Below are 66,077 nucleotides of genomic sequence, written 5' to 3' on the forward strand. Positions count from 1 at the left end.
ATCCTCCAAGGGACCATTTCTCAATTAGAGAGACTCGAACGTAATTTCTGGTGGGACCAAGAAGAAGATCAAAGGAAACTATATATTTTTACCATGGGAGCTGATTCAGAAGCCTAAAAACTTGGGAGGTTTGGGTGTCAGATCATTAGCTAAGGTCAATGAATCTCTTGTGGCTAAATTAGCCTGGAGATTCTTAACTAATCCACTAGCAACATGGGTTCGTATTCTTCAAGCAAAATATAATACAACTAATGAGTTTTGGTCGGTTCCAAAAACTCATAATTCCTCACCAATTTGGTCCTCCATCCTCAGAATGAGAGAAGAGCTTCGGGAGCGATATTGCTGGCAGGTGGGAGATGGTGCATCTATCAGAACTCAAATCGATCCATGGGTAACTACCATTACAAATTTCAAACCAGAAGTCTGATACAGAAGAAATGATAATCATGTGTTTGTGTCAGACCTTATTCGTAGTGATAAGTGGAATGAGTCTCTCATCAGGGATCTTTTTTTAACCCAATTCAGCAGAAGCAATTCTACAAATTCATCTTCCGAGTATACCTCAGAATGATCAACTAATCTGGACTCCACACAATGTAAATTCTCGGCCAAGTCATTCTGCAGAGAAGTGATACCACAAGGACAAAATACAAAAGCTGGGTTGATTTTCCTTGCTCGAGTTTCTGGAACTGAAAGAATATTGAACCTAAGGTACATTTGTTCTTATGGAAATTGATTAATCATGGTTTACATGTGATGGAGTCTATCAGGCCTTACAACCAGACGATTGATCCCACTTGTAGACTGTGTGGACTATATCCAGAGACCATTACTCACATATTTGGTTCCTGCTCAAAGTTCCAAGACCTACAGAATATGGCATCTAGTATTGAGAACATACCTCAAAATCCAGATCCGGTGGAATTAGTAAAGTATTTGATAACAAATCAACATGAGGAGAGAAAGGTAGTCTTTGTGTCTTGCCTACTATGGCTCTTCTGGAAAGGGAGAAATGATTTAATCTTCAACAACTTGGAACCAAATTTGCACAACATCTGTCATCAAGCAAAGAATCAAGCTTCGGGTTTTATCTACAGATTTGCACCGATGAACCATAACACTCACCAAAATAGATGGATCCCTCCTCCGGTAAACCAAATAAAGATTAACTTTGATGGGGCATATACTCCAAATGGGGCAGCTATTGCAGCAGTTGCTAGAAATTGGAGAGGTGAGGTGATGAAGCAGGAAGCTCAGTTGATCGAGGGGAGATCATGACTCGAAAGTGAAGCTAGAGCTCTCCTTCTGGCAATTCATATGGGGCGAGAATTAGGGCAAATGAACCTGCTCATTGGAGGGGACTGTAAAGTATTGATAGACGAAGTGAAGGAAGATCACGATTCAATCACGTGGCGTATCAAACCCTACTTTCTACAAGCTAGATCTAGGCTGGCTGATCAACCTCTTTGGACACTCACATTTGCTCCAAGAGAAACTAATGGAGTTGCACATGGCCTGGGCCACTCTATGTTGATATACTCCAACCAATTGCATTCTAATGTTGAGTAATTGTGTATTTGTTTTGTACTTTTAACTTCAGTTGTATGTGACACTCGCCTTTGGCTTATTATGGAGTTATTTGTGTTTCAGAAAAAAATCCAGCCCAATAGTTGTGTACATCTTGACCGGCTAATGAGAAAATTCAGATATCGTATCATCTCATGACATCCAAAGTTTATTGGATGTCAGTTTGTAGTTGTGTGTTAAATCATGAGATATCAAAAACACGATGGAATTAGTTATGGACTTAGTCAAAGTTCTGATTGAGGGAAGAGTTAGAACTTAGAGCATCTCCAATGCAAAACTAAAAAAATAACTCAAATTGTCATATGTGTCAAGGCTTTATTGAATTTTTCTTTACTAAATGTCAATATTGAGATCCTCAATTCAAAAGACATCTCCAAAGCAACATTCTAAAAATTAAAAATAACTTAGGCATCATTTCCTAGATTGGTAGATTTGCTTTTAATATTGATTGGTCAATTGAGATCCTAAAATGAAATCTCAAATATTGAGTTTCTTTTTGAGATATTTCAACATTAAATGTTGCCACATAATTTTGAAATTCAAATTAAGTGTTGCATTAGAGAGAGTTTTTTTTACAAATACTCAAAAAAATCCTACGTGGCACTTTGAGTTTCAAAATTTAGTGTTGCATTGGAGATGCTCCTAGTGTTCTGATCGACTCCAGATAAAAAACAAGACGAGGGAGTCAAATGTACACGTGTATTTGCAGGACTAAACCTTAACTTATTGCTAGATTTCTTCAGCAAAATGAATCCATCGCCATGTGTCAAAATCTGATTTAGTAAGCCTGGTGCATTTATGGATTCGTCTTCAAGTTTACAAATATTTTTTTATTTACTTATTTATGGAAGATAACAAAGCCCTTTTCACGCATGAACTATGTTGGTTCATGACCTACCCCTCTTCAGTTCCATATGTGATGGCTTGAGTGTTGGTGAAGTGAGAAATAAAATTTTAAAATATTAATAAAAATATGTTATTTTATATTATAAGATAATAATAATATTAAAATAATATCCATCAAATGTCCATCAATGTCTACAAAGATGTCTATGAAAGTCGAAAAATATATATTTGAAATAATGGTACAAATATATTATTTCATATGATTAGACAATAATGATAATATTTAGATAATGAATGTCTACCTATTGCCCAATAATAATAATAATAAAATATTCTATGGACTCAATATCTTGAAATAGCTACATGACCTTTTGTCTATGGACCAAATGTCTTGAAACGTCTACAAGAATTTTGTCTCTGAACCAAATGTCTTGAAATGTCCACAAGACATTTTGTCTACAAACTCAATATCTTGAAATGTCTATGATGAGACGTGAAAATGTCTCATTTGAATTTCTTAACTCCGGTTAGTTAGTCCAGTTCGAGCTGTTACTCTGATGATTTGTTTGATTTTCTTTCTCAGGTCTCATTTACGGAGTTCAATGCGAAAATATCGTGATAAAGACATACTTGAGGGGTATTTTGGTCATTTTAATGACAAGGGTGTTCTAGTCAATATCAGTGCTCATGTGAAAGTAGAGTCCAATACGAATCTATCGGCGAAAGCGAAACTGGAATCGGAGTCCGGATCAGGGAAATAGGGTGAGTCAAAGATTGGGGTCAAAATCATTTGACCAAAACGTCTAAAGCCACGTGGGTGGATCTATCAGGAGAACACAGCGCAATTTGACGGTGATAGGAGTTCGTGGTATACTTTCGGGCGTAGCGGGGTGGCATTTGGTATTTTATAATGAAATTGATCCTGTGTTACAAAGCTCATGCCATTACCTTGTGTCTGGGAGTAGCGATCTGATCTAACGACCGATATTCAACCCGCACATAGGGCTCTGTTGGATGACGCGAGATGCATGGATTTTATACGGCCGCGAAGCACGGAATCGCAGCCAACAACAACCCGTGACCACTTTGGTTGTCCTTCTTCTTTCTCTCTTATCTTCTCACTCCAATTTCAAACTTAGAAACTATATAGAGAGAGAAAGAACCGAGACAGAGATGGGAAGTTTTGGAGATTTTGTTTAATAAAAGAAGGAAAGAGAGACGAGCTGGAGGGAGGAAGATATCTTGCCATGAATAGGAAAGAAATAGAAAAAAGGAAAGAGAGGAGTGAAATGGAATGTTTTTAGAGAGAGAGAGATATGTCGGTTTTTGAGAGAATATCTCTCCACGGCTTATAACAAGAAGAAACAGGGAGTTGGAGGTTTATCTCTCACGGCCAGAAAACAGAAACGAAATAAACCGGTTTGATCATCTTCATCATCTCGGTTTTGGGAGCTGAAGTAAGGGTAACTGAACATTCATATCCTACTATATTTTCCCTGTTGAGAAATACATCTCAAATTCATGAATTTGCTTTCTACTCCAACACTTCAAATTGTCTTCATGATAATATTAAGTAAATCTCAAGAGAAGATGATCACTCATGGTCGGAGCCTACCGTTCGACAACTAATTCGTAACTCTTGAACAACAGTAAAAAATACTGAAATAAGATCATCTCACTTGTTTCTTTTTACAGATACCCATAATGACCAAAACAAATCATTCATTTGGGACTTGATACTGTCATTAGAAAGTAAGACCTTTTTCTTCAGGTCAAGACATTATACAGTGGATCCATGATGTCATTTCATACACATATAATTGTATATATATATACAAGAGGAAAAGATGGAGAGAATATGAAAGGAAGAGAAGTATTTGGATGCTAATTTACTTACAGCTGAAAGGAATTAATCACTTCGAGCTTCCATGGAGTGGTAATCAATATGCCACAACTGCACCAACAATATATAACTTCACAAAAATTATATCCAATCTCAGATTATTTGAGAAAACGACAACATTGGGTCAGTAATGATTTAAATCTAACATTAATATTTCAAATTAATCAAAATGGATGTAAAAACTTAGGTAAAACAACTTTTCCAACTCTATACTTGTGTTTTTTAACCGCAAAAAAATAAACCATAACCATAACCATAGTTGGAATACCCGTTTCTTTATCAATGTTTTGGACATCATCACTATCTTTTCTATGAAAGATGATGCTCTAGGGTTCCTGCTTAATCTTCTAATTGTCAATCTAAAAAATTCTCCTCTGGTTCATTTTTCACCATTCTTGCAAAACTTCCTACCTTGAAAGTTCATCACATACTAAGATGGTTTAAATCTAGTGGAACAACGAAAGGAAAAGATACAAAGTGGCAGCATTTGTGTTAAGTGTGAGATGAAGGAAGCAAAAGAAGAAGCTATTAACACCAATAGTATGAGACTAAATCAACATCAAAATACAACGAAATCTGTGTGAAGCAGATAAGTAAAAGTTTATATTTGAGAATGGCAGCTTCCTGATAAGAAGAAAACAATTTATAATATTGGACTATGAAGGACACTAATTAACACATCCGTATATCTCGTGGGATTGTGAAGGGCCATAGTCTCTGAAACGACAGCTTCCTGATAAGCAACTCAGCACTCTTGTGGTATTTACGCATTTCACAGTTCATATTAGGACCATTAAAAGTACATACTGCATAAAAATCAAAACACAACAGACTTTGATCTAAACTCTTCAAGAAATCAAAAGTTGAAATCCCTTCCGATTCGTGAAGAAATACAAACTTCAACACAACAATACAAGAATCATAATAAAAAAACAACAACTTTTCGAGAAAGGAATTACCTAAGAGTGACAGTTGCACTGCGGTACCGATTAGGCTTCTTCACTCCACCAGTAGTGGGGTTGATTTAGGGGCAACCCGCGATTTGGAAGAGAAAAGAAGGTGAAAAATTTAATAGACCTTGGTTGTCAGGTGCTTCCTCGGAGCCTTTCCTCCAGTGGACGTGCGAGCAGTTTTCTTAGTACGAGCCATCTGCAATAATTCCACATTTGTTCCATAACCAAATACGTAAAAGTGGATTGTTCCATAACCAAATACACAAAAGCGGAGAGAGAGAGAGAGAATTCAAACCACTGCAAAAATTCCCAGTCAGCACCCATCCACCTGTTTTATTAGATATATATATATCTCCTCTTTCCTCACTCTCTCATCCTCTCACTTTCTCTATTTGTTTCAGCGAAAGAGAGGGTTGTCTTCGTCTGAATACTATGAACAAAAAACGATGGTGGGGGAGGGGGGATATGAAAGAAATTGACAAAAGTTTTTGTACCTTGTAAATTTTTTTTGTGTTTCCCAAAGCGATGCCTTGCTATTTGACCCTTTCATATTACAAGGAATTGCTTTGTTTGCTTTTTATTTAGTGAAGGCAGTGTTTACATTTTTTTGTTGAAAGAGGTCGTGCTCACTTGATAACTTGGGAATACACAATAGGGTAATTTTCTTTTTGGCTCATACTTTGTGACTTTTATTGGCCCTTTTGTTTATATATTTATTCAAAAATGGTTATTTTCTTAAGACCATCAGCTAACTTAAGCACTCCATTTTTCATTTTCCTTAGCACCCTTCTATTAAGATAAAAACGATAAGGTCGTCAGCAGTCGATCGGTCGGCAGGTCGTCGTCAACCTCTTCTAAGACGACATAGAATCTTTTTCTTCTTCTTTTTGAAGAAAAACACATAAAAGAACAATAAGGTCGTCAGCAATCGACCTCTTCTAAGACGACAGAGAAGACAATAAAAATAAAAACAAAAACGAATTACTTACCGGGAATGCTAGGCAGCCCAGTTTTTTGCCCAGCAAAAAACCCAGTCTACTAGGCATCCTAGGTGGCTGAGAGTTGATTTTGTTGACTAAGATCCTGGCCGTTCAAGATTGAACGGCCAGGATTCAATAAAGAAAAAAAAAACCCCAAACCCCCCAAACAGACTCGGGCTTCCTCTCTCTCGTCTCTCCATCACTCTCGTTTCCCTCTCAATCTCAACCAAATCGAAACCTCACTTATTTCTCTCAGTTAAAAACTTAAAGCTTGCTCACCTCACTTATTTCTCTCTCTATTTTGTATTTTGTTACACAGACTTTGATGTATTGTTCTTGTTCTCAACTCAAACTCAAAATCAAAAACCCTAGATGGCAACTTCCGACTTTGAACTTGAGAATCAAAGGGAATTTCTGGTACTTGGAGGTGAATCACAAAATTATTTATCAGATTTTGGAAGTGAATCTGAAAGAGATTTGGGTTGTGAAACTCAAACACCTAACTCTGAATTGGAAGGTCAGTAAGAATCATTATTTTTCTTATTCATCCCTTACTTTTGAGATTTTTATATATATATATATATATATATATTATATGTGTGTGTTATAGTTATCTTTTGTTTAAGAATTTATTTTACTTAGTTTAATAATCGATTAATGTAGTTGAAGAAGAGTTTCACATTGATCAACATGTTGAAGTTGAACAAGCCACATACAAAGAACCAATAGTTCCACCTGAAATAGGAATGAAATTCAGTACTGCCGATGAGGTATTCGAGTTTTTCAAAAACTATGCTAAGAGAAAAGGATTTTCTATTAAGAAGAGATCAAGAGTGAAAGACTTTGATGGGAATGTCAATTATATAACAATTTCGTGTTCTAGAGAAGGCATTAATGGTAAGACTACAACCACGACATTGAATCCTAGGGCAAGTTGTCGAATAGGTTGTGGAGTTAAGATATGTGCAAGATTTCAATTAAATGGATATTGGAAGATTTCAAAAGTTCATCTAGACCACAACCACGACATTAGTCCTACATCAAGAGAACGAGTAGGAAAAAAACAAAGGGTGACACTCTCCCAAATACTCAATGATCCATTGGACAAGAAATCTGTAAGTTATTGTTGTTTTGTGATTGTCTTAGTATTATTTGAACTTGGACATATTTTTTTGTTTATGAAACTAAGTCTAAGATTTTCTATGTGTCAGGTGAATCATCCAAGCAAGATGAGTCAAGGAAAGGAAATCATAGACTGCTGCTATCGTTATAATGGTGTATTACTGGCATCTTAGTTACATCTGAACAGAAGTTATTTTGTTCCACCATTTTAGCTTACATTGCTTTTTGCCTTGGTGGAATTGATACTGAAGATGACTACCCTTATAAGGCTCGTGATGGAACTTGTGATCAATACAGGGTAATTAATCTGATTTCTTGATTTGATGTTTTTTATTAGTAATTGAGTTGAAAGTTTGATTCTTCTTTAACTTTTCTTTCTAGAAAGTTTGAGATTGTGTAATAATGGGTAGGGTTGATTTTTGTGATTGAAAATTGTTGCAGAAAAATGCAAAGGTTGTTACCATTGATGGGTATGAGGATGTTCCAGTAAATGATGAGAATGCTTTGAAGAAGGCTTTGGCTAATCAACCTATTGCTGTTGCAATTGAAGCTGGGGGCAGAGCATTTCAATTGTACCAATCTGTTAGTTTCTCTTTCTCTCTCTTGATTCTATTAGTTTCTCTTGCTTTTATACTCTTTAGTTTTTGCTTCATTAGTTTGTAAGCAATGGCCTAGTTGGTATGTGAATGTCAGATTGCAGCTGATGTGTGAATGTCAGATCAGTCCTAATATAGTTGTTTATTGCTGGTTTCATACATCTTGAAAGTCGTAATTAGCGTAAAATGAACATGAGGTTGAATGTGACTAACCTGACATTTTTTTATTTAAATGCAGAGACTAAATTCTGAACTTCCAAACTCAATTCTGCATCAAATTCCAAACTGTGGACATCTTCCTCATGTGGAGACGCAAGACATTGCTGCCAAATTGATAGTCGACTTTGTTCGAAGTGATCAAAGACTTAGACATTACTTTACTGCTGCTTCTACTACTTCTGTTCCAGCATTTTGTTTATCAAGGAGAGGAAATCATTACTGTACTACTTCACTTGGTTTATTGGAATTACTGTTTCTATTACTTCTACTAATTAACTACTTCTACTACTACTTCACTTGTTTTATTGGCATTACTGTTTCTATTACTTCTACTACTTAACTACTTCAACTTCTACTACTTCACTTGTTTCTATTACTTCTACTACTTAACTACTTCCACTACTACTTCACTACTTCTACTACTTAACTGCTTCTTCTACTACTCCACTGCTTCTATTACTTCTACTACTTAACTGCTGCAAAGAAAGTTATATGATAAAGAGACTATAATAACAACAGTCTCATATAAAAAGTGACTATAATATAAGAAAGATGATCTATATGATAAAGAGTACAACAAAGAAATGTATTAGATAACACCACAAAATCTTGTTCTAATACAACATGAAATCTTGTTCTAATACACCACATAATTGAAGATATAAAACACTTAATCAGTTTAGACAAAACTACTAACATAGCTAAACCTTGAATAACTACTAAAACTTGCAATAAAAACACTACATTGGCTAATAATTCTTTTATTTTCGTTAACTCCATCTTTTTCGGCGTTGAGGTTACCACTTCTTCTATCAATCTTGTCGAATTTGCCGGAGCCGTAGATTGGGAGCTCTCCGAACGAACTGGTTCGGCCCATATGAAGTCATTTGGATGTTCTCTATTTACTGGACATTTGTAGTACTTTCGCCCTGGATTTCTCACTGTTCTAGACGTCTTAATTTCCATGTCGCCAGCTCCACAAAAGCAGGGTATCTGCGGATAAGATCTTCTCTCCATAAACTACAAAAGTATAACATAATAGAGATTTATAAGTATAACCAAATTGAATGAACAACTCGATCAAAATAGAAACATTAGCAAGTCTATAACCACGTCCATCTTGTTTTAAGAAAAGGCTACCCGACACCCTAGCCTAGAAGACATTCAAAGTCATTATTCATGTTCAGATTGATTAAGTAACTAATCATTTAATCACCAAAATGACATCTCACATATGAGTTCATACATAAATAAAAGTAACACAAAAATGAATTATAAACCATTTTCTTGTTGATTTTTGACATGATTTACATAGATTCAATCACAACTAGAAAATGAAAAACAAATATTCTCAAAGTAAGAACTTGAACCCAAAATCAACGTGATACTAATAACCCTAAATCATTCAAACAACTGTCTCCCTTATAATGCAAAGTTAAGGGAGTAAAACAATGAAGAGCTATACATGGATGATAGATAAGATGAGTAGATTATCCTTTAAGAAACTTGATAAACCAAACCCTTCTAATAAGGAGTAATAGCTAGGGCAGAGATTTGATAACCAGTTAATCTCAAAAAACGCATCACCCATCAAGCAAAAAAAATGAAACTTTTCTATTCTACTGAAACCCAACCCGTAACTAAACCCGATCTAGGGCATCCTGGGACATAAAACCCTAAATCGAGTCATTTATTGAAGAACTAAAAGAAATGAATAAACCCTAGATCCATTTCGATTTCTAAAACAAAACAAAAAACCTAATTCCACATTGAAATGACAGCATCCAAAAATTGAACAAGGAAAAAGTAGGAGCAAACCTTTCCCTGAGGAAGTTCTGTAAAAAGCCGAACCCGATCGAGGAAATAGCAGAGTTGGGGAAACGATTAGGAAGAGCGGCTGCTAGAGAGAGAACCAATTAGGGTTTTCGTTTGGCCTAGCTTAGAGAGAGAGAGATACGGGGTTTATGCTTTCGATCACCATTAAATCTAGGGTTTCGATTGGGAGAGACGAGATCGAAAGGGAACGGAGGGAGGGAGGGAGAGACGAGAGAGAGAGAGAGAGGAAGCCCGAGTCTGTGGTTATTTGGGGGGGTTTGGGGTTTTTTTTTTTCTTTATTGAATCCTGGCCGTTCAATCTTGAACGGCCAGGATCTTAGTCAACAAAATCAACTCTCAGCCACCTAGGATGCCTAGTAGACTGGGTTTTTTGCTGGGCAAAAAACTGGGCTGCCTAGCATTCCCGTAAATGAAAAAGACAGAATATGGGTTGGTTGGTAATCACACAAAAAAGCTTGGACTAAATTTTCCGGGAGTTAGTTTAAAAAGGACTTCACATAATTACACGTGTCAGAATTCGATTGGATGAGAGTTAAATTTTCAACTAACTCTCAGCAACAAAACTTATTATTCCACCTAGAAAAAAAAAACTAAAATCAAACTACCCAAAATAGCAATAAATGAAAGAAAATGAAGAGAATCAAACCTTGCAAATTGACATGAAATCATGATCAGTTTCTCTATCACCCATACCCAAATCAGGCAAATTATCACAAGTTTCTCTTTCTAAAGCTTCCCTTTTATGAATACCAACAAGAACACCAGGTTTTTGAACAAACCCACTTAATTTTCCTGATTTTGATGATACTTGAAGTTCAGTACCAAGAACTTTATCAACACCCAAGAAATTCTTAACAAAGGGTTCAACCATAATTCTAGGGTTTGCAGTAACAATATATCTTTTACCAAAAGAATTAAAAACTTTCCAACTTTCAGGATGAACATCTTCAGAATAAAATTTGGGTAGAACAGATCTAGCAACAATTTCAACATCTCTAACTTTTAGACCATAAAAAGTAATGAATATGAAAATTTTGATAGCTAAAGATTCAGAAATGAAAATATATGAGAAGTAAACAAATGGGACAGAAGCTAGAAGAAGTAGTCCTCTTAAAATACTACCAGCCTCAATGGCAATAAGCATGAAATATGGGAAAGCACTTCTTGAAATTAAAAGGGTTCCATCTAGGTCTGCAGCTACGGATTGTTCGGAACGATTTTTCGTGCAACATTTAGAAATGGGTGGGAAACTATGTTGTTGATGAAGAGGAGGAGGATGAAGAAAACCCATTTTTGTCAATTGGGAAGAGGTGAAGAGGTAGATAGCTAGTTAGTAAGGTTTGTTATGGAGATAGGGAGAGGGAGGAAGATAGAGGGGTTTTAAAAAGGAGTAAGAGAGATGATATAAGATATTTGCTTGGCTTGTGGTATTTAATGGCTATTTATTTAGAATGAAAATGAAAGTTACAGACTTTGTAGTTAGGTTTTTTTTTTTACTATTGTCACACCAAATTTGACACTTGAAGAAAGTACTATAATGTACAATATATGATTATGAAATTATGTGTGTGGTATATTTGAGAAACTTGTTGATCTCTTTAGCTTCTTCTCTTTCTTTCTAGTCTTTTACATTAATCTTCACTCAATTCCAATAGATTTTCAAAAGATATTTAAGGTGGCTTCTAATCAACTCTTATTTTATTCTTTTCTTCTAACCTAACAGCTATTTCGCTTTGTTTCTATTGGCGAAACGGAACATTAGACGTGACTCAATTTGTGACTTACAATATGATACGGTATTTTCCTGACCACACACTCCCATCAGCTATTTTTCGATTTTTTTTTTTTTTTGAAAATATCAATTATTTGAAATAAAGAGTGTAGATCGAACCAAAGTAAAAAAATTGAGTCACAAGTCCTACTACAAGTAGCATCTTCCTAGATAGTGATTTTACATGTGACATAAGTCGGACTTAGAGATTAAGAGCTTCCTATCCCCATCAACAAAAGGATATTGTATTGAACCGACATACCACCCAATTCACAAGAAAGCAAGCATTTAGAAATGGGTTGTATCTTGTTTGCAATGGGGGTTTTGCCGATTGCACACGATGCCGCGTTCTTCTCAAGATAACTAGTTTTTAGTTTGACCGGCCAGAGCGGGATTTTTGACATTTTTGAGTAGCGAATCCAGCCAGGGGTCATGCATTGGTAAAGCTTCATAAAACATTGTTATTTCTCAATTCAGTAACATATATTCATGTCATGTAATGAATGGAAAAAATAATTTACAGAGGGCGAGAAAACTGCAAAGAGGAAGAATTTGATTAATCACTCCCCGTGGGCCCACACTACTATAATTCGACCAATTAGAAGGTGATTATCTAGCAAACTCCTACTAACCCGAGTACTAGACAAGTCAATTTACCAAGATACGACTGTTAGTACCTTGTCTATCACTCCTAATACTGATATTAAGTTGATTGAGAGATGATTGTCTAATTCCCTATCAAACCACTAATAAAACTAATAGATGAGTGATTGACCGACTAAGAGACTAATTTCTAGCACACGGAGACATTGGTGGTAAGAACTGATATAATCACTTAGAAAGTGACTCTATTGCGTGCCTCCCAGTACTCCCATGACTACTACGGGACGTCGAAAACTCAAACTATCACAGGAATCTGATTTCCGAAAGCCATAAAGTAAACAAACTTATAACTTTGTGGTCTTACAAACATATATAGCTTGCCAATACGAAAGAGTTATTAACAGAAAAGGTTGATAATTAAGACAGATAGTACTTGTTTTGTTAAGGTAGTTTCTACTTATTATTTCGTTCAGATACGGATCGTTTGACTAAACTTGATTTTAGAATCTTTTTTCTTTGTTTCACTAGCATATTTGATTCATCTGAATGGATAAAATTCGTCTCATTTTTAATGTATTGAATCGGACATCAAATAAATTTTGAGTTAGACATAAAATAACTATAGTACCCGAAATCTAAAATAAAAAATCAAATTCGGATAAAATGTAGGACATCAAATAAATTTGATTTCACATAAAAAAATACCCGAAATCTAAATAAGACAAATCAAATTCGGACAAAATGTAGGTGTTGTTATTGGGTGACTTAACAACTAACTTTGACAAAGAAATTCAATGGTTTATTTCTTGATAACATGATTCAATATACAATTAAAACCATCTCCCAATCTACTTCTTGTGGCTTGCAATTGTTGCCCAATTAAATGAAGATCTATACTTTAGCTGTACCTAATTAATGGAAAAGGTTCAAGACTGGTAGATTTCAACATCAACCCATTGTTTCTCTCTCTCTCTCTCTCTCTAGCTTTCTCTCTCCACATTTGTCTACTATTAATTTTTCCTACTTCAACCAGAAACATTATAACTTCAAAGAAAATACAATGTCTGCAAGTCCAAACAGTTGAGCTAAATTTGACACTACACAGGAATTTCAACAATAGTTTATATCATCAATACAGACCAAAAGCAACTAATCAACTCATGGATCAAGTCTTTCATACATATATATATATATATATATATATATATATATATATATATATATATATATATATATATATATATACAGGTATGTACGTATTTATTCGTGTGCCTGTATCGTGGGTGGTTTCTGATGTTGACAACTTAGACCTCGTTTTTATTCCCGTGAGCGTCATCTTACTGTTCCCATTTTAAAATAGCTCACATTCAACAGAACAACCAAAGAAACGTAAATTTAAAGCCCAAAACAAAAATGGCAAAAGAATGCGACAATGTGCACATGTTGGGTAAATAGATAAGAAACCAAACACAATTATAACAAACAATTTGAGTACATGGATAAGATTCCATCGGTTCATATCTTAATATGAAGAAAACATGAAAGACTTAAAATGCGTATATGCATGGATTCCTTAGCAGTTCTGACAGTGTTCATGAAGTAGGAAGATGGAATTAAATCACTTCAACTTTCATGGCAGAGGTAGATTGAAACTGCTGTAAATGCTTTTGAAAAAGATGGTTTTAACGACAAGACAGACGTCGAAACCTCGAAGAATCAGAAGTAATGCAGTTAGCAAAGTTGAATATTTAAAAAGCGGCCGTTTTCAATTATATCATCCAACAATTGTTCGTTGTACGTTTGGTTGTTAGGGTTTTTAATTGTGTAATAAAAGTTATGTTTCCGACCCATACTCTCATAACTAAGCTATACTGATTTGGTCATGGAGAAAAAGTATTAAGAGACAATTCTTAGTATATATTTAGAGAATTTATTTGGTTAGGGTATTCGTTCATATCTGTCACAATCGAACTTTTCCCATGCCATGCCTATGGTCGATAGGCATGGGCTATTTCTGAATAATAATTGCTTTGAGAAGTACTGGTTTCGATTTTTTCTGTTTTCTTTCTTAATTAGCGTAAAAGACAATTTGTCGAGTTTGGAAGATCAAATAGAGGTTACTTACTATACCTGATATCTGTATCTTTTCCTGATTTTCATAGTAAGATTTACAGTTAAAACTAGTTAGTATCTATTTAATGTGATTATGGCCCACGACTAACGTCATCCTCGTTCCTAAACTGGATAAGTGACAAAATATTAATCAACACTTCACATCAATTACTTATTGTTTCGAGCAATTTCTTCGTTCAGTTGAGTTTTCTAGATGACTTAGTTTTCTGGACAACTCATGATGGAGCATCTTAATTCTTCTAGTTCATCAAGAACATTGTGTAGTCAAACTCGTGGTAGTTCTGAAACCCTTATCTAAGATACTTCACTTTTAACTACTTGGGGATTAAGAATCAAACTCGTGGTAGTTCTGAAACCCTTATCTAAGATACTTCACTTTTAACTACTTGGGGATTAAGAACATATATCTACGTCATATTCAGAAATTGATTATGCAAATTTTGATTCCATAGTTTTCTGGGTTTCAGTTTCAATACAAACCTCATAAACAAAATCTACGGCTAATAGTACAACCAAAAGAATGCAAGTTGTATATTACAACATAAATAAGAAGATGGAGAAGAAAATGGAAAGGAAAACCGCACACCACACACATACAAGAAACCAAGAGCGAAATAGAAGAAGGAAAGGAGCTTATATAGCTAAGGAGAGGCTCCTCTGACCTGAAAGGTATTGTGATGGATTTATTTCCCACGAATTTAAGTTCGGCTCCCCAGGAAGGATAAACGGCAAGGAAATCTCTCGGATCATTAGATCACCACAAAATGGACATTCACTAGCAATGGCATCATCCAGCTTCGAACGGAGCTGCCATTCGAAAAGAAATATTGCATTTGTGAGTTTACTTCAGAAGTACCGATTAATAAACCGCATAATGAAGTAACATGTTCTGATAAAAGAAAAAGTGATGTTTAGAAGAAAATTGATAGGTTAACCTCATCTTCTGGGGTCATACTGGTAATAGAATCCTCCTCGGTAACCGTGTCATGTGAATCTTTTGCGGCTTCACCACCTAGCAGGCTGAGCTGCTTCTGCAGCTCCAATATGTCCTCTGCCTGAAACATCGTAGGAAAAGAAGATTAAACCAACTGTCTAATCTAGTCTCACACAACATCGTTACTTCTATGAAAAAGAATAACGTTAATCAATTAAAAATGAATAAATAAAAAACTTGCACAAGAAAATACACCAGCATTTGCCAACTTTCTAATACTCAAGCACAGCTATGTGAAATAATGTTAATGAAAACTCAAAACTTACTTGTTTTTCGTTACTACACTTGGTAACATGGGCAATCAGACATTCCGCATGGAACGAATGTCCACAAGGGAAGACGTAAAAAGGAGCCATTGCTCCAGCTGATGTGTAACCTCTTGCAGTCCGTTGCACCCCTCCTACAGTTAATATTTGTCTTTTACATACCTGATAACAAAAAGATATTAGTTTGTGAATCTCCAAGTGGGTAATTTCAACCTTATTTGAATCTAGCTGAAGAAGATAATTGAGGAAGATTGTTACCCCACACCCCTCGTCACTTTCAATAACAGAATATCTTTGAGCAAGAGCACTAATATCGTTTCTTATGTTGTCTGCACCATGAGTTGCATCATTCATCTCCTGCTTCAGTTGTTCAATTTGTTTGTTGTAGTCCTCTAGTGATGAACAAATTGCTTCCTAAAACATTGTTAAAAAAATGTAATGCCTAAAATTAATAGGTCGCAACAGATAACACAATTACGTAAATGTATCTGACGTACCAGAGGAACTAAATACTGGAGAAAAATCATGGAACTGAAACAGAAATTGCAGATGATAATGCTCATTAGAGCTGATCATGCAATAAAATAGAGGTACGAAATGTCAACACAATTATTTAGAGGCTGGCTTGAAATTTCGCGTATCGGGTATGTAATGTAATTAAGTGATGCCCTAGAGATGACTGATGACTTCTGTTGGTTGGCATGTCTAACCCTAATGACTCAGGCAGGGTAGAGCTAAGTGAAGTGAAGTCGAAGTATGGTTGCTGTACTCGTATTGGTACTTGAAAGCCTGTGGTGGACCTAACATCCAGATTCAAGAGAGAAGCACAGTTGGTAGGAGTAGAAGTTCATTGGTTGTTGAGTCTTTGAAGAAGAAAATTACCATTTGCTTGGCATAACTAGGCGTTAGAAACTGCAAGAATGAAAACCGATTGCTCATTTTATGCTTAGAAGTAAGTTTGTGTAACTTTACCTTGAAATCATCAATCAAAGCAAAGTCAGGAAAGAATGGTAATATGTCCTCAATCTTTAAGAGGCCATCTGTTTCTTTAAGAAATGCTATTGCCTTGCGTATATTCTCTCTTTTAGTTCCCTTCTCCTGCTTAATGACATGCTTTGCAACCATAAGCCATAGCTTCTTCCTCAAATCTTCATCATCTTCAACTTTATCTGCTTCAGCCATGGCTAGCTCTGGGTCTACCTAGTGCACCAAAACCAACAATGGTTAGAAATAAAGAATAAGGAGCATGCTACACATGGACCCCACGCCAGAGCGTAGAGAATCCCTTTGTGGCAGGACTAGTCCAACAATTTCAACGGAACTAGTACTATTATGAAATAATGTGTATTTTACAAATTTAATGAACAATAAACCTATGAACAAAGACCAGGTAGTTTAATGCTTCTCTGGGATAAGAACATCAATGGACTGATTTCACAATAATGGAGATAAAATCTTGCCTCGCCATCTCTGTCCCAATGCAGACAACTAATGCAAGGTTGCTTCAAGTTTGCAACTGTTGTTAAAATTGTATAATATCCCATTACAAGTACAGGGATATTTGATAATGATAGTCCTGTTCTGCTCAAAATGCATGGGAAGGCAGTAAAATAATATTATTTTCACCTGAAGAGCAAGGGCAACAGCTTCTTCATGCATCGACATCATGCTGTATATGTGGATGCAGGCACGCATCCTTTTTTCCTTAAGGCAAAGGCGCAACGCGTACTTGGGATCATAGAAGAAATCAGGACCATTAGCTTGTCCTTTGCCAAACTTGCATTGTAGGAAACGTAAAAGTGCACTGTCATCCTCCTGCTTATTATTTTTTAAAATCATAAGATTGTTAGTATTACAGCATAACAAGGTAGAAGTGAAGCCAAAACGTACACTACTTCTGTAAAAGCAGAAACCTCAAACATATCATGACTAGCTATACAGCCTGAACAAGGCTCTCAGGAAGAAGACATTATGTCACCAAACTTACACCTACCTAAACCTAAACCTAAGTAGATGAAGCATGTAGATAAAGCAGAAAGAAATTTGTGCGAGTTAATACATAATATACAAATGCTTGTGCCAGCATGAAATGTACTAAAATAAGTTAGATCTTACAGTAGTTATTTCAAAGGGAAAAAAAGTAATTAAGATGTCCACACTCAACCTGCTTAGCATACAACGAGAGCAATAAATTGTGCACCCCAGTATCCTCATTAAGCAAACGGTGGACACAGTATTCTAGATATTTGATGACTTCGTGTGTTTCATTTCTGCAGGCAAAATTATTGAGAGAATCAGTTAAATAGAAGACTATTGTTTAACACAGATATCGGGAGAGGGATGTTCAGGCAAAGTTACAGCTTACTACTATAAACAGTTGCAAAGCCAAAAATAATAAACATGCAAATAGTTGGAAGCTCAGTTAACACAATGTCATTGGAAAAAGACCCAGGAAATATACTTTTACCTAAAAAAAATGGTGATCTAAAAGATTTATGAAGACACATAGCCAAGTAAAGGAAGTTCACCAATTTAAAGGCTAATGTCAGACCTTAAGTAAGGTTGGTGCAAAGGCTTCTTATCAGACAATTTTGTTAGTTAGGAAAGTATGACAAGTTTGAAGATAACACCAGAAATCTAAGAGCGCCAATCTATACATTTTTCTCCAGACCAGTATATAATGGGATGCGAGGCAATCTCCTCAGCTCCTTCAAAAGACATAGTACGGACTACGGAATATATAAGCAAATGTAGTACTCATTACTTTGCATGAGGTTCACTTGAATAACGCATCATTGCAGGAATCAATCTCCTCGGGTTAAGGTTGCTTGTAATCATCCATGATTCGACAGTTTCATATGCATCAAGCATGATTAGGTCGGGCGCGAATTTGTACTGCAGTGATGACAAAAGTCAACATAAGTGTGAATCAATTCCTTAATGCAAACTATATGATTCAAGTTGCTTGAAATGAAACCAAGAAGACGAAGAGTAACCAATGAGGGCAAAGAATAAGAGGAAGAAAACGAGCAAAGGCATAGATAGAAAAAAATCAATTGAAAAAGAGAATCTTGCATGTTAATAATACCTGCAACTCTACAGGAACCGCAGGTTTCTGAAGAACTTCCAATGCTTTCTTTGCTTCTCCTTGCTTAACGAAATTCAGAGTGAAATAAGGTATCAGTTGATATTATTAAAAACTGTTTCACATCAAATCTACACATTCTCTCCACAATTGACCAATATTAAGTACTCTAATCTCTAACATCTTTTACTGTCATCATTATTTACAATGATGCTAATATGATATATACTAGTGAAATATCAACTACTAATACAGTACAAGTAACACATTCCTTTCACCTTATGACATGCACAAGCAAGAGAAATGATATCCACTTACGGATACAAGTATACATGGTAGAGCCTAACATCCAATTCTAGAAATTTGAAATGCAAGAAATTCATTCCCCAACTGGGGTTCACTTTTACTAAGCTTCCATAGTGTGGCCACTGGGTAATAGGTTTAAATAACATTCTGGTCTGTGGTTAATAAGAAACAAAAAGCTCGATGATGTGCTCTAGTATCACATAACCATTATTTACAAATGATATGCTATATACTCAGAAAACCAGGTTATATAAATCAATTAAGAGCTCACTTTCAGTTAAGATATGCATACATGTTAAGAAAACCAAGAGATAGTTTCAGTTTCAAATGTCATCTCTTTACGCCAGTCATGCTATTCCTAAAGACTATCAGCAGTAAGAAAAACTAAGCAAGCTATTATGTACTCGAAAAAACTAACAATGGACTTCAGAGATGACCGACAACCCAAAATTTAAATCTGACCAAATCATATTTTTCATTTTAAAGTAGCTAGAAGTGTGATAAGCAGAGTGATTACCCTAAGGCAATGAGAAATAAGAATAACTAAGCAAGCTAATACAGATTACAGTCTAATGAAAATAAAAAATTTAAAAAAAAAAAAAAAAAAAAAAAAAAAAAAAAAAAGTGAAGAGAAAAATAGCCCACGGAGATTTTCAACCAGATTATGTGGTTCTTAAGAGAATTGCACAAAAGACAGCATTCCACATTTTACTTGTTACGAGTAGTCGAGTACCATTACCATCAACAAAATGCAAGAAGATATCACCTCCAACATCATCTGATGTGGACTAGGAGGTAATTTCAGGGAAGCATTCAGAGCCATTATAGAATATAGATTTGGATGGAACTTGATAGTCTATGACCAAACGTTCAGCTAGTCTTCAATGATTAATTTATAAAATTGGTGTGCTTACAGTCCTATGCAGATAGATTAAATACCTGAATGTAATGGTGAACCACAATCTCATAGTGCTCCTTTAGGCTAGCAAAATAGACTAGTTCATCAACTCTACCATAGCTGCAAGAGTTTCGAACTATAAGCAAATGATTGTTTAGATATGTACTGATGTATATATATGCATATAATGCCAAAAAAAGAAGCATGTTGAAAGTGAACCATTCTTATGTAACTCAACGAATGCTAAATAGAAGAAAACTTGACAAAGAAAATATGCTAATAAAACAAATATGTAGTAAGATAAGATGATGGCTTGAAGTCGTATAATCTGAAGATTAAAACGGACCTTGTAGGTCTGAAGTGTTCTCAAATAGCCCACGGCAACCCTAAAAGGAGTGGAGAAGCAAACTGATGGACTACCAAATCTCAAATGTAAATGAGCACGGTAGATCGTAAATTAAATGTTTCCCCAATGTTTACTAAGGCAAACAATGAACATGATATTTACTAAGGTAATCCAAAGTCCATGAAAAAGGTTCAACCCAAACTGCTAAAACGTTCATGGACCGCAACTAATCTCTAAAATATATGAATAACATAACTAAGTGTATAAACAGACAGCATGAACAAAACAGCTGCATGAACAAAAAAATATCATAATTCAATAAATACAACGAAAAAATATGCAGATTTGATCACTAAACCATGTATTACCTTTCTAATAGACTCATTGTTGTTGCCTCATCCAGCACATCCTTGCTATCTCCAAGAAAAGCACGAAACTCCTGTATGATGGATTGGTATTCTGAGTTGTGGTTATCTGAAGCTGTGTCGTCCTCCAACAACAATCGGTTGATCTACAAAGTTAGAAACATAAAATTCGGAATTAACAAACTTTGAAAGACAACATCCTCCAAAGCAACCTAAGTTTTCAAATAGAGGTAAGAAGTACGAACTATGTGTGTACTTATCATTGTTCCTTATTATGGAAATTAATCAGTTTGTGAGTCAACGATAACCTCTGGCCCTTGTATGTCAGTCCAACTATCATCAGTATCTTGCACCACGGGAGAACCATCGACATGAGAATATACATTTTCTTGTCTTATGATGTTTATATTTTCTTTTACTTCTAGATCGACTACTGTTATTAGATCCTAGTAGTATACAAAAGATTTTTGCTCTTAACACGTCTGCATGTAGGCTGCAACTATTATACACACAAGATGTACTAAATCTTACACTATTATACCCATCGAAGTGACTGAGTTTCCCACAAGAGTATCCAAAGGCCCAACATGCGTATCCGAGTATACGACACGGCCTATGTGGTCAAAGGCATTTCCAAGACACACTCATACACCAAGGTGCCTGGTAATAAAAGTATCACCTATGGGGCAGGCAACCAAGGAAAAAGATCCTATGTGATATGCACAAAAAGCATCATGATTATTTATGAAAAGATATAGGAAATAGAGGAAGCATGTTATGGAATAAAGCATATCTTTTGCTGACCTCATAAATAATAATGACAAAAAAAATGTTTGCGAGTAAGCAATCCATCTTCGTAATTTGATATTCATTAGCTCATACAATTCAATAAAAGTCCACAATCTTCCAACTAACGTGGTAGAAGCAGCAGGATAGAGTATACTAGTATGTTTGTTACTAGGGACCACTCAGGTACGCAGATTTGAGCGTCAAACAAAAAGTAAAAACTAGTGGGCCGTGCTGTTTACTGGACCTAGATGCCAGAGTGCAATATACTAATTCAGAAATCTCAGTCTTAAAAAGAGAATAGATTTGGTCACAACCTTGTCCAAGTACAGTTCAGTAGCCCATGTGGAAATCATAGTTATTTGGCATTTATCATCCTTTTTCAGATTGTCAAGTTTCCGCAACAAGAAGGTCCTCAGAGCATCCTGCAAGGAAAAAACTTAAGCATGCATTAGGCAATGCGTCTAACGAGCTCACTTTTGTTCTCTTACACTTGCAAACAGCAAGACATACCTTAAAAATGAAACTAATAGTGCATTTGACAAAAGTTTCAACTTTCAAGTGCAAATACATGGAATATAAACAATAAGAAATCAGGTCCAGATTCCGTAAAAACCCAATCAATTTTCAAGATTAACCCCAAGATTCAGAAGTCAGCTATTAAAGCACATAAGAGAGCAAACATCTACCTGCTCGCTGATACTTATAAACTTCAAAGTTATCTCCTCAAATGATAATAAGTAGTTAATCTGCAGGAAGAATTTATGTCAGTTACTAAACAGTCTAAAACCGTCCGCGAAGTATAAAAGGATTTTAATTTAGATGCTTAAATCCCAAGTAATATAACTTTTCTTACTACCAAACATGATGAACAACTTACGCTATCTTGAAAGTAACCTGATAACTAGAGAATCTGCTAATGCGTTCATCAAAGTTTCATATTTTAACCTCAATTCAAGACAATCAGATTACTAGAGTTGACTGACCGAAGACGTAGCTCAAATGATAATTTTCTAATCCTAAACCTAGCTAAAGAAAAAATATCTTACCTTCGAATAAAACGACGCCGCTCTGTAAAAATCTTTTGCTGAGAAAGCAGTTTCTGCCTGCAAAAGAATTGGAGTTCATAATGAGCATTATACATTTAAATAATGGGTAATGAGATTTTGATGAAGAGATTTCTGAAACAAATATATGCAAATGGGTTTTTATTGTCCGACCTGAACCAGATATACTTGGTCTCTCTGGAAGGGGTCCCTGCAATTTGCTAAAGCTGCAGCATAGTCCTTCATGTCCAGATACACCTGCCACATATCTCGGCCTTCATCGTGCACAGATACCTGCATTACTCCTTAGCTCAGAAGCCTGAAACTTTAATGTAGAACGAAAGAGAAAATCAAGAAGTCACCACCAGTCATGCACCTGGAATATCGAGTTCTGATCATAAGCATAGAACAAACCAGCAGTTGCATCACTGCACAATCCAATTATCCCTTTTGAAACTGATTCTGTTGCGTGATCAAACTGCAGTTCCTCCACAATATGTTCGCTAATTCGGTTAACAACCTGCAATCCAATTATCTCTTTTGAAGCTAATTCTGTTGAACCTTTCAACTTTCAAGTCAATGACTAATAAAAAGTGTGTTCAAGAAAAAGATTACCTGCTGCCAGACAAAGGATCGTGACTAGGAAGTGTGGTTTCAATAGTATGCATAAAGCAGATCTTAATCTAGCAGAAACTTAATAACTTTTAAAATCTAGTCAATTTCGAAGTAAAGAGCATCAAGCGGTTAATCTTTGTTCTTAGAACAACATCTCTTTCAAGCACCTGGGCCAATGGAAACAATCCATCTATTTATAAAATATATATATTTCTTATGCCCTAAGAGGATTAGTTTATGCAAGAAAATTTGAGTTCCGGCAAATGAACCTTTCTTTGGCGTGGTGTAGTGTAAGTGTGTAACAACTTAACTGTAAAATGTAAATATCTCTTAAACATCTCGAGCAATAAATCAATCAACTTGTTTGAACTTGTTTGAACTTCTTTGTTCATAAACCATTCATTTAATTTACTAACCAGCAGAATATAAAAAACAAATAGTGTTTTGCTCACACCTTGACTTTATCTCCAATCAGAAGCAGATAATGGAATTCTGATACAGCAAGTGATCTAGGTTTTACAGCTTCCCCGCCTTCGCTTAATTTTGAGTAGGCCAACAATGCCTTGTTCTCCACAAAATTTGCATCTCCATTGGGCGAACTACTCAAGAGAATAACAAAATTACCAATGGAATCTTGAGGAAAGCAAGAGTACATGCATTAAACGTGTCAATATGAAGTACCTAGCACCCTACAGACTTCCGCAAGGGTATCAAGAAAAAACAATTAGTAATGATGATTTACCTATGTTGTGCTCCAAAATTTAGGTCACCATGGTAGATTCCTGCCCCAGAGAGCCAGGCAAAATGTACAGCTCTACGTTGCTTGATAAGGAAATGCAATTCGCTGCAAGTATAACAGATGGATGTATTTCAAAAAATGGTCGCGCGTAGAAAGTTTCTGGCACAAATAGTTCATAACTTCAATATACAACTCACCTATTTGGTATTTCTCCTGGAAGTTCCATAAAATGCACTGCTTTATCTGAGTAACTTGCAAAAACAGTCTACCAAATCACAAAAGTCAATAAAAATAATACTAAGCAAAAACAAAAATTTCTTGAAAAGAAGGAGATGACTAAACGTTTATGGAGTTAGCAATGTGAGTGAGGAACATTTATGAACAATATAAAAAAGAATTTAAACAATGGATATGCATGCCATTGATTAATGAAGTTTTAAATCATCAAAAGAATATCATAGAACGTCGGAAAACCCAAATTTGTGAAGAAGGACCAAAATATATTTCATAATGGACAAGTAATTAACATACAAAACCTCTTCTCATATATTATCGAATTTACAGGAACTTTAATACTTGCAAAAGCACTACACTTACTTCCAATGATCCCATGCCGGTGAAAGAGTAAAGTCGTGTAGGAGTGACAGCCATCACATAGTATCTAGTTGCATTACCAAGGGAAGATATCTCCATCTGAAGATAAGCAGAATATGAGACCAGCAACAAAGACAGTTCAAGTAGAAATGGTAAGAACTAATGTAAAGCAATAAGAACCCACACTTTTAACCCAATGAAAGACTAAAGGGCCCAATGTAACCTAATCTTGTTTCTTCATTAACATTTTTGTATTGAAATTCCTCATATTTCTACAATAGCAGACTTACCTTCTCCGAGCACCTTGAGATGTAAGGTTACTCGACAATAAGAAAAAAACAAGTAGTGAGAGATGATCGAAAAGAATATACAACTCAAATTTGAGGAAATCAAAGCTATTACGAAAAACATGACGAGGAATTCAGTCTTCCTATAATTCTCACTTCGGAGCGAGTTGGCACCTTGCAAGTACTACACATGACATGCTTTGGGCTTCAAGAGGCTAAGACTGACAGATGAGAAAAAAACTGATCACCCTAAACTTCATTAGTACCTGCAAATCCATGAATGCTTCAGGAAGTTCTGATAGTTCATATAAGAAATTTATATACTTCTCCTTTTTATCCTTCTCATCAACAGCAATTTCATATAGTTGACCGTTATCTGTTCCAAGAATAATTTCTCGTGTAGAAGCTGAGCTTGGACAATTCAAACGATACATAAGAATAAGTAGGTTGTTCAAACTTGAACTACATAAGAACAAGTAAAGCACCACTTATACATAATCACCTTCTGTTATCTGCTGTCTGTTCCAAGCAACGGCATTTACGACAAGACCTTTCAATTTGTTTATAATCCGAGGCTTGCTCCATTTGGCATGTGTATAGTATGTTTCGACGTCTCCACCACTGAAAACTACAGCTATGCAGTGGCTGCCTCCTGGATCAACAAAGATTCTGTGCACAGATTGCTCTCCAGTTTTACCAGAGGAAAGATCAAGATCTGCGATTGAAAAAAAAACAGGGAAAATTTAGTTGTCTTCTCCACAGATATGCATTGTCGGAAGGTCAACACACCTTCCTGATTCAAGTTTAAAAAGCCGATAGGTCTTATGCCTCATTTCAAAATATACGTATCAAAGGGCGCAGGCAAGATGTGCGAGTTTTATGCCTCCAAATGTATAGATTAGGTGATGAAAACAATTATAATCAAACAAACTGCATTAGATAAAATAGAGAAAGTAAACCCTTTGAAAATATTGATAGAAGAACAAACCGAAAGAGTCCCCCGCTCCAAAATCGTGTCGAATAACCCATCCTTTGCTTGTTCCCAGTACAATTACGTCATTTCCAGCAGCCATACATGTAATAACACCATGCCTTTTTGCTGCATTTCTTTCGAGGAGATCCACCATAAAGACATGTCTAGATGTATCCATATTGGATCTCAAGAAATCTCAATCTACCAAATTCGAAATGATAAGAAGAGTGTCTCAGGTCAAGGAGTAACTGTCAAGAACATCATCAACTCCATGTTTTAAGTAACAAATAATAGACAATGAAGCAGCAGGAATTAAGCATTCAGCAAGAGTTCCTGATAACAATCAATAAACAATTCGTTTTTGCAAGAATTTATATGAAGAAGATTACAATGAAAGTGAATCGGAGTTCATCACTTGCTGTTTAGATCGATCATATAGGGGATGATCGGCTGCGAAATTGAAATGTCTAATTAAACTTCATTGAAATGTCTAATTAAACTTCATAATGTTTCCTAGTCAAGTACTGATATCCTCAAAATAAATCTAATCTTCGAAAATTATTGGATCAGACCAAAAACTTTAACATTTTAGTAAGAGAGTATGTCTACATTTAGGAGTTCGATCAAAACCCTAATACTTAACTTAGAGAGAGAGAGTACCTGTGATTGTCCCTTTGTCCTTCGTTCCAGCGTTGGAAGAAAGAAATCAGACGATTCCAGGTTTTATTGAGATAGTTCTCCCAGGAAAGTTTAGTTGAGCGCGAGAGGGAAGGGTTGAGCGCGAGAGAGGGCAGCTGGAACGAGAAATAGATTTTGCCACGAAATTTATTTTCCTAGCTGATTTTATCGTGAACCAAACGCGCCATAAAATATTCGGAAATGATATGTTTCCGAAATTTTTTGACGAATTTGTTTCACGGAATGACGTGACATAGTACGTTTGAAAAATTGACTAGATCTCGGCCATTAAAAATGAAGGGTCCAGATTAAATTTTTATCAAAGCAGAACATCAAGTCATCCTTCCATTAGCTTTCATCCCACGTTAGAGAGAGAGGGTACCACCGTACCAGACGGAAAATCTAGGGTTGCTTAATCTCTCTTTCTAAATCATCTTAAATTAGACAGAAAAGTTTCTTCAAACTATCTGGTTCAAAATTTTGTAAGTTATAACTTCTCCAATTTCATGCCCAATTTAATAAAACCTTTCAGATTCCATACCCACCATAAGACTTTGGAAAGCTGCAATAAAATCAGTTTCAGGTTCGTCTTTGATCACGCGAGCTCAAATACTCTCTCCTATTTGATAGAATGAAGAAGAAGGTTTTTTCTTTCTCTACGCTTTGATCTAATAAAAAGAAGGGAAATGATAGAGTGCCCAGCAATTTTGCCCATTAAAATGCCCAACTTTCCTTATTTAGAAATAAAAGCGGTCCCCACCGTAGTCAAACTTTGAAAAACCCTTGTCTTTTAGTGATTCCACATCAGCTGGGCAATTTAATGGGCTAAAAACTGGGCACTCTAGCATCTCCCGATGAACAAACCAAAAACATCTTAGAGAATACAACATATGATCATGAATACTATCGAAGCTCCATGTATTTCGACATCCTTGATTCGTCTTTAGGAATCGAAAGCGACCAACCATTAGAGGAGAAAAACCAAGAAGAGTTCACCATGAATATCTCCTCTTCCATTTCAACTAACTCAAACACAAATTTGACCACAAATACTAACACCAATGGCAATAGTAATAGTAGTACTAGTAGTAGTGTTAACACTACTACCACAAAAACAACTACCCATTTGTATTCAGATCTTTATCTTTCATATCTATTGAATGGGGAAAATTCTTCTTCATTTGATGATCATTTCTCCAACGGAAACAACCATGAAAGCCACCACAATTATATGGATTACTTGTTGATGACAGATGAAGATTATAAAGGTTCTTACACTAGTGTCAATGGGAAGAAGGAGATGGACTTGATAGAGATGGTCTCATCATCAACTACTACTAAGTAGATTCTCTGTTGTATTTTGTTAGGGTTTTAGAAACTGTTAGGGTTTCTAATGATGGTTGTAGTAGTAATGTTAAAAGTTATAATAAGCGTTTCTTTGCTTTTATTAGGAGAATTTGTACCGGGTTAATTTTGAACAAGTGGTGCCTTTTTGCTGTTTTTCGGTTGCAATCTCCAGTGGTTTTCATTTTTATACAGTATATATATTTTCAGACTTTTTTCATTATCTTTCACAAGTAATTTTATTATCTAAGGTTAAGGGTATCTAACCTTGCATTAAGGCACTCAGATCTGAAGTCTGAATCATTTGAGCCATTGGATTGACTTGGGCATAACATGTGGGAACCATGAATACACATGAGTGAGAATTCAATAGAACTGCGGGGTAGATAGAAAAGAATGTTGGACTAATTAGTTTTAATTGTCCTTCTCGAATACACAATTCGATAATGATTCCGCTCGACAAATTATAGAAGCAAATAAGTAAAATAATAAGTAAAAGTTTTATGACCGAGTCGAGTATTGGATACTTTCTCCTTAAGACGTTATTCGTCCCGCAATGGTGCTAAGCCGGGTTGTATATACGAATCGTCTCCCAGGATAAAACAGTCTTACCTTCTTGAAGCGCAGCACTTCGTTCTTCAAGAAACTTCGAACCAAATATGCAGAGAACTCTCTTGATCCCTTGGACTTCTAATGCAAACTCTTAATGAAACTAATTGATTTTTTCTCTTTTTAAAATGAAATCTGGATTATGTATATATAGAGATGATTGTGACTATATGGAGAGACATCTATATGGAAAGACATGATCTTAGGGATGTGTCTCTATTAATTTTAATTCAACCAAGGCAATGGTTGAACCAAGGCAATGGTTCAAATTGCCAACAATCCCCCACATGAATTAAAATTTATTCTATATGAAGACTATGCAAACTGACAATGCATACAGACTAAGAGAGTTCAAATGGAAGTTGTTGCATCAGGAGAGGTGGCTTTTGGCTTTGAACCTTCCTTAGTGTATGACTACCGGACTTACTAATTGATTAGTGAACATGATGTCTTGAACTATTCAATTTTCACAGTAAGTCGATACAATAGCCAACACACAACTTCTTCCGTACATATTTGATTCTTTGGTTGTGTCCTTTTCGGCCCTGGACAACTCCTGGATTCATGAGTGCTTTAGAGAATTTCGCCTTAAGACATTCTCATAGAACCGGCATCAGTTCTACACTCACATAGGTGATGTCCTATGAAGAGTACCCTGTCGTACCCCACTTGTTTACACAAGAATATAGGCATCATTAAAAGCATCGCTTATCCTATCACTTGACAGGCAACACTGATACTTAGGAATGGGTAAGATAATGACTCTTTCAGTGTTACTAGCGAGTATTTCACATTTATGTTGTCCCTTTTGAACCTAGATCTTGGGATCTCCAGTCAACTAGGTTGGGTTTCTATTGCGATCTACTCATTTACTTTAGGCTTTAAGCCCATTCCCCTTGATAGTTTGTACATTTGCTCTTTCGATAACCCCTTAGTAAACGGATCCGCTAGGTTATCCTTTGATTTTATATAATCAATTGTTATAATTCCACTTGAGAGCAAATGTTTAACGGTATTGTGTCTTCGACGTATGTGTCGAGATTTTCCGTTATACATTTTATTATGTGCCTTGCCAATTGCCGATTTACTATCGCAATGTATTTTAATAGCAGACACCGGTTTTGGCCAAATTGGAATATCCTCTAGAAAATTACGAAGCCATTCAGCTTCTTCTCCAGCTTTGTCTAAAGCAATAAACTCTGACTCCATGGTTGATCTTGCTATGCAAGTTTGTTTTGAGGACTTCCATGAAACTGATGCACCACTAATAGTAAAAACATAACCGCTTGTGGATTTAGAATCGTTTGTATCTGAAATCCAATTTGCATCAGTATACCCTTCAAGAACTGCAGGGTATTTGGTAAAATGTAACCCATACTCCTTAGTATATCTTAAATATCTAAGAACTCTTATCAGAGCACTCCAATGACTTGTATTTGGATTGCTCGTAAACCTACTCAATTTACTTACTGAGTATGCAATATCAGGTCGTGTACAATTCATCAGATACATCAAACTACCAATTATCCGAGAATATTCTAATTGGTTAGTACTATGACCCGTATTCTTAGTTAGATGTAGACTAAGGTCTACTGGAGTTTTTACAACTTGATTATCATTTTTGTTGAATTTCTCTAAAATTTTCTCAATATAATGTGATTGAGATAAAACTATTCCATTAGAAGTTCGACATATCTTGATTCCAAGAATTAAGTCTGCTTGACCTAAATCTTTCATATCAAATTCTTTTGATAGCATTTTCTTCGTAGATTTGATCATATCTAAATTGCTACCCATTATTAACATGTCGTCTACATACAAACATAGAATTATAACTCCGTTGGTAGTAGATTTAGTGTAGACACATTTATCACACTCGTTAATACTAAAACCATTTGACAGCATGACCTTGTCGAATTTTTCGTGCCACTGTTTTGGTGCTTGTTTTAGCCCATACAATGACCTTACTAATTTACAAACTTTCTTTTCTTGACCAGATACTATAAACCCTTCTGGTTGTTCCATATAAATTTCTTCTTCTAATTCGCCATTCAAGAAAGCTGTTTTAACATCCATTTGATGTATCTCTAAATTATATAGGGCTGCTATAGCAATTAGCACCCGAATTGATGTTATTCTCGTAACAGGAGAATATGTATCAAAATAGTCTAATCCTTCCTTTTGTTTAAATCCTTTTGCGACAAGTCTTGCTTTGTACTTGTCTATAGAACCATCCGTTTTTAATTTTCTCTTGAAAATCCATTTATAACCCAATGGTTTACACCCCGGTGGAAGATCTACTAACTCCCATGTATGGTTCTGAAGGATAGACTCAATTTCGTTATTTACGGCCTCTTTCCAAAATTGAGCTTCAGGAGAAGACATTGCTTCTTTGTATGTTTGCGGTTCTTGTTCTAACAAATATGTGAGGAAATCAGGACCGTATGTTTTGGCAATTTTTTGTCGCTTGCCTCTTCGGAGTTCCTCTTTATTTTCTCCTGCTTGTGGTTCTTGAACCACATTTTCTTTATCATTTTGGTTTGTATTTTCATTGTTACTAATATTCTCAAATTTCCTCTTTTGAGAACTTTTCTCATCGTCTAATTTACATGGAAATATGTCCTAAAAAAATGTAGCATTTCTTGATTCGATTACCGTATTAACATGTAAGTCTTGAATTTCAGATTTATGTATGAGAAATCTGTATGCACTACTATTATGTGCATATCCTATGAAAATACAATCGATAGTTTTTGGTCCAATTTTGACCTTCTTTGGTGTAGGAATCGCCACTTTTGCTAAACACCCCCACACTTTGAGGTATTTATAAGAAGGCTTTTTTCCTTTCCATAACTCATAAGGAGTTTTATCCTTTTTCTTATGAGGCAATTTGTTCAAAATATAGTTTGCTGAAAGCAAAGCTTCCCCCCACAAATTTTGGGGTAATCCTGAACTTATAAGTAATGCGTTCATCATTTCTTTTAAAGTTCGATTTTTTCTTTCAGCGACTCCATTTTGCTGAGGCGAATAAGGAGCCGTTGTTTGATGGATAATACCACTTTCAGCACAAATATCAGCGAATGGCGATTCATATTCACCACCTCTATCACTTCGTAAAGTTTTGATCTTTTTATCGAGTTGATTCTCAACTTCACTCTTATATATTTTAAATTTTTCTACGGCTTCATCTTTACTTCTTAATAAGTAAACATGACAATATCTGGTACTATCATCTATAAATGTGATGAAGTATTTTTTCCCACCTCTTGTCTGAACCGTTTTTAAGTCACATATATCACTATGTATTAGTTCTAACGGTTCTGTGTCTCTTTCAACTGAACGGAAAGACGACTTAGTCATTTTTTGTTCGACACAAACTTCACATTTATGATTGGTATTTAAATCAAATTTAGGTATAAGGTCCATGTTAATTAATCTTCTTAAAGAATCATTATTAACATGTCCTAACCTCTCATGCCACTTCATACACGAATCAACAATATAAGCAGAATCATTAATTTTATTAATCTTAGGAATAATGGTCATTACATTCATCTTGAACAGACCTTCACTTAAATACCCCTTTCCCACGTACATCCCATTCTTAGTAAGAATAAAATTATCAGATTCAAATACAAGTTTAAAACCATTCTTACTTAATAAAGAACCAGAAACTAAATTCTTTCGGATGTCGGGTACATGAAGCACATTTTTCAGAGTTACTTCCTTTCCAGATGTGAATTTAAGTATGACTGTCCCGGTGCCTTCAACTTTGGATGTTGCCGAATTTCCCATAAATAAAGGTTCAGCGTTTTCTACCTTTTTATAAGATGAGAATACTCCTTTCTCTGAACAAATATGACGAGTAGCACCAGTGTCTACCTACCATTCTCTTGGATTATTTACCAAGTTGACTTCAGAAATAACGGCACATAAATTAATCTCTTTGACACCATCAGACAAGTTATCTATCACTTTGTCTTCCATCTTTCTTTTCTTGAAATTTTTCTTCCAAGTTTTGGAGCGACAATCTTTGGCAAGATGTCCTTTCTTGTTGCAATTGTAACAAGTACCTTTGAACTTCTTAGAGTTCCCATGATATTTTTCTTTACCAGAAAATTTCCTTTTCTTTTTCAGCCCCCCTTCAACCACATTCACTTTTGAGGTTTCAGAAGGCTTCTCATTCTTTTTCTCGGCAAGACGACTATCTTCTTCAACTCTCAATTTTAAAATCAAGTCCTCCAAGTCCATTTCCTTGCGTTTATGCTTAAGGTAATTTTTAAAATCTTTCCAAGATGGTGGCAATTTTTCAATGATTGCTCCCACTTGAAATGATTCACTAATCACCAATTTTTCTGCCTTTAATTCTTGTAAAATTAATTGGAATTCTTGAACTTGGCTAATGACAGTTTTAAGGTCTGTCATCTTGAAATCCAAGAACCTTCCTATGATGAATTTTTTCACTCCGGCAGTTTCAGACTTATACTTATTCTCTAATGATTCCCATAATTCTTTTGCCGTTTTAATCGGACTATAAACGTTGTATAAGGAATTATCGAGACCATTGAGAATGTAATTTTTGCAAAGGAAATCAGAATGTTTCCAAGCATCTACTGCAGCCACATTCTCAAAATCCGACACATCTTCCTTGAGAGTGGGTGCTTCTTCGTATAACAGCCTAGCAAGGTTAAGAGTGGTCAAATAGAACAACATCTTTTGTTGCCATCTCTTAAAATCGGCGCCAGTAAACTTCTCAGGTTTTTCTCCGTGAGAAACATGAGTTGGAGGGACATGAACATTGTTTCCGGTATTACTTGCCATTGTCTGTTGAATACAAAATTCACAGACGAATAAGAATATGGTAATAAACCGTATACCTTCCTTGGTTGTATACCTTCTTGATGATAACTAATAATTCCAAATATAATTTGCAAATATGAATTACAAAGTAATGAATTACTTACAAACATTAACAGAAACTCAGATCAATAACATAGAATAGATAATGAATACGTTTAAACAAGATGATGCTTCACTTTTATTCTTTCTCTTCTAATATATAATACAAAATCAGGAGATACTAACAATAAAATTTCTCAAATTACTGTATGTCGCAAATTCACACTTTTATGCATATGAAGATTGATTACATACATACGAGTAGTGTTAAAGAAGAGAAACAGTAATTAGGATGGATGCAAATAACGTTATTTATGCAGAAAAATTAATGTTACTGTTATATGCCCCTGACTTCCTTTAATGGTTATGTGTTTTCTCTTTAGTAATACCCTAGTTGGGGTCTAAATATATCCTCTGTTAATATGCAAAATGACTTCTTTTCAATTGTATATAACTAACAGAACTCAAACTCAAGAAGCAAAGTTAACAACATCAAGTGCCACTATCATTCGTTTTCTAGTTACTACTTAATTGTTTTTGTTCTATTTTAATATTGACGGACACAATGTAATATCATATAAAATTGATGAGCGAAATCCGACACACGAAATAACGTCTTAAGATTGTTGGACTAATTAGTTTTAATTGTCCTTCTCGAATACACAATTCGATAATGATTCCGCTCGACAAATTATAGAAGCAAATAAGTAAAATAATAAGTAAAAGTTTTATGACCGAGTCGAGTATTGGATACTTTCTCCTTAAGACGTTATTCGTCCCGCAATGGTGCTAAGCCGGGTTGTATATACGAATCGTCTCCCAGGATAAAACAGTCTTACCTTCTTGAAGCGCAGCACTTCGTTCTTCAAGAAACTTCGAACCAAATATGCAGAGAACTCTCTTGATCCCTTGGACTTCTAATGCAAACTCTTAATGAAACTAATTGATTTTTTCTCTTTTTAAAATGAAATCTGGATTATGTATATATAGAGATGATTGTGACTATATGGAGAGACATCTATATGGAAAGACATGATCTTAGGGATGTGTCTCTATTAATTTTAATTCAACCAAGGCAATGGTTGAACCAAGGCAATGGTTCAAATTGCCAACAAAGAATTCTACCACCTGCGCCCTAAAGCGGAAGGTCGACACGAGTTGCCTAGGCAATTTGAACTCTATCACGACTTTAGCAGAAGGGTGGATCCGATAGCTCTAACACCTGAGCTCCTGAGCCCTAGAACGGAAGGGATGTAGAAGTATGTTCGGCACCTTGAGCTCTTCTCTGCTTGGAGAAATATCGGTTACGCGGAAGGCCAGACAAAGCCGAATATCCGATCGCCATACCTAAAGATACGATCATATCAGCTATGACCAAAATTCTGTGAACGACCCCGCCAAATGGCCTCCATTAAGCCAGTGATTGACCACTAACATGCAAGCTATATAAGCGACACATGTTTGCCCCGAAAAAGGATCGTTACTATTTGATTTCTCATTGACTTTTAGCTTGCAACCAGGATTTATTTGAGCTTGGGAGTGTATTTGCCTTCATTAATTCACTCATCAACGACCAAGAGGAACGACCAATTGGAGATAACTAGGAAGACTTTTGAGAAACCACTTCTCGACAACATCACTTTTAACCTATTCTTTTCTCAAGTCATTTATGAATTTTCGATTTGTCCGCTCAGACATCCTGACTAATCGAGTGGACTCTTGACAAAGTTTGGTTGCACGTTGTCCGTCCGTGGCTGCCTAAATCGCCAGACAATTCGGGTACCGTATCGGGCGGACTCGGGCACAATGTTTATTTTTTTGTTTAGGTGCCCTTAAAAGATACTAAATTAAGATTTCACCTAAACAAAGTCCATAAAACATAGTCCTACATTGTAAGCTCTCTGAGATGAAGAAGATATAAAGCTTTATAAATAAGAAACGTGATAATTCCATGCATAAGCCCATAGGGAATTGATGTGGCGTTAAAACACCACATTGAGATCACTTAACTTGGATAAGTTAGTTCGTTTCGGGTTTTATTTCTAATAATTTATGTATTTTTCTTGTTAGGAAGCTTATTTGGAGTTTGGCATTACATTCGGAATAAAACGAAGCAATTCGTCACATATTCATTTCATGTGGAAGAGACCGGAAGGAAAGAGCATCAGGGGTATTTTTGTCATTTTGAGAAAATCAGAGGTTAGATGAAAAGTGGAGTCAATGGTGAGTCTGACGGTGAAAACGGAAGTTGAATCGGAGTTCGGACGGAAAAATTACGGAAGAAATAAGTCGAAGGTTATTTTGGTCTTTTCTGAAATATAGAGGATGTAGAGAATGATGAAGGCACCCACTTAGGTTTAAGCAAAAAAGGCCAACCCAAGCCCAAGAGTCCAAAAGATAAGGAACAAGTAGTAATTCTATGAGCACTCTGACCAAACTCTTAAAGAAGAGTGCTCATAGAATTACTACTTGTTCCTTATCTTTTGGACTCTTGGGCTTGGGTTGGCCTTTTTTGCTTAAACCTAAGTGGGTGCCTTCATCATTCTCTACATCCTCTATATTTCAGAAAAGACCAAAATAACCTTCGACTTATTTCTTCCGTAATTTTTCCGTCCGAACTCCGATTCAACTTCCGTTTTCACCGTCAGACTCACCATTGACTCCACTTTTCATCTAACCTCTGATTTTCTCAAAATGACAAAAATACCCCTGATGCTCTTTCCTTCCGGTCTCTTCCACATGAAATGAATATGTGACGAATTGCTTCGTTTTATTCCGAATGTAATGCCAAACTCCAAATAAGCTTCCTAACAAGAAAAATACATAAATTATTAGAAATAAAACCCGAAACGAACTAACTTATCCAAGTTAAGTGATCTCAATGTGGTGTTTTAACGCCACATCAGGAATCGATTAAGCAGCTTTTCATTCATTGTGAAGAGGCTTGGAAGATTTGGATTTTCTTCATTTAATCAGCAGGGGCTGAATGGTGCCTTTCTATGTCGTTGCGATCTTTGGTATATCTGGAAGGCTAGGAATGAAGGCATCTTCAGTGACTCCCCTAACAGTTTAGTGGTAGCAGTTGGAGACGTACTAGGTTTACTCTTCCATTGGAATAGGAACATTGGTTGGGCCAATGGTCTTTCTTACTTTGATTTCATTTCTAATTGCGAGGATATCATGAAGTAACATCTTCTCATGTGAATCCACCAATTCTTTTGTATATTCTTTTCCCTTCAATTAATTCAAACTTTTCGAAAAAAATTTCATGCATATACGTGTAAATGTGTAGTCTAAATGCTAACTATATTAATTGATTATAACTATCTATATACGATTATAATGTCTAAGTAAGTCGAAAATATCAATCGGTTGGACTTACCGGTCAGACTCGGGCGAAAGCCGGTTGAAGCCCTTTGTCCGTGCCCATTCGACGAAATTTGGCGGTCCGAACAGGTAGTTTTCGTCTCGGACACCGGACACCCACGGTCGCATCAGGCTCGGCGATTCGTGGACAGATCCGGGCTCGCGGGTCTTTTCCCCCACTTAAAGATGAGGCTTTTATTTGGGTCCATGGGATCGAGAAGCAAATCATGAGTCTACGTGGACCCGCAAAAGAAAATACCACGATAGTCGATAGGTGGTAAATATTTTACGGAAATGCTACGTTCACGGAAACTTTTGACGAATTTATTTCATGGAATGACGTGGTGTATTACTTTTTAAATTTGACTAGATCTGGGCCGTTAATTTAACGGCCTAGATTCAAATCTCCTTATGCCACGTCATCCTTTCAGTCCTTCCCAATCTGTTGAGTGAGAGAGAGAGAGAGAGTGTGTGCACGGGAAGGAGAAAAGGCAGGAAACCATTCTTCTTCTCACATGTATATCAACTTTATGCCCTAAATTCTTTACGGTTTCTTTTTAGGGAGATGCTAGAGTGCCCAGTTTTTAGCCCATTAAATTGCCCAGCTGATGTGGAATCACTAAAAGACAAGGGTTTTTCAAAGTTTGACTACGGGTGTCAAGTTGTAATAATTTCCGGTAAGACCGGTTCGTTCCTCAGAGACTAAGTGAAACCTATTCTAAGACTTGGAAGTAAGACGATTTTGAAAATGGTTTTGATTTTGGTTTTTAAAATAAAATAAATAAAATTACGGAAATGAAAATGAACTCAAATGGGGAGAGGAGTCTAGGGTTTCGAATCCGCCTTGTCATGATACGTTCATAACCTAATCATCAATGACATTACAAAGCTTGATTTCTCGAATGATAATAAGTCAACTAATGAAATACAACTAATAAGCATCGACCATAAAAGAATTTAATCTAATGATGGTGGATCAAATCGGAGGTATAACCATGAAAACTATATTATCAACATCGAACTCATTCACCATATTACGGATCCTAACTATTGCTTATCAACTAACAAGTATCAATCATAAAAGAACTTAACCTAATAATGATAGATCAAGTCTAGAAGCATAAACAATGAAAGAAAATCACTAAAATTATGATACGAGTCTAAACAACAATATTTTGATGAAAAGGCTAAATATGTTAAACTTGATCAAGGTTTCATCTAACCCTAGATAGGAATTCTAGCTGCACATGGCCATAAATACAAACATGATCTTCATTATTATCTTGTCACAAATTTCAGAAAAGAATATAAATCAAGACAAGCAAAAGAAGATCACAAAGGAGTAGTAATGCCTTTAGAAGATGCTCCAAGATGTTGAAGATGAATATATGTTTATGTTGATAGCAACTACAACACTCTCTCTGTTTAAGCTCTTTCTGTCACTTTATTTCTACTAACACTCTCTCTTCTCTCTCACAAAGAAAAGAAAATGATGAAGAAAAGTGATGATGAGTGCTCTGCTTTCTCTATAAAGCTCTCTGTCATGTAATCTCTCAACTCTAATAAAACAGTAAAAGAAGAAGAAAATAAATCTATGAATTCTATCTATCTCTCTCTAAAAATTATGTCCTTGAAGCTCTAGAGAAGATGAAGAAGACAGAGCCTCAAAGATTATTCCGACCCCCTTGTTTTTGTTCTCCCCAAAGATGAGATACGTACTGCCATTGTTTCAAGTCTGTTTTATAGAAGAAGTTGATTAACCAAACCAGGCCACTCCATGATTCTCTCTCTCTACTTTTTATGGGAAAGTCTCTTGAGTCAATCGATTTATTCCTTCTTCTTGTTATTTCATTCCTCTTTGTACTGTTGAGAACAACTCACTGGAATCGAATCAAATATCCTCTCTGTCTATAAACAATATCTTCAATCAACCCAATTTTTAAATCCTTCTTCATTTACCTTTTAAATTAGCTCATCTTCTTTACTTCCATGTTGAGTGTTTAGAGAATAAGAAAAGAAATCCAAGAATCTTAGCCAAAATTAATTTGAATCTCTTTCCATTTCTCTCTCTCTATCCAGCCCTGTTTTAGAGAAATAAATTTCTCTCTATAGAAGATATCCCATAGAAAGAAACCGACCAGCTGGTGCTTCCCAAGCCAATGACCCTTAGCCCTGAATTCAAAATCCTTCCATAATATTGTTATAACAGCTCTCCCAATTTCCATTTTCTAAATATCTCCATCTCCATTACAGCTCACTCTCTCTGCTGTTTAATTCTAAAAGAGAAAGAATTTCTTTCCCATCTCTCTATTATCCTCTTTGATTTTCTTTACTGTTAAAGATGAGAGGAAAAGGGAAAGAAACCAAATTGCCAATCTTATTTTGCTGAGTCAGGAAGAGGATTCTCTTTCTCTCTTTACTTCAAAATATATTCTCTCTGGTTTCTCTTTTAAAAGAAGATTTCAAAATATCTTTTAAATGAAATTAAGATGAAGATGGGAAAGAGAAAAGGTAGTTGCCTTATTTTGGGGACTAATCAGCTTTCACGTGATTGCAATCAAAAGAGTTGTATCCGGTGCAACAGGGACTATCAACCTTATGTGCGTTTCAATAGAGCCGACCGTTGGATGAAGCAGTTTACCACGTGTCAGACAAGGGACTGTTGGATCTCCACGGAAACACTAAGTGTTTAACAGCGTGCAAGTACCGGAATCGTTTCTGACGAGATCCCGAGCGAATCCCGTGGTGCCCAACCGTGTACAACAATTTCAAATCAAAGTTCTGGATTTGCGCCACTTGTCACATGAAGATTAATGTTGATCTTGGTCAACTGGTTTTGACCCAAACTTTGACACACTATAATTCTCCCATCCGGACTCCGATTTGACTCATGTTTTCTCCTATGGACTCATCATAGACCCCTCTTCTCATCCAAGCATCAACATTATCCAAAATTAACATGCTACCCTTGTCACCAAATGACCAAAATGCACCTTTAATCTGTTTTTCGAGCTCAATTCCGTCGAAGACACCTGGACAAGAGAAACACACAATTCATGAGAGTAACCGCTCGAACTGGACTAACTAACCCGAGTTAAGAGAGTCAGATGGGACATTTTCATGTCTCATCAGTGGGGACCGCTTTTATTTCTAAATAAGGAAAGTTGGGCATTTTAATGGGCAAAATTGCTGGGCACTCTATCATTTCCCTTCTTTTTATTAGATCAAAGCGTAGAGAAAGAAAAAACCTTCTTCTTCATTCTATCAAATAGGAGAGAGTATTTGAGCTCGCGTGATCAAAGACGAACCTGAAACTGATTTTATTGCAGCTTTCCAAAGTCTTATGGTGGGTATGGAATCTGAAAGGTTTTATTAAATTGGGCATGAAATTGGAGAAGTTATAACTTACAAAATTTTGAACCAGATAGTTTGAAGAAACTTTTCTGTCTAATTTAAGATGATTTAGAAAGAGAGATTAAGCAACCCTAGATTTTCCGTCTGGTACGGTGGTACCCTCTCTCTCTAACGTGGGATGAAAGCTAATGGAAGGATGACTTGATGTTCTGCTTTGATAAAAATTTAATCTGGACCCTTCATTTTTAATGGCCGAGATCTAGTCAATTTTTCAAACGTACTATGTCACGTCATTCCGTGAAACAAATTCGTCAAAAAATTTCGGAAACATATCATTTCCGAATATTTTATGGCGCGTTTGGTTCACGATAAAATCAGCTAGGAAAATAAATTTCGTGGCAAAATCTATTTCTCGTTCCAGCTGCCCTCTCTCGCGCTCAACCCTTCCCTCTCGCGCTCAACTAAACTTTCCTGGGAGAACTATCTCAATAAAACCTGGAATCGTCTGATTTCTTTCTTCCAACGCTGGAACGAAGGACAAAGGGACAATCACAGGTACTCTCTCTCTCTAAGTTAAGTATTAGGGTTTTGATCGAACTCCTAAATGTAGACATACTCTCTTACTAAAATGTTAAAGTTTTTGGTCTGATCCAATAATTTTCGAAGATTAGATTTATTTTGAGGATATCAGTACTTGACTAGGAAACATTATGAAGTTTAATTAGACATTTCAATGAAGTTTAATTAGACATTTCAATTTCGCAGCCGATCATCCCCTATATGATCGATCTAAACAGCAAGTGATGAACTCCGATTCACTTTCATTGTAATCTTCTTCATATAAATTCTTGCAAAAACGAATTGTTTATTGATTGTTATCAGGAACTCTTGCTGAATGCTTAATTCCTGCTGCTTCATTGTCTATTATTTGTTACTTAAAACATGGAGTTGATGATGTTCTTGACAGTTACTCCTTGACCTGAGACACTCTTCTTATCATTTCGAATTTGGTAGATTGAGATTTCTTGAGATCCAATATGGATACATCTAGACATGTCTTTATGGTGGATCTCCTCGAAAGAAATGCAGCAAAAAGGCATGGTGTTATTACATGTATGGCTGCTGGAAATGACGTAATTGTACTGGGAACAAGCAAAGGATGGGTTATTCGACACGATTTTGGAGCGGGGGACTCTTTCGGTTTGTTCTTCTATCAATATTTTCAAAGGGTTTACTTTCTCTATTTTATCTAATGCAGTTTGTTTGATTATAATTGTTTTCATCACCTAATCTATACATTTGGAGGCATAAAACTCGCACATCTTGCCTGCGCCCTTTGATACGTATATTTTGAAATGAGGCATAAGACCTATCGGCTTTTTAAACTTGAATCAGGAAGGTGTGTTGACCTTCCGACAATGCATATCTGTGGAGAAGACAACTAAATTTTCCCTGTTTTTTTTTCAATCGCAGATCTTGATCTTTCCTCTGGTAAAACTGGAGAGCAATCTGTGCACAGAATCTTTGTTGATCCAGGAGGCAGCCACTGCATAGCTGTAGTTTTCAGTGGTGGAGACGTCGAAACATACTATACACATGCCAAATGGAGCAAGCCTCGGATTATAAACAAATTGAAAGGTCTTGTCGTAAATGCCGTTGCTTGGAACAGACAGCAGATAACAGAAGGTGATTATGTATAAGTGGTGCTTTACTTGTTCTTATGTAGTTCAAGTTTGAACAACCTACTTATTCTTATGTATCGTTTGAATTGTCCAAGCTCAGCTTCTACACGAGAAATTATTCTTGGAACAGATAACGGTCAACTATATGAAATTGCTGTTGATGAGAAGGATAAAAAGGAGAAGTATATAAATTTCTTATATGAACTATCAGAACTTCCTGAAGCATTCATGGATTTGCAGGTACTAATGAAGTTTAGGGTGATCAGTTTTTTTCTCATCTGTCAGTCTTAGCCTCTTGAAGCCCAAAGCATGTCATGTGTAGTACTTGCAAGGTGCCAACTCGCTCCGAAGTGAGAATTATAGGAAGACTGAATTCCTCGTCATGTTTTTCGTAATAGCTTTGATTTCCTCAAATTTGAGTTGTATATTCTTTTCGATCATCTCTCACTACTTGTTTTTTTCTTATTGTCGAGTAACCTTACATCTCAAGGTGCTCGGAGAAGGTAAGTCTGCTATTGTAGAAATATGAGGAATTTCAATACAAAAATGTTAATGAAGAAACAAGATTAGGTTACATTGGGCCCTTTAGTCTTTCATTGGGTTAAAAGTGTGGGTTCTTATTGCTTTACATTAGTTCTTACCATTTCTACTTGAACTGTCTTTGTTGCTGGTCTCATATTCTGCTTATCTTCAGATGGAGATATCTTCCCTTGGTAATGCAACTAGATACTATGTGATGGCTGTCACTCCTACACGACTTTACTCTTTCACCGGCATGGGATCATTGGAAGTAAGTGTAGTGCTTTTGCAAGTATTAAAGTTCCTGTAAATTCGATAATATATGAGAAGAGGTTTTGTATGTTAATTACTTGTCCATTATGAAATATATTTTGGTCCTTCTTCACAAATTTGGGTTTTCCGACGTTCTATGATATTCTTTTGATGATTTAAAACTTCATTAATCAATGGCATGCATATCCATTGTTTAAATTCTTTTTTATATTGTTCATAAATGTTCCTCACTCACATTGCTAACTCCATAAACGTTTAGTCATCTCCTTCTTTTCAAGAAATTTCTGTTTTTGCTTAGTATTATTTTTATTGACTTTTGTGATTTGGTAGACTGTTTTTGCAAGTTACTCAGATAAAGCAGTGCATTTTATGGAACTTCCAGGAGAAATACCAAATAGGTGAGTTGTATATTGAAGTTATGAACTATTTGTGCCAGAAACTTTCTACGCGCGACCATTTTTTGAAATACATCCATCTGTTATACTTGCAGCGAATTGCATTTCCTTATCAAGCAACGTAGAGCTGTACATTTTGCCTGGCTCTCTGGGGCAGGAATCTACCATGGTGACCTAAATTTTGGAGCACAACATAGGTAAATCATCATTACTAATTGTTTTTTCTTGATACCCTTGCGGAAGTCTGTAGGGTGCTAGGTACTTCATATTGACACGTTTAATGCATGTACTCTTGCTTTCCTCAAGATTCCATTGGTAATTTTGTTATTCTCTTGAGTAGTTCGCCCAATGGAGATGCAAATTTTGTGGAGAACAAGGCATTGTTGGCCTACTCAAAATTAAGCGAAGGCGGGGAAGCTGTAAAACCTAGATCACTTGCTGTATCAGAATTCCATTATCTGCTTCTGATTGGAGATAAAGTCAAGGTGTGAGCAAAACACTATTTGTTTTTTATATTCTGCTGGTTAGTAAATTAAATGAATGGTTTATGAACAAAGAAGTTCAAACAAGTTCAAACAAGTTGATTGATTTATTGCTCGAGATGTTTAAGAGATATTTACATTTTACAGTTAAGTTGTTACACACTTACACTACACCACGCCAAAGAAAGGTTCATTTGCCGGAACTCAAATTTTCTTGCATAAACTAATCCTCTTAGGGCATAAGAAATATATATATTTTATAAATAGATGGATTGTTTCCATTGGCCCAGGTGCTTGAAAGAGATGTTGTTCTAAGAACAAAGATTAACCGCTTGATGCTCTTTACTTCGAAATTGACTAGATTTTAAAAGTTATTAAGTTTCTGCTAGATTAAGATCTGCTTTATGCATACTATTGAAACCACACTTCCTAGTCACGATCCTTTGTCTGGCAGCAGGTAATCTTTTTCGTGTTCTAGAGAAGGCAGAGATTTGATAACCAGTTAATCTCAAAAAACGCATCACCCATCAAGCAAAAAAAATGAAACTTTTCTATTCTACTGAAACCCAACCCGTAACTAAACCCGATCTAGGGCATCCTGGGACATAAAACCCTAAATCGAGTCATTTATTGAAGAACTAAAAGAAATGAATAAACCCTAGATCCATTTCGATTTCTAAAACAAAACAAAAAACCTAATTCCACATTGAAATGACAGCATCCAAAAATTGAACAAGGAAAAAGTAGGAGCAAACCTTTCCCTGAGGAAGTTCTGTAAAAAGCCGAACCCGATCGAGGAAATAGCAGAGTTGGGGAAACGATTAGGAAGAGCGGCTGCTAGAGAGAGAACCAATTAGGGTTTTCGATTTGGCCTAGCTTAGAGAGAGAGAGATACGGGGTTTATGCTTTCGATCACCATTAAATCTAGGGTTTCGATTGGGAGAGACGAGATCGAAAGGGAACGGAGGGAGGGAGGGAGAGACGAGAGAGAGAGAGAGAGGAAGCCCGAGTCTGTGGTTATTTGGGGGGGTTTGGGGTTTTTTTTTTTCTTTATTGAATCCTGGCCGTTCAATCTTGAACGGCCAGGATCTTAGTCAACAAAATCAACTCTCAGCCACCTAGGATGCCTAGTAGACTGGGTTTTTTGCTGGGCAAAAAACTGGGCTGCCTAGCATTCCCGGACAACCTAGCTCCTCCACTTGTGACTTCACTTTCTTTTTTCTCTCCAAGTACTTGACATGCAAACCCTAGATTTCACTATAAATACACCCCCACAACCCGATCCTTCTTCATTCCATCTCCAGTACTTGATAGAGTAGCAAAGTTGGTTCCAATTTCATCAACTTAAACACCCATAACATAAAAACAATGGTTGGGTTCAAAACAGTAGCAGTTCTTTTAATGGTACTATTGGCAGTAGCTGAGGCTTCCATCTATAGGACAACGACAACAGAGATAGAGGATGAGGTAGAAGAAGGGAACCAGTCGAGGCAGAGGTGCCAAAGAGAGATGCAAGGGATGCGGATGAACAGATGCATGCGGTACGTGGAGGAACAATCACAATATATAATGACTCCAAGCAGCAACCCAACACGCCAAATGAGGCAGCAATGTTGCAATGAAATGAGGCAAGTGAGCGAAGATTGCAGGTGCGAGGCTGTGAGGGAGATGATGAGAGACATGAGACAGGGCAGTCAGTACCAGGGTCAGGAAATGCGAGAAATGATGGAAACCGCAAGCCGAATTCCTTCTATGTGTGGAATGAGGCCTCAGTACTGTAGCATCCGTGGTCGTGGTTACTGAGCTTTTCCATTCATGCATACGTACAAGCATGCATAGTGAGAATAAACAACTCACCCTTCCTAAGTGGTCTCAAGATAGCTACTAAATTAGGGTTCTGTTGAGGACATACCATCGTGTGTCTCTCTCTGTATGTTCTCTATTTTTTGTTGGCTTCCTTCTTGTAGGCTCTATATCTATTACATAAATAAAGGGTGATCATTTTAAATCGTGCATGAAATCATCTCCTCAATATTACTAGTGAAAACCTTTTGCTTAGAAAACTAGAGCTTTATGGTAAGAACATTTGAAAAGCAACACTCAAATCTTAAAAATATTGAGTATCTAATAGGGTTTTTTAACTTTTTATTAACAAGTCCATCTTTAATGGAAATTCAATGTAAATGTGCAATTGAACTTAGGATCACTACAAAATAGACAGTTGTTTGTCACGATAAAAAAATTCTTTCATAACAAAATCTCAATATGATTTTATTACACTATAACAAAATGAGATTTTGTTATAGACCACCTCCCGTAATCGGAAGTCCTGAAACAAATAGAAATAGTTTTCGCTACGATAGTCTTCTAACGACTCCAAACTCCATAATTAATGGGTAATTTCTTGTAACACTATAACGATAAAAGTACGTGAAATTATTTTTCCATTGATAATGGGTAATTTTTTGTTACACTATAACCATAAAAGTATGTGAAACTATTTTTAAGAAATATGATTGTTGGTACTTCTTGCTTAAGACAAAAGTGGTAGCAAAATGATTGTAGTTAATGTTTTTCATTAGGACTTTTCAGCTATAGGATATCTGTATCAGTCTCCAATTACAGTTTAGGCGTAACGAAAGCCCATATAGATTGTCTCTTCAACTATAATATAGGCGTAGTAAAAAACTCATAACAAATGTATATATATATATATATATATATATATATATATATGGGAAATGCTAAAATTGACAAAAGTTGTTACTCAGCTGATGTGGCAGTTGTTGTTAGAAAGTTTGACTAAATCTAGGCCGTTAAGAGGTGAATATCACAACCGCCACATCAGCTAGGTAACTTCTTTTGTCAAAATTTATTGTGATTCTAGCACTTCCCTATGTATATATACATGTACAATGTCCATAAATAGTCACTTTTATCAATTTGGATGAGAGGCATCCAACTGATCACTTTAACATAATTATTAAGAGATCCAAAAAATAATACGGTGATTATATATAAAAAAAAAGGTTAATTCTGTTTTGGTCATCAATTTTTGACTAACTCACTGTTTTGACTCCATAAGTGTCCGGCAGTTTGATTTGGTCCCCAAGGACAAATTTTTTTACTCTTGGTTTTATCGGCACTACAAGCACTCTTCGGCTTTTTCTTTCCATTCTCCCTCTTTTCTCATTTTCATTCGATTTTTTTTTCGAAACTTTATCAAAATCTTTAGATTTTTTTTCATGTAATTTTAATGAGTACCATCTATAGTTGATTCATTAAAGAAAGAAACTATAGTTAGGTTTCAAAAGACCTTAATCTTTTATTAGAAATCGATTTTAATGTTTTTTCTTTTTTTATGAATGTATCTTCGATCTAGTAGCTAAAAAGTTTTTGAAGTAGTTAAATCTTTGAAAAGTGTCATTTATTGTTAATTTCGAGTGATTTGTAAAAAGTAATGGATTCTCTCAAATCTGAAAAATTTGAGTGGTCTCAGACGCGAAATGGTCTGAAGCTAGCCTGACTTTAGGTCTCAAACTGGGCTTTAGGTCTCGGACTGGGCAGTCCGAGACCTAAAGCAAGGTTTCAGACTGTTCAGTCCAAGAGCCAAAGCTAGGCCTTGGACTGTCCAGTCCAAGACCTCTTAGACTGGTTCAAATCCGAGAGTATGTTTACTTTCTCGGACTCTCCAATATGAGAAAAGTGTGTCAATAGATGTTTCCAGTGAAACTGATTTGACTTGAGTCAATGACTCTAGTGCCAAGACCAAAAACGTGTGACGCCAATAGAGGCACCATGATGTATAGGATTTGAAGACTGTATGACGCAACAGAACATCCCATAGTGAGAAGGTGGTGTACCTTTTGAATTCCAAACTGAGAAGTGAGTGGATTTACGATTTTTTCACTTAAATCGTCGATTAAATAATCTAAGAACAAAATTACTCTCAGTTGATATTGTTGGGAAAACCGAGCACTTAGGCGCAGCGAAAACGAGAGTTTTTCCCTTTTGTGTTAGTTACGAGGATAATACAGAAGAATATGTGGGAGCAATAAACAAAGAACTGAAAGTAAATAAGACAACGATTTTTAACGTGGAAAACCTCCTCAATGTGAGAAGTAAAAACCACGGGACCTGTAGTCCAACCAAATCAACTATAATAAGCAAAGTAGTTACAGACTACGTTCACCCGAGACTCAGACCTTCCCAAAAGAATCAATATCAAACACGAAGAAACACGGAGAAACCCTCACAAGAAAGAACAAAAACAGCCCAGAAATTTGCAGTCCGAAACGACCCTAAATTCACTAAGATTCCGACGATCAATCAATGATCCCTCCGTACAAATATTAGATGAATATGTCAAGAACAATTATGCCAAATTTCAGCTCAATCGAAGAAGAACTCACCGTCGGATTTTCCGAACAACGAAGACTGCGCGTGCTGAAAAAAGTTCTGCCACGCTCTTGTCGGCAACCTCCTTCTCTCCCCTCTTCTCTTGTGCGTCTGTAATTGTGTTGCCCCCTTTGGTGCTCCTCACACACATCTGAATTAGGTTAAGGTAGTATTTATAGACTCCCCTTCAATCCTAATTCCACCGTCATAAGTAAGACCCAAAGAAACTCGACTTGGGTCCGAGTTTGTTTCCTAATCCAAACCCAACTAGGTTTCCCCACTAGGAGGAAAACCCAACAGATATTATATTTTACCAAACCAAACAATACATCAAGATATTGTCAGGAACCACACTAGGAGACTGTTATTCTAACTAATGACATTACTTTCCTTAGCCCATACAATACTCATGGATGACCCTCTCCGACTCTAAAACCTGAATAGTTCAAAGTTTTAAAGTTGGTTTGTTTATGTGGTTGAAAGTATACTCTGCATAACTTCATTGGTTAACACTTAATTAGTCAGTTAAAAGATGATCTATGGACCATAGGGTTAGTCTCTTGACTGGTCCGTAAAGAGAAATAGACAAAATAACCAACGAAGGGACTACGGTCGATCAAGAATAAATCTGATTGACCGAGACACCAACAAGTAGGAACATTTCAATTTGGCAATGGAAAAATGATAGAAGAGACTACAAAAGTTTATCTACTCCTGAGTTAGGTAGGAATCAACTGTCCATCAAGAGAATAAAAATGTCCATCAAAAGAGAGAAAGAATTGACCAAGAAATGAAAGTCGTTGATTTTGTTGTGTGAAGTAGGTTGTAGTCTTTTTTAGCATTGCTCTTCAGCTATTTGCTCTGCCTCAAATTAGTACTTGATCCATAAAAAATTAAATATGTGAAGACCTAAAATAGATTTATACACGTGATAATAGTATCCAAGAAAGAAATAGAAAATGTGGATTCCTTGAGTACAAACTTTGGTGGTTATTATGCCTGGCCAATGTTAATTTGATGAAGCTTTTGATGTCTTGTACTCATCTTTATAGTAATTCTTATCATTTCAATAATGGAAAACTTATCTTTTCATTATTACATGCTAATTAGGGTGGAAGGGAATCTCTCTAGATATAAAGAAAACAAAATTAGTTATTGGCATCATTTGCATTACAAACAAAATCCCTCACCAAACTACCTGCACAATCCACTTCCACCAACAATGAACGCCTAATAACTCTGACCCATGACAACCTAGCTCCTCCACTTGTGACTTCACTTTCTTTTTTCTCTCCAAGTACTTGACATGCAAACCCTAGATTTTACTATAAATACACCCCCACAACCCGATCCTTCTTCATTCCATCTCCAGTACTTGAAAGAGTAACAAAGTTGGTTCCAATTTCATCAACTTAAACACCCATAACATAAAAACAATGGCTGGGTTCAAAACAGTAGCAGTTCTTTTAATGGTACTATTGGCAGTAGCTGAGGCTTCCATCTACAGGACGACGACAATAGAGATCGAAGATGATTTAGAAGAAGGGAACCAGTCGAGGCAGAGGTGCCAAAGAGAGATGCAAGGGATGCGGATGAACAGATGCATGCGGTACGTGGAGGAACAATCACAATATATAATGACTCCAAGCAGCAACCCAACACGCCAAATGAGGCAGCAATGTTGCAATGAAATGAGGCAAGTGAGCGAAGATTGCAGGTGCGAGGCCGTGAGGGAGATGATGAGAGATATGAGACAAGGCGGTCAGTACCAGGGCCAGGAAATGCGAGAAATGATGGAAACCGCAAGCCGACTTCCTTCTATGTGTGGAATGAGGCCTCAGTACTGCACCATCCGTGGTCGTGGTTACTGAGCATTTGCACTCATGCAGACAAGCATGCATAGTGAGAATAAACAACTCACCCTTCCTAAGTGGTCTCAAGATAGCTACTAAATTAGGGTTCTGTTGAGGACATACCATCGTGTGTCTCTCTCTGTATGTTCTCTATTTTTGTTGGCTTCCTTCTTGTAGGCTCTATATCTATTACATAAATAAAGGGTGATCATTTTAAATTGTGCATGAAATCATCTCCTCAATATTACTAGTGAAAACGTTTTACTTAGAAAACTAGAGCTTTATGCATGGTAAGAACATTTGAAAAACAACACTCAAATCTTAAAAATATTGAGTATCAAATTGGGTTTTTAAACTTTTTATTAACAAGTCCATCTTCAATGGAAATGTGTAATTGAACTTACGATCACTACAAAATAGACGGTTGTTTGTCACGATAAAAAATCATAAAAGATATTGAAAATTAAATTCGTGACTAATGAGATTTTGCTATGGACCACCGCCCGTAATCGGAAGTCTGGAAAACCATAACAGTATGTGAAATTATTTTTCCATTAATAATGGATAATTTTTTGTTACACTATAACCATAAAAGTATGTGAAACTATTTTTAAGAAATATGATTGTACTTCTTGCTTAAGACAAAAATCCTAGCTAGCAAAATGATTGTAACTAATGGTTTTCATTAGGACTTTTCAGTTATAGGATATCTGTATCAGTTTTTACTTCAATTACAGTTTAGGCGTAAAGAAAGCCTATATAGATCGTCTCTTCAACTATAATATAGACGTAGAAAAAACTCATAACAATATATACAATGTTTCATAAGACAAATATCGTTGCTACTATCTATTTGGATGAGAGGCATCCAGCTGATCACCGTAATGTAATTATTGAGAAATCCAATAAATAATATGGTGATTATATATAAAAAATGATAAATATGGTTGAATAAGCTTGGAATTCATTAAAATTACTAAGTTGCACATTCAAACTAATAGATATAAAAACTCCAACGGTACATTTATTAATACTTAGTCGTAATCCTTCGAATGTAAGAGTCAACTAAACATGAAAATTGAAAAATGTTGTATGAAAATTAAACACGCTCCAAATGTTGTAGAGAAGTTGTTGAGACGCATTCCTTGAAGAACCTACATTGTGTTGCTTCAATATATTTACCACCAGATTACAAAATACCAATTTGAAGTTAACACCACCGTAATAACTTAAACACTAAGTTGCACATAGACCACACAATCCGTGACTTTGTATAAGCTTTCAGATTTGTCTTGGTCCGAGATCTCGTAGACAAGACAGTCCGAGAGACTTGTACTTCTCGTTTTTTCTCCTTGAACTTATACTTGTAAGCTCCTTTTTGGCAGTCTTACTTTCTTTTTATCCAAGGAGGACACTCTAAAATTCTTTAGGTCACCGATTGCGGAATGCCCCTGAGAGGTCTCAGACTTGACCAGTCCGAATATACAATTCGAATATACGCAGTCCGACAACTTCATTTTTTTTTCGTATCACACTGTACATGAAACATTAAAAGATCAAATAATGTGTGAGGAAACATTCATATAGCTCATTAGAGACCCATCTTTGTCCATCTTTTCTTATTTAGAGTTTTAGGAATAACAAGACAGAAGAGAAAATGAGATTAACATAACCCTCTTTTAGGACCAATTTACTATAGAGTGTCCGGGCGGTTGCTTATAGTCATGTAAAAAAAAGGAGTGAGAACTGAGAGAACAATGGGTCATATGGATTAACGGTCGAATCTCACTTTGTGAAACCCTTTCTTTAATGGCAATCATAGAAAATCTCATTATTACCCTTTACTCAAAAGAATAAACTTTAAAAATGCCACAACTAGGCAATCTCAGAAAACTGCCATGAGTACTGCTTGAGTGATTCTTATCTTGCAAATCAAACCCTACAATTTAGGATTTTACCATAGTATGGTGGTTCGATCAGCAACAACAACGGGGGAACGCGAGAACTACTGATCCAAAACTCTCCTTCACTGATTATGGATCGTTTTAGGGGTTTGTTGAAGGAGAGAGAAAATGAGTTAAGGGTTTCGGATGATGAAGAGGATTTACCGCCACTCTCTCCGGAAGATATTATGCAACTTTACGATCTTGTTCTATCGGATCTTAATACCAATTCGAAGCCTCTTATTAATGAACTTACTGTTATCGCTGAACAACGAATAGATTATGCTGAAGCAATTGTTGATGTGATCTGCAATCGTATAATTGAGGTATATTTTACTCAATTTCAACTTTTGTTCTCCAAATCTATATCAGTCAAATGAATTCTTCAGTTAAAACAATACTAATTCGTGCATGGCTGATTGATTTAGTATTAGATTTCTCCTTTAACACGAGGTTTACTAGACTTTTCGATTGATTATGTCAAAAATTAGGTTTTTTTTAATTCTTGATTGGTTTCGTTATTGTAGGTTTGTCTATATATCTATTTGAATCCTTGTTTAGTTTCTTACCTAATCATTTCAGATTTGTCCTCTTAAGCTTATATGAAGAATATGTCTAGATTAGGGCTTCTACGTATTATGGGACTATGTAACTGAGAAGAATTGAAGAACTTGTCCGTTTTTACCGTACCGTTTGGTAGAAGATCATTTTTTGGATTTAGTGACGTGGTTCGTTTTATTTCGATTTCAGGCAACTAGTTTGTTTTACTGTTGTTTTGGAACAAAGAAATGTTTTTTTTTTATATAAATGTATAGTTCATTGAACTCAATAAATTAGGTCTTATGATTGTTAACGGGTAAATTAACATTTCGTCAAAGTTTACTTACCGTTGGTTAATTAAAAGATTTGAACTTTTGTTAATTAAACATGAAGTTGGGTTATTAGGAATGTTAGTAAGTAATTCAAAGATTTCTATGTTACGTGTCAATGTGCCTTATTAGATTTGATGTTTATTAATTTTTATTAGTACAAATATTTTGTTATTCGCCCGATGTGATTAAAACTTCACCCGTTATCAGTTGAGTTGGACTAAAGTAAAATGGGGTTCTTAAAGGAGTACAAGTATGAATTTGAAGCTAGTTTATGTTGTCCAAAGACATAAACCCTAGATTTAGTTTTGATGCTTCTCAATATTTCTTTGTTATAATGTTGTTACTTGCTATTACTCTCATGGTGCTGTATAGCATTCAACTTGCCTGGACGTTATTTTCTATTTTTTTCCAGTCGCAGTTGCTCAGGAGCTTCCTTCTTTATATTTAAAATAATGAATCACATACATGTGGTTTAGTGTTAGATCTATCTTTGAAATATAATAACAAACCAGACGTACAAAATTTGCAACGTTGATACCAATGCCTTCCAATTAATGGTGAAGTCCTTATAAAGCTGAGGAGGCCCAGTTCTTCTCTTGCGCCAAGCATAAAGAAGACACTGGTATCCCAGTTGACATGATCAAAATCAATATTACAACCTTTAATTTAGTTTAGTCGTTTTTATTGAAAGAGATGTTTTTAGCAAAATTAACGAGTTATATTATGACACGAAAATTCATAGAGGTCAATTGAGTTGGTAATGTTTACTGTATTAATGTCATGAACAAATGTTATTTTATTTATTATTTTGTTTGATTCTTTTCGTTATTTTGGTACTTAATTCCACTCCCGCATGAACTAAATCCTGGATCATCCCTCCACGAGAATATATTGAGTATGTGAAATAAAGTTTTGTTATTAAATTCTCGATTTGCTTTCTCATTATGGGTATATTTGTTTGAATCCTATTTGGTCTTGTACCTAATCGTTCCAGATTTTTCGTCATAAGCTTGTATTGAATATGCCAAAAGTAGAAATTATATTGGACTCACTAAGATACATTTGTTAAAACAGAGTATGAGAAGAATTAAATAAACTTTCAGGTTTGGCAGGTTCTTGTCAGTTGGAAGATAATCTTATGTTAAATTTGGGACTCATGGTATTTCTCTTTTTATTTAGGGTAACTTTGATTCTTTTAACAATTATTTTGAGTCTTATTGCGTAGTGTTGTTTATTAACAATGACTTCGTTATACTCAACATTAGAATTTAGGATTGTTTGTAAGTATGTTGATGTATTGTTAAGAATTACTTCATCTTTTTATCTATAAGACTACTTTCGTCCATTGAACTAAAATATATGCTATTATTAGAAATTCAGTAAGTAATTTAAAGATTTACAAGATACATCAAGGTTGTATTTGAAGTAGTTATTCCTGGTGACGCCCTATTAGGAATGTCTGAAAGTAATTCAAAAGATCTACAAGACATACGTCAAGGTTGTGTTTCAAGTTTTTTGTCATGTTGGTTTTTGACTTTTCATTCATTTATTTGTTTATTAATATAACTTTATTGCTAGCATCCCATATGAATTAAGGTGCACTATTGATCAGTTCACTTGGATCGAACTTCATAGTAAAATGAAATTTGTTTTTCAATATTTCTATGTTATAGGGTTGAGAGGGCATCCTTATCCATATTGGTTCAGCTTTCTTGGAAGTCATTGTGTGTTCCTTTTTCTTGCAGGTCACAATTGATCAAAAGCTTCCATCTTTATATCTTCTAGATAGTATTGTTAAGAACATTGGTGGTGTATATGTGAGATACTTTGCCTCTCGTCTCCATGAGGTGAGTGGGCTGCAATTTATTATACACTAGAAATTTCCCCATTAAGTTTCCAGTATATACATAGCCATTACTTTCTTTTGATTTTCGGATCTAATGCTCATTGTTATTTTTGCTCAAGGTGTTTTGTGAGGCATACAGGCAAGTTCACCCGAACCTGTATGCTGCCATGCGCCACCTCTTTGGCACCTGGTCAGCAGTATTTCCTCCTGAAATACTTCGCAGAATTGGGACAGAATTACAACTACCAGCTTATTCAAACCATGAATCATCTGGCTCAATAGCTTTTAGTTCTTCAGACTCTATGTCTCGACGTCCAACTCATGGTATACATGTCAACCCCAAATATTTGGAGCCAAGGCATCAATCTGAACAGGCAACTGTGGTAAACGTTATCTTACAAAAGCATCTTTATATAGTAATGCATTTTATAGAGAACCATAGCCGCTGTAAACACTGTTATATACCGTTGGCTGTTATACATGTGTACTAATTAATCTTTTCTAAATCAAACTCGATAGTCTGATTTTTTTAGAAGTAAATTTTTGAGTGTTGCTGCTTATTTCATGATATTACGATTAAAGATAAGATTTTTTTTCCTCGCTCTAGTTAGCCTTTGCATTTCCTCTCTACTATTGCATAAAATATTACTGATCCTAGAAAGTGCAAATTTATTTGATATCTGTTGATAGTTGGATACCTAAAATTTGAGGTGGTGCAGACATGTTAGTGCACATAATATATAATAAACTACAAGGCCTAAAAAGGCGGAACTCAGTTTCACTGTTAAGATCGTCTAGATTCGAGATTATTGAAATCTCTTTTATCATGGAAGCCGAGGTAAAGCTTGTGCTAAACATCTTTCATACTCAAGTGGATGGTTTTGTCAGCAATGTTGTAATCATGTACTTGTCTTTACATGAATGTCTGTAACGGTTAAATTATCTGTACAAGGCCCAAAAAGGTAGAAGTCAGTTTCACTGTTGAGACTATTGAAATCTCTTTTCCCATGGAAGCCGTGGCAAAGCTTGTGCTAAACATACACAAATTTCACTTACAACTACGATGTTATGTTAGCAATGTTGTAATCATGTAGTGTTTGATCAATTACAATATATCATTTATTTCTTACCCTTGTAGGATCAGCTTGGTAGAAGAATCTCTTCCAGTCAACAGATACATGATACAAACAATGACTTTGGATATGCTGAGGATGATATTGATCATTCTGAGAAAATCTACCCCCAAGCTAGAGGAGGGAAATTAGGCTTGCCTGGGCTATCGGCCTGTACATCTTCTATTGGTGGAGATGAGAGGATACATCCTCTGAAAACTAGGGTATTAAGTCCTTCAAAAAATGGTCATGGCCGAACTTTGTCACCGTCATTTAATAGGTTTGGAACAGATAGTTCTCCTGAAAGGGCTGTTAGGAGGGCTTCTCCATCTCAATATGAATTAGATTATGGACATCGTAGAACAAGTGAAAGGGATGGAGAGAGGACTGATTGGTGGATGAAACATGGCTCGAACTTAGATGACCAGCAAAGGCCAAGGGCCTTAATTGATGCTTACGGAAGTCATCGAGAGAAAAGTACTTTACGAAGTGAAGCTCCAAATGTTGAACCGCTTGATGCAAATTATGGAAGCAGTGGAGCTAGTACGAAAAGTTGGAAGAACACTGAAGAAGAAGAGTATGTTTGGGAAGAAATGAGTCCAACTTTAGCAGACCATAGTAAGAGTGAAGATCCCATGTCATTTAATCCTTCTCTTGGGAGCTTAAAGGCAAGATCAGCTTTAGGAAGACCAACTGCTGCACGGACTGAATCTGATATGAGAAGGTGTAGCTGGCCCAGTCAGTCTCAGCGGTCCGTGTTGGATGTTTTCCCTAGTACTGCTGAAGACGAGATCTCAAATTTAGGTGTATGCCTCTTTCCCTTGCTTCACTAATCTCATTGTTTATTAGCGTAAAAGCTTTGTTATTTATATGAACCGAGGTACATCTTTTTAATTAGTCTTGGTGTAGTACTAAAATTCTTCTTCCTTTGTTGACTCAATTCTCACAATATAACTGTTAGTGTAGTGTACCTCTTAATAATATGTTTCTTAATGACATATTGTTGTCAAAGGCGCTTCTTAGGCAAACTAAGGCGCCATAGGTGAGTGTAAGAGAGGTGCCAACTAGGACAACAGGAGACAGGTGACTGCCACTTTATCTTTTCTTTTCTAGGCTGAATTTTGTGAATTCTTGAATATTTTGTATTACAATGTGCTTAGAATGAGGTAATGAAGAAAGGATGAAGAGTGAGTAAAGTATATATGCAGCTGGCCCATGATCTGATGAGCTCGCCCATGCCCCGGACGTGCCTATGCGAACCAGGGCAAGGCAAATGGGCCATGTCTCGCGTCAGACTGTAGATGACAACGTAGATAGATAATCCCAACCCATGTATGCTTCTTATGTATTTGTAAGGAATCAGATTATTAATGGTTTGTCAATATTCTTGCAGCCTGGGACAAGTTCTATGGGTAAAAAGTCTGTTGTTGATTATCAGACTCCAAATGTTGGTAGTCAAATTCAGGGGCCTCTATATTCTCAAGAGCGATGGAGTTTATCATCTCATAATTCACAGTCTTCTCAGCATAACAGCAGAGATGTAGGTGGAAGGGCTGGTCAAATGCCTCCTGCAGCGCTAGCTCCATCGTCTGGTCAGAGAATGCCATATTCTATTTATAATAGTAACAACAATTTAAAACATCATGCTCTTTCACAGAAACATTTATGTAAGCCTGAGGGTAGTCGAGAAGGTTTCATTCCATCAAACTCAGCACATGTATCATCTCAATTGGCGGCACAACCATCAAATCATGGATATACTCCGCAAGGCTATGGTTCTTTTGCGAGTACTCCTTCGTTAAATCAAATACCATTTCCATCTTTACCGATCCGCAACATGACAAATATCACCTCCTTGCAGTCAGGAGGTGGGTTTCCTTGTCCCCTTGGGCCCCCTCCAGCGGTGAATCTGCGGCCAACTTCTCAAAATATGGGTCTACATCCACCCTGCCCACCAGTAAGCACTGGTTTTGGGGGCCTGATAAATTCTCTTATGGCGAAGGGGTTGATTTCGCTGACGACGATTCCAGCTCAGGTATCTTAGTTTGTAGTTTATATTTTGCATTATATTATGTCTGTATATGCAAATAATGCAATTATAAATTACTATAGAATCTAAATTAAGTAACTTCTCTTTCTGATTCTCTTCTTCGTTTTGAAGGATTCTGTTGGAGTTGAGTTCGATGCAGAAGTTCTGAAGGTTCGACATGAATCTGCAATAAAAGCTCTTTATAATGATCTTCCAAGACAATGCACAACATGTGGGCTCCGTTTCAAGTGCCAAGAAGAACACAGCAGTCATATGGATTGGCATGTAACTAAGAATCGAATGTCTAGAAACCGTAAGCAGCAACCCTCTCGTAAATGGTTTGTGAGTACCACTTTATGGCTGAGTGGTGCAGAAACAGTCGGAAATGATGCTGTTCCGGGGTTTCCTATGCCAACTGAGGTTGTTATTGCTAAAAAGGACGATGATGAAATGGCTGTTCCAGCTGATGAGGATCAAAACAGTTGCGCACTCTGTGGAGAGCTGTTTGATGATTTTTATAGTGATGAGACAGAAGAATGGATGTACAAAGGTGCTGTTTATTTGAATGCACCCGATGGATCAGCACAGGGTCTAGATAGGTCTCTTTTGGGTCCTATAGTGCACGCCAAGTGTAGGTCAGGATCTTCAGTAATATCTTCTGAAGCTCTCGTACAAAATGAACTGGTATGTTAGCTTTAAACTGTAGTTTCTTGCTTTTGTGTGTAAATTAGAAGCATAATATGCAGGATAATATAGTCATTGATTTTCTACTGATCTTATTCTCTGATGCACAAGAAATCTTGGGAACATAGAGTATTTTGTTCTTTTTAGGGCTTAAGCAATTACAACATTCACTCGTTAAGCTGACAGATATAGCTACACTTCTTAAGTGTTGCCTTCTGCTAGTTTATTCTTGTTATTAATCTGCTTCTTGAATCTTGAATGTGCAGGAGAGGATCGATGAAGGTAGTGAGAGAAAAAGAATGCGGGTTTAAGTTAAATTTTCGAGTTCAACCTGACGGTAAATTATCTGGAATTCCATTGGAATGTAAATCTACTAATCTTTCCTAGCTGCTGCTATTGAAGATTAGATGTGGGAAGACCTCTCTGTCCTCGGTCATCTTTGTTGCTTGTTCAATGGCTTTCTTCTGGTTCTGGTTCTTAAGAGGAAGAACCTCATCCTTCCAATGTAAGTTTCTTGAATTAACTTTATTCTTCATTTTTTATTAAGAATGAGCAACTTTTTTCCTGATATTTAGTTTGGCTTCTATATAGTGGGGGGATCCTCTCAAGGACTATGCTTTTTCTTGTAGCGAATTGGGAACAAGATGGAGAGACAACAAAAAAGAAGGCTATACACTCATGGAGTATTTTTCGAACCTTCGAACTTTTTTCTTGTTAAGATTAACATATTTTTTTTTATGTATTTTACCTGTGGATGTAGAACCATATAGATTGAGATTTCTTTTAAAAAGTTAGCATTTATTTAAATTCTGTTATTTCTCGGCTGGGGCCGAGTTTGCCGCTCTGTCTGTTTTACTTTATTAAACAATCTCTTTGTATTATAAACAGAGTAGCCCTTTTCTGTTTTACAGAGATAAATGGATAACGTTCCTTCAAATAGGAGTATAATGAACTTCTGATTGGAATTGACTGCTTTTAATTTAATCTATCAAATAACTGGTATGCTCTTAATTGTAATGATAGATACTCATGTTTCTTCTTACTTCAAATTCGAGACACACTAGAATGCACTGTTGAATTCAGATTAGTGTTCCTGACGCTAACGGATGTTTCTGACTTCAAAAGAGAACGGATGATCCCGACAGAGCTCGCTCGTCTCCCCAGTCGCAAGATGCCATGTGCCCAGGCATGGCAACAGAGGTGTCGTGGGCAGTCACCCAGAAAGATCAACGCCGAAATGCCGGGATCAAAAGATCAAATTTGTGACATCACTGAATAATACATGGAAGTAGAAATCAATCTCCTTCGACAAAAGCCAAAACATGTCACACAAGAAAGGATACGTGTACGCATACTCAGAAAACCACTATTTAGACGGCTCTGGCTAAGAACAACCTCGATAGATGACACCTCCTCAGCACAGTTAAAGAAAAAGCTACACAGACATCTCAGGTAAAAATCAGCCCTCCGAAAACGGAGCTCAGGAAACTCGAAGGAATTGACCAAGCTTCACGAAACAGTTCTGGTTTAGGTACACCCATTGTCTTCAGGATCATTTAAAATGTCTTAACTTGAGAGTCACTTCTACTCCTCGGTCTCTCTACTTTCGACTAAGAGGTGGTGGGACTCATGATGATGCATAAACTGCCCAAAAGTTCACTGATGTCAAGGAGTCAAGACTTGACTTGAAGTCCAACGGATCAACTCGGCTTAAAGCAGCAGAACAACTAAGCCCTCAACGCTCTGCCACCTACACTACCCGTAATTAGGAATTGCACCTTTAATACTCCAAAGCACCTTTCTATAAAACTACGCAGTGACGAATTATGATGATTGAACAATTCTTTTCGATTTCTTGCTGGACCACTACGACGAAAATCAGGAAGATGATACCGTACAACACGATATAGAGCCAAATAACCGTTCATATTAGGATAGCCAACATCAACCACATAATATTTACCTAAGATAAGATAAATTTACTGATAAGTTTATGTCGTGAAAAGAAAAACACAAATTGAGAAATTACCTGTTGGTGGATGAGGAAAATTTGTTGAAGAGTTATTTATTGTTTCTAACAGAACTCGACAATCATTAGATGTTCCCTCCCATCCTGCCATTACAAAAGTAAACTTCATGTCAAAAGAAGACACTGTCATCACATTCTGTGTGCATTGGCCTTTCCTCCCTCTAAGAGGTACTTGTTTTGCCAAACGGATGTGTGCACTTATGTCTGTCCCATCAATTGCTCCAATGCAATCCTACAGTTAAAAAGAAATTCAAATTTTCAGGTAGTATACATTAAACTATTTTACATAAGAGTGATTAAACAAAGTTATTACCTTGAAAAATGGCCAATACATTGAATTATGATGAATATGAGGGGGGACGACATCAAGTGAAGGAGATTTTGTAATCAAAGTTGCAAATTTATCCATAGCTTCCAGAATAGAATTGAAATGACGACTGATAGTTTCTCCAGAGTGTTGAAAATAGTCGCACATCTGAATTTCTTTCGTTATGACCAATAGTCATGAGAAATATTGCCATCTGCTCTTCAATGGGCACATGTCTTATGTTCTTCAAAAATCCTTTTTTCTCTAAACGTGTGGCATAAGTGTGTGAACACATGTTGATCCATCCGCAACAAATCACGACATGGTTGAGGGTGTCCATGTAAGAGTTCCATTACGTATGCATGCCCTCTTAAAATAGACTTCCTAACTGGATTCTTAATTATATATGTCTGATTATAATACTCTGTGACACTAGCAACTGCAAGAATAATATCATTTTCTTCATCTCAATCCATTGACTCTGTCGAAGACGAAATAACATATTAATAGGAAAATTGCTTGAACATCTTTCAATACGTAACCAGAAATATAATTGAATAATAAACAAAATCAAACTTGAGTGCTAGCAATTTATAATAAAGTGTATCTAAATTGTATCAATTAAATAATAAATATCATCTTCTAATTGTAGTGTCGCCTTTGTAACCATTCAAATCGAACTTCAGGTGGAAGCGATATAAACACTTCCCTCACATCTTTATCCATGAAACTCTCTACGACTGTAAAATACAATCAACTTCCTACCGGTATTACATCTTCCATTCCGGTTAGTATCTCAATGCATTCTTTAATTGTATGCACTTTTTCCGTATTTTTAGTCTTGTTTTCAACTGCCTCAACTAGTTTTTCCATTGAATTGCTGATCTTAGTGGCTCCAGACAATCTTCTTCGCTTTTGACCTTGTAATGATTGTCCAGTACCACGCTGAGTTTCATTTGCCTCTAACACTACATCATCATCCGAAGATTGTTGTTGCGTTTCATAAGTTTGGGTATCAATCGTAGATCGTGTTCCATGGATATTTGTATTTATTCGAGGTTCTACTTCTAAATTCTGAAGAAATGATGGCATTTCACCAGAATTTATCTTGATAAATCACTCCAGAAATCATCTCCAACAGATATTGTACCGGTTAGGGGACCCCAACCGGAACCTGTTTTATTAACCAACTTGTGCCATGATTTCCATAATTCTTTTGTGGTATCTCAGTGATTTTTCATTTTTTTTACCGTATGATTTCTTTGTCTTGGCGAAAAACTTATCGCAAAAATTTTGATACCCTTCCTTGCTCAAGTGTGTCTCTGGTCTGTTATCTTTTTGTACTTGTTCAAAACATAAGTAAACAAATACTTTGTGAAGTTCATAAGTCCATTGTGCCCTAGTTGTATTGCTAGTTCCCGCCATCTTTAGTTGATATTAAAGTTCAGTAAGTGTTAAAAATACGATGAATCAGATCTAGCTTTGTCTAATTAACTTAAAAACTCAAAGAATAGCATGAGAAAAAAATTACTACTACAAACATACCTGATGTAGAGAAAGAAATAATTAAAAAACTAAAACATATGCAATGTAGAAAGAAAATGACCATTAACGAGGGAAGCAAAATAGTACATTATATCAATTAGGGTCCGTGGGTATATAGACCAAAATAATATTCAAAAAAGATTTATGATCCAATCTTCCCAAAACATGGATATTTAGTCCTTTTACATTATGGACATAATAACCCATTCTTTATGAGAGAACTACCGTCCATGTCCCTCCTACAAAATCACGGGATTTTTAATTTTCCAGGGTGAATTTGGAATGTTTCTAATGTGAGCGTGATTTAGGGGATTTAAAGCAACTAACGTATAAATCCGAAATTGATTGGTCTCTATCTTCTAACCGTTTTGGAAAGCAAATCTATTTCCAAATCAATTCAAAACAAAAATCGTAACAAAATCAGTTTTCTCTCTCTTTACAGATTTGGAAACCAAATCAATTTTCTCTCTCTTACTATGTAAATTTTTTTCGATTCAAATCAATTTTCTCTCACTTAACTTTCAGATTTGGAAATAATATATTTTCTAGGATCAATTTAGCGTGATTTGGGGGTTAATATACAAAACATATATATATCACTTTCTCTCACTTAACTTTCAGTTTCGGAAATAGTATATTTTTCTGGGAACATTAAAGCAACATATGTTTTCGTTTTTACTCATACATAAATACACATTGAATACAAATTATGAAACAAATACGTAAATTATGTATTATTTATGACGAGGAAACCATCATTTGTCAAGTATACAACATAATTTATCAAATGTATGTGGGTCTTGTTCAATAAATTACACATAATTTCTTTTACATTACACATAATTTCTTTTACATTACACGTCCTTTACATTCTGTTACAAAAAAAGTACAAAATCTTCTTTGGTTCAAAAATGATGCCCATCCATGTACTCTCCATTAGTTTCGTTGACTCACTTTGATTTGATGATTCTCTTTGAAATTTCATCTGGTATCTACACACATAAATACACATACATTAAAGAAAAAAAACCATATATTGTATTATAAACTACATGTATAGTTTCGTAAATTATATATAATGTTTGTCAAATTTTGACATCATTTGAAGGTTTTGAGTAGTTTGGTAAACTTATCAAGGCTACTGTTTTGGGTGAAAAGTACACGTAATGGTAAATAAATAATACACAATTTATGTGCACTTATACGTAAATTATATACATAATGGTAAGAACATGAAGATATACGTAAATTATATATACTTTATTGTAAAGTACACGAGATTTGATAGTAAAGAGAAGTATTTCTACTAATGAAATGAGTACTGTTTTGGTGTTAAAGCACGGGTAATGTTCTGTAAATTACCCATAATTTCCTCTAAATTGTGGTAATTTACGATAAAGTACATGTACTGTAAATTCTGTTATGAGTAACCGTACGAAAGAACAAATGTTTCATAAATCCGTACGGATTGAAAACCGGATCTGAATAAAAAAAAAATGAGAACATCATAAATCGATTATGAAGATCTTAGAGAGAGAAAATCACGAATAATGATGAATATTTGCATAGATGATACAGATTAAAAGATCAAACGAGGTAGATGAACCAGATTAGACTGAAAATCATGGATAACTTTAAAGATGATGATACAAAACATAAAATATTAAACAGAAAGATGAATACGAACCTGGAAATTAGATGAACCAGATTCAATGACGATGGAAATCAAAGATTAATCAAATATTAAACAAAAAGATGAATACGAACCTGGAAATTTGATGATGGAACAATTAATAAACGATTGTGGATTGAGTTGGTGAAATAGATTGGAAGAAGAGTTCGATCTTCAAAAATGGAGGATGAAAAACCTTTTCTGAATCACATTAGGGTTGCGGTTTTAGAGAGAGAGAAAAATGATTTGGATTTTAGTTTTAGATAGAGAGAATATATGGTTTCTGTTATGGAGGAGATTGGAGAGAGAAAGTGGGAGATAAAATAGGAAAGAGATATTTAGGGATTTTGGAGAAAAACCGTTTTTATATATAAGGAAGGTTAATTTAGGTATTATGAATTAATATGTATTCTAGGGATTTGTATTTTCCCTCTAGATGTACCCAAAAGGACTAGATATCCATTTAGATTAATATTTTGGTTTAGAAACCCTTTATAGGATTAGAGAGGACTAAATGTCTTAATAGGACCCGTTTTTTGGACTATAAGCCCATAAATGCTATCAATTAATGAGGGAAGGAAAACAATACATTAGCAATTAATGAGAGATAAAGAAAACTACTTTTTTTTTAAGATCGATAAAGAATACTACTACATCACACTTTTCATTCTCGATCTTTTTGTAACTCTCTCTAGATCTGGTGAATCAGATCTGGTTCACCAGATCTAGAGAGAAAGAGTTATAAATTTTTTTCTAAAGAGAGAGAGAAGAGTTAATTTTTTTTTATTTTATTTTATGTTTGAAGGTCACCGACGGACGACCTTCGCCGGTGAAGATGATGAGGTGGCGAGAAGATGAGGTGGCAGAGAGAGGCGACGAGTTGGATAAGAGAGAGGTGATGACTAGTTAACGGTGTTATAACGAAATTTGAAAAAGGGGGCCATCTGGGTATTTTTGATAAAGTAGGGGGCTAGGCAGGAAACTGGTCACAAAGTTGGAGGCTATTAGGGAAATAACCCTATTTTTTTGGGTAGTCGAGAGACTCCGAATTTTACTGCGTGTAGCTTTCTGGAAAAGCAATGAGCCCGAAGCTACAACGGTTGCGTGGAAAACTAATTTCTGTAAAACTTGTCGATTGCTTGGGAATTTCAACAACACCAAAACCGACTCCTTACAGAACCGCATGGATACAGTCCGGAACTACTACACGTGTCGACCGGATGTGTAAAATCTCCCTTTCAATTGGATCTGATTAAGTGGATGAAGTTACTTGTGACGTCACAAGCATGGACTTATGTCATCTTAGGGCGTCCTTGGCAATAAGATGTGAATGCTATGTACCGTGGACGTGCAAATGCTTGCGAATTTCTTTGCAATAAAAGCTGGTTACGTTGCTACACATTGACGAAAGCTCTGAAGAACTGAACTCTCTTCACAAACGATTTGGAACGAACCTCTTGAAAGAAGGAGAGGCTGATGCAGGTTATACCGGGTCGGACGGCGACACCATTGGACCTCACGACCGAACCAATTAAAGGGCCTCACGACCGAACCAATTAAAGGGCCTCACGACCGAGTCGGTTAGGGTTATTATTAAGAGTCCTATGTTTGATTATTTTTCTATAAAGTCTGGGTTTAGGAGTTTCTATGTTTGAGTATCTTTGATATTCAGGAGTCCTGGTTCGAGTCTATCTTTCTATGTTTGAGTATCTTTGATATTTAGGAATCCTAGTTTGAGTCTAACTAAAAGAGTCTAAGTTCCTATAAAAAGGACATCAAGTCTGTCCTTAGAAATCACCTTTCAGAGAATTATTATCAAAGTTTATCTTTTTCCCTTCATTTTAATCGTTCTTTATTCAAGTTTTATTATGTTTATTATTTCCGCTGCGTCTACATCACCCACATATGTGCACAAAAGAATGGTTGGCGTGGTGGTTTTAGCTGGAAGTATACGCGCCGAAGGTTTGGTGTGGCGCTCTGGTAGGTTCCCATTTACTTTTTTATTAATAAATTCGTACATCCCCCTAAATTGTAACTAGTTATCCCATTAGCCCTATATTACTCAATTTTGACCCCCTACTAACGGACCAATTCATTTTTAGCCCTTTTTCGTTTGTAAATTCATTGTTGACACACGTAAATGTTGTTAGAGTTATTTTCTTCATATAATTCTTAGCCTTTTTTTATTTCATTTTCTTATGTGTGTGTGTGTGTATGTACGCGTGTGTGTGTTATTTTTATATTTTATGACTATTTTCTAAAATGAAAGACCTCTTTATTTCCTTAACTTCTTTATATAATTCGAATTTGTATAAGAGTACTTATCAATATTGGTTA

At 35.9% G+C, this 66,077-nt stretch overlaps 7 protein-coding genes and 1 pseudogene across 16 annotated transcripts; 5 read left to right on the forward strand and 3 right to left on the reverse strand.

The window, feature by feature from the left end:
* The first annotated feature begins 6,437 nt into the window (after window positions 1-6,437).
* On the forward strand, window positions 6,438-7,689 carry LOC147549580 (protein FAR1-RELATED SEQUENCE 12-like). The gene is made up of 3 exons (XM_086670188.1): window positions 6,438-6,786; window positions 6,933-7,384; window positions 7,481-7,689. The coding sequence occupies exons 1-3, from the start codon at window positions 6,642-6,644 to the stop codon at window positions 7,562-7,564; spliced, it is 681 nt and encodes a 226-aa protein (XP_086526314.1). The 5' UTR covers window positions 6,438-6,641; the 3' UTR covers window positions 7,565-7,689.
* A 936-nt stretch (window positions 7,690-8,625) lies between these two features.
* LOC147549581 (glycerol-3-phosphate 2-O-acyltransferase 6 pseudogene) lies at window positions 8,626-11,333 on the reverse strand (annotated as a pseudogene).
* Window positions 11,334-14,957: 3,624 nt separating this feature from the next.
* LOC147549582 (vacuolar sorting protein 18-like) lies at window positions 14,958-44,281 on the reverse strand. 5 transcript variants are annotated; one of them, XM_086670791.1, is made up of 24 exons: window positions 44,206-44,281; window positions 25,865-26,050; window positions 25,379-25,591; window positions 25,143-25,282; window positions 24,593-24,688; window positions 24,193-24,260; window positions 23,999-24,100; window positions 23,711-23,855; window positions 23,018-23,161; window positions 22,816-22,935; window positions 22,645-22,701; window positions 22,285-22,344; window positions 21,913-22,020; window positions 20,813-20,955; window positions 20,140-20,218; window positions 18,898-18,960; window positions 18,574-18,704; window positions 17,974-18,079; window positions 17,436-17,624; window positions 16,782-17,009; window positions 16,068-16,223; window positions 15,810-15,971; window positions 15,485-15,604; window positions 14,958-15,356 (listed from the first exon to the last, which is right to left on the reverse strand). In XM_086670791.1, the coding sequence occupies exons 2-24, from the start codon at window positions 26,025-26,027 to the stop codon at window positions 15,183-15,185; spliced, it is 2,967 nt and encodes a 988-aa protein (XP_086526917.1). In that variant the 5' UTR covers window positions 26,028-26,050; window positions 44,206-44,281; the 3' UTR covers window positions 14,958-15,182. The 5 variants fall into 5 exon arrangements, with proteins under 5 accessions (XP_086526917.1, XP_086526916.1, XP_086526915.1 ...); XM_086670790.1 differs by lacking the exon at window positions 44,206-44,281 and adding an exon at window positions 28,139-28,248; XM_086670789.1 differs by lacking the exon at window positions 44,206-44,281 and adding an exon at window positions 26,510-27,073.
* LOC147549583 (vacuolar sorting protein 18-like) lies at window positions 40,514-43,582 on the forward strand. Of its 3 annotated transcripts, none has more exons than XM_086670794.1 (8): window positions 40,514-40,654; window positions 41,114-41,299; window positions 41,573-41,785; window positions 41,882-42,021; window positions 42,476-42,571; window positions 42,904-42,971; window positions 43,064-43,165; window positions 43,309-43,582. In XM_086670794.1, exons 2-8 carry the CDS (start codon window positions 41,137-41,139, stop codon window positions 43,457-43,459), a joined length of 933 nt encoding a protein of 310 aa, XP_086526920.1. In that variant the 5' UTR covers window positions 40,514-40,654; window positions 41,114-41,136; the 3' UTR covers window positions 43,460-43,582. The 3 variants fall into 3 exon arrangements, with proteins under 3 accessions (XP_086526920.1, XP_086526919.1, XP_086526918.1); XM_086670793.1 differs by having other exon boundaries at window positions 40,521-40,654; window positions 41,067-41,299; window positions 43,309-43,581; XM_086670792.1 differs by lacking the exon at window positions 40,514-40,654 and having other exon boundaries at window positions 41,026-41,299; window positions 43,309-43,581.
* A 537-nt stretch (window positions 44,282-44,818) lies between the features above and the next one.
* On the forward strand, window positions 44,819-45,253 carry LOC147549584 (2S seed storage albumin protein-like). The gene has a single exon (XM_086668335.1). It carries the CDS (start codon window positions 44,819-44,821, stop codon window positions 45,251-45,253), a length of 435 nt encoding a protein of 144 aa, XP_086524461.1.
* A 4,031-nt stretch (window positions 45,254-49,284) lies between these two features.
* Window positions 49,285-49,719, forward strand: LOC147549585 (2S seed storage albumin protein-like). Its single transcript, XM_086668344.1, has one exon. The coding sequence runs from the start codon at window positions 49,285-49,287 to the stop codon at window positions 49,717-49,719; it is 435 nt and encodes a 144-aa protein (XP_086524470.1).
* Window positions 49,720-51,351: 1,632 nt separating this feature from the next.
* On the forward strand, window positions 51,352-59,124 carry LOC147549586 (polyadenylation and cleavage factor homolog 4-like). Of its 4 annotated transcripts, none has more exons than XM_086664755.1 (8): window positions 51,352-51,970; window positions 54,262-54,363; window positions 54,482-54,745; window positions 55,501-56,280; window positions 56,868-57,509; window positions 57,636-58,187; window positions 58,454-58,692; window positions 58,779-59,124. In XM_086664755.1, exons 1-7 carry the CDS (start codon window positions 51,737-51,739, stop codon window positions 58,496-58,498), a joined length of 2,619 nt encoding a protein of 872 aa, XP_086520881.1. In that variant the 5' UTR covers window positions 51,352-51,736; the 3' UTR covers window positions 58,499-58,692; window positions 58,779-59,124. The 4 variants fall into 4 exon arrangements, with proteins under 4 accessions (XP_086520881.1, XP_086520882.1, XP_086520883.1 ...); XM_086664756.1 differs by having other exon boundaries at window positions 51,353-51,970; window positions 58,817-59,124; XM_086664757.1 differs by having other exon boundaries at window positions 51,353-51,970; window positions 55,507-56,280.
* Window positions 59,125-59,914: 790 nt separating this feature from the next.
* Window positions 59,915-60,625, reverse strand: LOC147549587 (uncharacterized). The gene is made up of 3 exons (XM_086668345.1): window positions 60,530-60,625; window positions 60,217-60,448; window positions 59,915-60,150 (listed from the first exon to the last, which is right to left on the reverse strand). Exons 1-3 carry the CDS (start codon window positions 60,623-60,625, stop codon window positions 59,915-59,917), a joined length of 564 nt encoding a protein of 187 aa, XP_086524471.1.
* Between the last annotated feature and the right edge of the window lie 5,452 nt (window positions 60,626-66,077).

The sequence above is a fragment of the Eschscholzia californica genome, unplaced genomic scaffold, assembly GCF_041429995.1.
Source record: "Eschscholzia californica isolate CP2 unplaced genomic scaffold, dmEscCali1.0.p SCAF_3, whole genome shotgun sequence".
In the NCBI taxonomy this organism is placed as follows: domain Eukaryota; kingdom Viridiplantae; phylum Streptophyta; class Magnoliopsida; order Ranunculales; family Papaveraceae; genus Eschscholzia; species Eschscholzia californica.

Coding starts and splice junctions, on each gene's coding strand:
- LOC147549583 (XM_086670794.1), top strand. CDS start 41,137: ATGGATACATCTAGACATGTCTTTATGGTGGATCTCCTCGAAAGAAAT. Junction 41,786..41,881: donor CAGACAGCAGATAACAGAAG/GTGATTATGTAT, acceptor GTCCAAGCTCAG/CTTCTACACGAGAAATTATT. Junction 42,022..42,475: donor AAGCATTCATGGATTTGCAG/GTACTAATGAAG, acceptor GCTTATCTTCAG/ATGGAGATATCTTCCCTTGG.
- LOC147549580 (XM_086670188.1), top strand. CDS start 6,642: ATGGCAACTTCCGACTTTGAACTTGAGAATCAAAGGGAATTTCTGGTA. Junction 6,787..6,932: donor ACCTAACTCTGAATTGGAAG/GTCAGTAAGAAT, acceptor CGATTAATGTAG/TTGAAGAAGAGTTTCACATT. Junction 7,385..7,480: donor ATCCATTGGACAAGAAATCT/GTAAGTTATTGT, acceptor TCTATGTGTCAG/GTGAATCATCCAAGCAAGAT.
- LOC147549582 (XM_086670791.1), bottom strand. CDS start 26,027: ATGGATACATCTAGACATGTCTTTATGGTGGATCTCCTCGAAAGAAAT. Junction 24,261..24,592: donor CCGGCATGGGATCATTGGAA/GTAAGTGTAGTG, acceptor GTGATTTGGTAG/ACTGTTTTTGCAAGTTACTC. Junction 17,625..17,973: donor TCTCGTTGTATGCTAAGCAG/GTTGAGTGTGGA, acceptor AATAATAAGCAG/GAGGATGACAGTGCACTTTT.
- LOC147549585 (XM_086668344.1), top strand. CDS start 49,285: ATGGCTGGGTTCAAAACAGTAGCAGTTCTTTTAATGGTACTATTGGCA.
- LOC147549587 (XM_086668345.1), bottom strand. CDS start 60,625: ATGGATAAATTTGCAACTTTGATTACAAAATCTCCTTCACTTGATGTC. Junction 60,449..60,529: donor TGTATTGGCCATTTTTCAAG/GTAATAACTTTG, acceptor TTTTAACTGTAG/GATTGCATTGGAGCAATTGA. Junction 60,151..60,216: donor TTTTCCTCATCCACCAACAG/GTAATTTCTCAA, acceptor ATCTTATCTTAG/GTAAATATTATGTGGTTGAT.
- LOC147549584 (XM_086668335.1), top strand. CDS start 44,819: ATGGTTGGGTTCAAAACAGTAGCAGTTCTTTTAATGGTACTATTGGCA.
- LOC147549586 (XM_086664755.1), top strand. CDS start 51,737: ATGGATCGTTTTAGGGGTTTGTTGAAGGAGAGAGAAAATGAGTTAAGG. Junction 51,971..54,261: donor TCTGCAATCGTATAATTGAG/GTATATTTTACT, acceptor TTTTTCTTGCAG/GTCACAATTGATCAAAAGCT. Junction 58,188..58,453: donor CTCTCGTACAAAATGAACTG/GTATGTTAGCTT, acceptor TTGAATGTGCAG/GAGAGGATCGATGAAGGTAG.